The 72,089-nt window shown below is 43.7% G+C and overlaps 2 protein-coding genes across 2 annotated transcripts in view; both read left to right on the top strand.

Annotated features, from left to right (window-relative positions):
* LOC134342911 (calcium homeostasis modulator protein 4-like) overlaps window positions 1–5,743 on the top strand; it is a 14,968-nt gene extending 9,225 nt beyond the window's left edge. Inside the window, exon 2 of the mRNA XM_063041594.1 lies at window positions 5,354–5,743. Within this exon, the coding sequence (XP_062897664.1) occupies window positions 5,354–5,743 (390 nt within the window). The remainder of the gene's footprint in view (window positions 1–5,353) is intronic.
* Window positions 5,744–19,503: 13,760 nt separating this feature from the next.
* On the top strand, window positions 19,504–64,479 carry rwdd1 (RWD domain containing 1). Its single transcript, XM_063033511.1, has 7 exons — window positions 19,504–19,663; window positions 28,877–28,942; window positions 43,508–43,638; window positions 45,826–45,969; window positions 55,331–55,460; window positions 57,340–57,402; window positions 64,198–64,479. Exons 1-7 carry the CDS (start codon window positions 19,591–19,593, stop codon window positions 64,305–64,307), a joined length of 717 nt encoding a protein of 238 aa, XP_062889581.1. The 5' UTR covers window positions 19,504–19,590; the 3' UTR covers window positions 64,308–64,479.
* Window positions 64,480–72,089: the final 7,610 nt, after the last annotated feature.

Here is a 72,089-nt window from a genome sequence, read left to right as displayed (position 1 = left end):
AAAAGGAGATGCATAACAAGTATAGACAGGTGGGAATAAATGAGGTCCTTGTGGAGTATCAGAAATGCAATGCAAGAGAACACGTGAGAAAGAAATCAGGATGGCTAAAAGAAGGCTTAATCTTGCCCCAACAGACAATGTATGGAGAATCCTAAGGGATCCTACAGATACGATAAGGGCAAAAGGATTGCAAGAGACAAAACTGGTCCTCTGGTCAGAATGGTAGAACCAGAAGAGATGGGGGAGATCTTAAATGAATTTTTTGCACCTGCATTTACTCAGGAGACAAAGACAGAGTCTATAAAGTGAGGCAAGCTGGCATCAACTTCATGGAATCTAGCAGAGATATTTATATCATTCTTAGCAACAGGTGAGTTATCGGAGGATTGGAGGATCACTAACGCTGTTGGCTTGAGAAGGTTTCTAAGAATAAACCAGGCAGTTATAGGCCGGTGAGCCTGGTATCAGTAGTGGCTACCTTATTGGTAGGAACTCTAAGAGAACAGATATAGAATTATTCGAATAAACAGAGACATATTAAGGATACTCAGCATGGTTTTGTGAGTAGTAGTTCGTGTCTAACTAATTTTATAGAATTTTTCAAGGAAGCTACCAGGAAAGTTGATGAAGGCAAGGCAGTGGATGTAGCAAGGCATTTGACAAGATCCCGTATGGGAAGTTAATTAAGAAGGTTCAGTTACTCAGCATTAAGGATGAGGTAGTAAGTTGGATGAGACATTGGCTTTGTGGGAGAAGCCATGGGGACCTGTGCTGGGTCTGTTGTTGCTTGTCATCTACATCAGTGATCTGGTTGATAAAGTTGTTAACTGGATCAGCAACTTTGCAGGTGGCTGTAGTGGATAGCAAGAAAGGCTATCATGATGGGAAAATAGGCTAAGAAATGACAGTTGTAATTTAATGCAGACAACTGCGAGTTTTGTACTTCGGCAGGACAAACCATGGTAGGCCTTATGCAGTGAACGGTAGGGCACTGAGGAGTGTGGTTGAACAAATGGATCTAGGAAAACATGTCCATAACTCATTGAAAGTGGCATCACAGGTAGATAGAGTCGTAACCAAAGCTTTTGACCCATTGGCCTTTATAACTCAAAGTATTGAGTACAGGAGAAGGGATAATATGTTGAAAGTGTGTAAGATATTGGTGAGGCCTAATTTGGAGTATTTTGTGCAGATCAGCTACCTACAGGAAAGATGTAAATAAGGTTGAAAGAGTGCAGAAAAAAATTACAAAGATGTTGCCAGTTCTGAAGGACCTGAGTTATAAACATACGAGGGGTAATTGATAAGTTCATGGCCTAAGGTAGAAGGAGTCAATATTAGAAAACCTAGCACATATATTTTTCCTACATTTACACACTTAGTCCAGCGGTCGTGGAGCATACGGATCCCTTCTTTGTAGAAGTCGGCATCTTGGACCTCCAGAATGTGGTCCACAGCAGGGATGATTGATAAGTTCCTGGCCTAAGGTAGAAGGAGATGAGTTATAAACTTCAAACTTTCTGCATTGTCACTCAAAGAGTTGAACTGCACGTGCATGTAACAGGAGCTGTATAACTCATCTCCTTCTACCTTAGGCCACGAACCTATCAATCACCCCTACTATGGACCACTTCTACAAAGAAGGGATCCGTATGCTCCACGAACGCTGGACTAAGTGTGTAAATGTAGGAGGGGACTGTGTTGAAAAATAAATGTGCTAGGTTTTCTAAAATTGACTCCTTCTACCCTAGGCCACAAACTTATCAATCACCCCTCGTAGATTGAATAGAGCATTTGAATAAGGAAAGATTCTTTAGAACGTAGAAGATTGAGAGGAGATTTGAAAGAGGTATACAAAATTATGAGGGTTATAGATAGGGTAAATGCAAGCAGGCTTTTCCCACTGCATTTGAGTGGGACTACAACTAGAGATCATGGGTTAAAGGTGAAAGGTGAAGTGTTTAAGGGGAACTTGAGGGGAAACTTCTTCACTCAGAGGGTCATGAGAGTGTGGAATGAGCTGCCAGCACAAGTGGTGCATGTGAGCTCGAGTTCAATGTTTAAGAGAAGTTTGGATAGGTACATGGATGCCAGGGGTATGGAGGGCTCTGGTCCCAGTGCTGATCGATGGGACTAGGCAGTACTAATTGGTTTGGCACAAACTTGATGGGCCATAGGGCCTGTTTCTGTACTGTATGACTCTATGAATCTATGAATGCTAAGGAAAAGTTAAATCACAAAAAAAAATAAACCTTTGTAATCAGACAAGGCTAAAGTAAAGATAAGGTCTTCTCCTCTGTCCTCAGATGCCTTCAGATGTCCTCAGAATGGTCCATTAATCCTCATTATTCCTTTTATTTCACTATTTGATTTGTAATTTATAGTAATTTATGTATTGTTGTGCAAAACAACAAAATTCACATCATCCAAGACAGCAGTAATAACTTGATTGTGATTTTGAGGTAAATTTTAAGTCTGATGGCATTGGAGCCTTCTCTTTCTAAAAGGGTAGATCTTGGAAACAAACACGAGTGATATTAAATGGGAAAATGGTCTGTTAACACTAATTTTACACCACCGTGCAATGTCAAAATTATTCTCCCTATTCCGTTTTCAACCTGACAGCATGAACATCAATTTCTCTAACTACTGGTAATTTCTTCCCCATTTCCCTTTTCTCTTTTTACATTCTCCAATTCTGGCTCCCCTTTGACCCCTTCTCTTCTCCTCTCCTATCTTTCACCTCCCTCTGGTGCCTTTCCTCCTTCCCTTTCTCCCATGGTCCACTCTCCTCTCCAATCAGATTCATTCTTCCTCAACCTTTTACCTCTTCTACCTATTGCCTCCCTGCTTCTTACTTCATCCCCCACTCACCTTCCCCCTCACATGGTCTCACCAATCACCTGCCAGCTTGTATTCCTCCCCTTCCCCCATCTTCTTATTCTGGTATCCACCCCCCCCCCTTCCTTTTGATGAAGGGTTGTTGGCCATAATGGGTTTAAAATATTGAACTTGAATGGGTCAAGGACAGTGGGAACAGGCAGATTAATTGTCTTTGTTACTGTTATGTGCTTGGAGATGGAGGCTGCCATTTTGTGGAAATGTTTTATGTCCTGCATTTTGCGAGATGGAGTTGCTTTGCTTTCAGTGTCTTAAAATAGACACAATGGTGTTTTAGGTAATCTGTGTATCTAGAGATGAGTTCCAAATAAGAAGCTATTTGTGAGGTGTTCTTTGATATAACATAACATGCAGGTTTGTGAATATTGGGGTTGGTGCTTGTCTGGAGTAATGTGAGCTGGTTACTGAAGAGAACAGAAAGCCATAAAGTACCGACAGTCACTTGCTGGGAAGAGGGCAATAACTCGAAGCTGGCCTGGAGCAGAGCCAATAAAAAGGTGTTAAAGGTTAATCAGATGACCTACAGCCAATGACACTGGAATGCAATATTTAAATTGGTAAGGAACAAGTATAAAAGTGGACACTTCGAGTGTGCTATCAGCGATAACTCTCTCAAGAGATCCACCATTGCAAGGAAGAACCCCCACGCCAGGGGCTGGGAGAAGAAAGGATAGATCATCTGAACAACGGAGATCCCGTATTTCGGTGTTATCAATTGGTGAAGTGGTCTGAGTGAGCATTGGTACAGAGGGAACAGTAAGATGTTGGTCCGGAGGTCAGCAAAGTTACATTGTTGTTTGTGCAGAGACAATAAAGTGCGAGCTTCGATTAATTACAGGTTGCTAAGTGAGCTTCCTTTCCTAGTTCCGTTGACGAACAATCAACAGGGCCTTGGCACGAAACGGCAACAGATTATTCCCTTCCATAGGTGCTACCTGACCTGCTGAGTTCCTCCAACATTTTATGTGTTGCTCTGGTATCCCAGCATCTGCAGGGTCTCTTGTGCTTAAAATCCAAAATGTGTTTATCAGACATAATGTTGATAAACATGATGCTCCCCATAGTGGGGAAGTCGAGGACCAGAGGGTGCAGCTTCAGAATAGAAAGACATCTCTAGAAAACAGAGATGAGCAGGAATTTCTTTAGCCATAGGGTGATGAATCTGTGGAAATCGTTGTCACAGACGTCTGTGGAAGCCAAGACATTGGGCATATTTAAATGGGAGTTTGATAGGTTCTTGATTAGTCAGGGCATCAAAGGTTATGGGAAGAAGGCAGGAGATTGGGGTTGAGAGGGATAATAAATCAGCCATGATGGAATAGCAGAACAGACTCGGTGGGCCAAATGGCTCATTGCTGTTCCTATGCCCTTATGATCTTGTCACGGTCCTGTCTGTAAAGTCCGCATTCTGGTTCATGGTCCGGTCCGTGAAGTCTGCCTTCTGGTTCACAGTCTGGTCCGTGAAGTCCGCATTCTGGTTCATGGTCCAGTCCATCGATCCGTATTCCAGGTTTTCCCTGTTTTCCCCAGTTCCGTTGGGCTCCTTAATTGAGGCATCTGATTCTAGTTTTGGGCTGGCTACATAAATAGCTTCAGGATACAGCTTCTTTTGGCTGGACTGTTCCCTTCCCCTCCCCATCCAAATCCCCGACAGTTACCTCGGCAATTTCCCTCAGCAAGTATCCTTGGCAGTCATCCCGGCCCTGCTTCCTAGGAGGATCCCGGTCCTGCGTCCTAGGAGGAGTCCCGGTTCTGTACCAAAGGGCCTAACCAAGCCGAGTCCAAGAGCCGAGCCTAGCCCAGTCCAAGGGCCAAGTCCTGGTCTGGAGTTCCACGTCCTGCACTGGAGTTCCTCGCCCAGCCCGGTGCTGGAGTTCCCTTGTCCTGTGCTGGAGTTCCCTTGTCCTGTCCAGGAGTCCCTCGTCTAGTCCAAGCCTAGTTCAAGAACCTCGTCCTGTCCTAGCCACGTCCAGTCCTGTAGCCACGTCTTGTCCTTGCCTAGATCCAGGGTCTGAGCCCGAGTCAAGACCCAGGTTCCAGGTCCCTGTCTGGTCCCTGGCTCAGAGTCCTAGCTCAGGCTCCTAGTTCCAAGTTCCTTATCCTGGTCCCGCTTTCCCAGTCTTAGTCCCAGCCCAGGCCCGGTGTCCTTGTCTCATCCGGGGCCTGTGTCCATGTCCAGTGTCATTTCTTCCTGACTGCCCTTGCTTTCTTGATAAACCTTGTCCTGTTCCTAGTACCTCTGTGTCTGTGCCTTGCATTTGGGTCCACTCCCAACGCCCCCTTATGACAGATCTTATAGTCTTATAATCAATCATCCATTGTTGCACCTATATATTATCGCTCTGCATGGACCCAATTTCATTAGCTCTCTGTTGGCAGAAACACCGGCAGCTTACAATTTAAAATGTGAATGCCTTCATATTAACGTTTCCAACATTTTCTTTTGACGTAGGTGGCCGGTTGGATTTTGATAGCCTGCGTGACCATTGCTGCTTTCCTGACCATCTGCATTCCAAGGTTCTGCTCTCCGCTCAGTTTCCTGCACTTAAGCTACTGGGCTCAGTACATAGAAAATGAAAACACTCTCTTTCAAGAGACATCCAAAAAGCATTCCCGACTATTTGCGTTGAAGCACATCAAGAAATTCTTTGGCTTTACATCAAAAGAGAAAGAAATAAAGAAAATCTGCTTGCCTGCCAGGAAAGACTGGTCAATGGTCTCCGGCATAGATATGTTTACTAAAGTGGAGGATGAATTCTGTCAGTACAGCCTCCTGCATACTTGGGCTGATGAATCAACTCCAAGTGGCCAATATATTTCAGTTGACGATGTGGTGGCATAATCAAGGATCAAGGATCAACTTTATTCAGCAGCCGTGCCACCCCCTGCCCCTGGCACTCCTTCTCTGCCACCTGCCCCACACCCCTCCCACAGCGTTCCACCCCCACCATTCCTAACATCCTTTGCTCCTGCCAGATTTACAAACTTGCTCTCCACTCCATGTTGACAAATACAGTACTGTGCAAAACTCTTAGGCGCCCTAGCTATATGTATGTGTCTAAGACTTTTGCACAGTACCACACATTTACATGTATTAGGAATTTGGTGTGGTGTGTTGGTCAAGATGCTCATGCAACAAAAGCAACAACATTCAACAATTAAAAGTAAAGGCATCCGTTACTCTTGCGAGACCATGGATCTGTGCCTGGAAAGTCTTCACTCTCCAGGGCACAGGCCTGGGCAAGGTTGTATGGAAGACCAGCAGTTGCCCATGCTGCAAGTCTCCCCTCTCCACGACACCAATGTTGTCCAAGGGAAGGGCATTAGGACCCATACAGCTTGGCACCGGTGTCGTCGCAGAGCAATGTGTGGTTAAGTGCCTTGCTCAAGGACACAACACGCTGCCTCGGCTGGGGCTCGAACTCACGACCTTCAGGTCGCTAGTCCAATGCCTTAACCACTTGGCCACATGCCCACACTATTCAACAATTACAAGAATAAATAATTAGATAAAAATAAAGTACAGATATTGGATAAAATATACTTAAGTACATAAAATGCATAACTTACAAAGAAGACATAAAATACATATATACTACATGTATACATACACAATATAAAAATACATAGCTTAAATACATAAAATATACATATGTACCAGCATGTATTTACATTGTAAACAGCATTATAAAATGTGGTTTAAAGTGTTTACAATGCAGTGACTGAGGTAATAGATATAGTGGGGTTGAGGGATTACTAAAATGGTTGATCAGATTAACTGCCTGTGGGGAACAAATTTATGATGGTGTAGTTTTTGTTTTAATAGCTCTATGGGTTTTCCAGAGGGAGCTTTTGGAAAAGGCAATTTGCAGGGTGAATAGTATCTGCAATGATTTTTCCTGCTCACTTCTTCCTCCTGGACCCACTCAAGTCCCACAGTGCTGGTAGACTACAGCCAATGACCTTTTCTGCTGACCTGAGAGTTCGCTGTAGTTTTTGTATCTTGGGAGAGGATGCTGCACCAACCCAGACAGTAATGGCTGATGTGACAATGCTCTCCGTGCTGCCAGTGTAGAATTGCACCAGTATGTTCTGGGCAAGTTGAAATTTTACTAACTGTTGCAAGAAGTACAGTCCTGTGCCAAAGTCTCAGGCACGTACACATAGCCAGGGTGCCCAAGATGTCTGCACAGTACTGTGTTGGTCAAGGTGGAGTGAAGAGCAAGTTCGTAAATCTGGCAGGAGCAAAGGATGTTGGGAATGACAAGGGTGGAAAGTTGTACATCCTTGGCCAAGCCTTTTTTTAAAATGAAGGAAATATAGTTCTCCCACAGGTCCTGCAAAATAGTGATGCCCAGAAACCTGAAAGTTGAAACAGTGCTAATTGCAGCGTTGCCGATGATGAGTCAGTGGAGAGGAGACACATTTCTCCTGAAGTCGATATACATCTCCATGGTACTGTGGGCATTCCGTTCCAAGTTGTTTTGATTGCACTAAGTTGGAGCAGAATGCATTAATATATTTAGGTCAACACTTTCCTGTCAATCCAATCTCAGTACTTACACCAAGGTTATCCCCACTGCTAACTCTGCTACAGCCCTTTCTAATGGTTTGGAAGAATCCTTTGACAGGCTGGGATGAAGCTAGAGCATTATGTCCCACTAGCAAGGTAGTAGAACCAGATCTAATTTGACCGTTCTTGCAGCACCAAGTCCTAACTTAAGAAGCAAAAAAGATACCATTATTGGCGGGCTGTATGCAATGATCTAAAGTAAAACAAAATTTTGAGGTTTCCAAGCCATGACCCCCACTGCAGCCACAGGACCAGAACAAAGAAGATCATAGATGACAAAATTCCTGCCTGAAACCCCTCTCTTGATTGTTTTTGAGTAGCACTCTGACCAACACACTCCATTCAAAGTTTGAATACATGTATATAACATATTAAGTTGATCTTTGATCCTTAACAAGACCTCAGCCAAAATGATGATTTTTTTTTCTGCTACAACTAAAGACTTTTGGTGGTTAAATAACAAGTTTGAAGCTTAAGTTAGCATTTGAATACAAGAACACAAGAAATAGGAGGAGATCATTCTGCCCTTGTGTTTGACCCCTGGAGCTGAGTGGGACAGTCTAGAACCAGAGGGAAAGCCTCAGAATAGAAGGATGTCCCTTGAGAATAGAGATGAGAAATATCTTTAGCTAGGGGCTAGTCAATCTGTGGAATTCTTTGCCACAAAATGTGGTGGAGGCCAAGTCATTGGGTAAAGCAGAGGTTGATAGGTTCTTGATTAGTAAGAGCATCTGTGATCAATATTCATTGACCAGGGCCAGGGGTCTTTTTTGCCAAGCTCAGCTTTCTAATCTAGCTCAAAGAGTTGTTTTTGAGTAAGTTAAACTCCCAACTAATTTTTTTCTGTTTAGCTTCTTGTTGTAAACATGAGGCAGTTTTCAATTCTTAATGTAAATGGCAATCTGAAGTTAAAAGAACAGCTTTGCAGATGAATAGTACTGTCTATAGAGCACAGACTGATGACCCACAGTATGGGGCTGGTGGCTCAAGAGATACTGTATAAGGCAATGGAGTTATGTTAATTGGCTTGTATCAAACTAGACAAACTGGGTATGTTATTTAGTTCAAGGAAGATTGCAGACCAGATTGATTCTATCACATCAGATAGTGATCTCTTTATAGTTGGAAAGTTTATGTACCCAGAGCATCAGCATTCACAGCATTAATTGTGAGTAGTTGGGAGCTCTATTGCCAGAAGCTTTTAGACCATCTATGTGAAAAGGTATCTGGAAAAAAGTATTGCGTGTGCATGAAGTCACCCAAGTGGCAAAAAAAAACAGTATAAATGTTAAAGAGCAGACAGAGTTGTTAGGAATGGTCAATGAATATCAAGAAGAATGACAGAAAGGCTGGGTGAATTTGCATCTATTCTTCTGCCTTTGACTTCAGAGACGGACAATTCTTTCATCTGCAACTCATTGGTATCTCTTTTTAGCTTATAGGAATTGCACCTGTGGTTTGGAAATCCTTTATGTTTTAGAAATCTTTTATAAGATTGAAAACCTCTGGAAGTTTTAAATGTGTTGTAAGAATTTTATCTAAATTTAAACATGTATCGCTAAAACTAAATGAACTATGTTTAAAATACTTTGCTAGCTAGAAGTATCTCCTCCTTGGTAGGGAAGAAAGACTCACTGTTCAAATAGTGGGTATTGGCAGCTGAATTCGCTGTGGAGGATTATCAGGGAAATGATCTAGTCTTTAAGGAGTAGCTAGCTACAGTATAACCTCCCTTTAGTGAGGTTACCCGTAGCTATTTGTACTGGATATCTTTGTTTGAGTTCAGAATTTCGTGATCAGCAAACTTAATACCATCACATCACAAGATTAAAGGGGAGAAAGCAGGAGGGTGGGTTTAAGAGGGTTCCAGTCATGATGGAATGGCAGAGCAGACTTGATAACCTAATCTAAGACTTATTTACGGATCATATTTCAGTGGCTTGTTCTGAAGGGCACTGACTTTGAACACCAATATCTTTCAGTCTCTCAACTTTTCACTTCTGTGTACATACATCTGCTGATGCCTCTGGACACACCTTCAGTGATGTTCCTGGAATCACTGGGTGTTTCGGGTCTTTTAACATCATACAACCTCCTCCAGGTGACCCAGCCGGGGCTGATCAGACCTCAGCTTGTGTCCAGATGGCTAGCTACTTATGACTCCATGGCTCCCCTCTTTTGAGCCACAGCCATCTTGAGGCCCTCTCTGCCGCATCGGTGGTACTGCGGATGGCTCTCCTCTTCCTCTCTCCCTCAATGCTCAAATTGCTGAAGGCTCTAGCTAAGGAACGGGCTGAGAATCCCCTACAACCAACCTCCACTGGGAGACACCTCGCTTTCCATCCAGCCTGCTGACAGTTGCTGACCAGTCCTGCGTACTTGGAGAGCTTCCTTTCAAAGGCCACTTCCAAGCTGTCTTCCCATGGGACTGTCAGCTCCAGCAGTACCACTTGCTTAGTAGACTCAGACACAAGGACAATGTCTAGTCACAGGGTGGTGGCTGGGATATGGTTGGGGAACTTCAGCTGCCGTTCGAGGTCCACCAACAGCTGCCAGTCCCTTGCAGAGGTCAGAATGCTTGCAGATGTTCTTTTGGCGGGGATTGGCTGCTCCCCAGCTCTGACAAAGGCAATGGCCTGCTTAGAGGGTCAAGTATACTCCACACATTTTGAAACCAAAGTGGGTCTCAATTTTCCACTTTATATTTCATCTGCTATGTCCCCACCCATTCATTTGGCCAGTTCAAATCCTGTTGAAGGCTTTCTACATCCAACACTGCCACCTAGCGGTGAGTCAGATTTATCATGTGTACATTGAAACACACAATGAAATGTATGGTACAGGATATTTGTGTTAACAACCAACATACCAGACAACCCACCCTGCAAAATCTCATTTCAGGGAGGTAGCACCCCTGTCCCCACCACATATCCCATGCCCCCCGTCGACCTCCAAGGGAGTATGTAATACTTTGTTTAGTGATTTTGTCTAATCTGTAAACCAAGTTGGGTATATGCAGCAAACGTGACATTAAAATTTGTGTTTATATTATATTATCGTGTTTATTCTATTACAACTTTAAGCAAGTCTACAGGGAGTTTGGCCTCATCACGTAGGACATCAATAGCGTAGCTCCTTGGCAGCCAGCCAGCTAGTTTAAATCAGGGGTCCCCAACCTGTTTTGCACTGCAGACCGGTTTAATATTGACAATATTATTGAGAACCGGCCGACCTGGGGGCGAGGGGGTGTTAAACGTGACCGGAATATAGGTGATAAGTCAACTGTAAGTCACTTGTAAGTGGCTAATACACTCAATTTCGTTTCTAAAGGGGTTTATCTAACGAATTTAATATTAAACACACAGCGCATATTTTCCTCATATGAACATATAAAATCATTGCTACACACCAATATTGTTGAACCAGTGCGAGCCCTGGGCTTGTTTTCCTGCAACAACACGGTCCTATCGAGGGGTGATGGGAGACAGCGATACTCGAAGGGGGTTCCTTATGTCCAGTCTATTCTGCAATTTAGTTTTCGTTGCATTCATTGCAGAAAACTCCGCTTCGCAGAGATATGATGTTGGAAATGGAAGCAACGTTTTCAGTGCTTCCATGGCTATCTCAGGATATTCAGCCTTGACTTTGATCCAGAATGCCGGCAGAGATGTTATGTCAAACATACTTCTCAGCCCGCCGTCATTTGCAAGCTCGAGGAGTTGATCTTCCCGCTCTGACATGGATTATTCACCGGAGACATTCACAAATGGGTCACGGACCCATTCCTTTGCACGTCTTGGGTGACTGATGACCTTGTGTGCATTAAAATTCAACAGTACATGACAGGGAATGAGGAAAGGTGCAGCTGACTCATCTCGTTTCATATCGCCAAATCATATCGTTTCCTCACAGCCCGATGATTGGGGACCACTCTTAGCACGAAGAGAGACCAATCAGGATGCCCGCTCTCCCTCTCCCTCTCAAAAAAATCTATTTCAGGATATTTTATATAATTTCCGGGTGTCAGGGAGCCACTATCGATATGTGGGAGACTCCCGGAACTTGCAGGAGAGGTGGGATGTCTGACATACCCAAGGATGTGCTGGAGACAGCCCTCAAATATCGACACACACTCTGCTGCCAACATAGCATGTTCAAAACACCACACACAAGAACCAGACAGAAACAACAACATAACCAGACAATGACAGCAAATCAAATTCCTTTCCTACCCTCCTACTCAGCCATCCCCTCACACACACGGACAGGCCTTCAGGCCTACAAGCCTCCAGTCCTTGGAATCATCAAACTGGAATACACTGGTCCTCCCAACCAAATTATTGATATAAGTTGTAAACAGCTAAAGCTCTTTGAAAGATTCTCCCCTCAACAGAAATCATCCCCCTTCTCTCATTCCAAGCCTCATCTTCAGCCCAGGTCGTCTGATTTGCCAAGACACTGGCAGCAGCTTATTCAGGTGAAGCCCATCACAAAGGAACTATTCTCTGTTTCCATTCACCCATCAGTTGAGACCCCTGTCTTGCATAACAGTCTTTGAGCTTTGGAATTAATTCTGAGCTCAACCTAATTACAATTTGCAACGTACATATCAAAGTATATATATATGTCACCACTTACATTTCTGAGATTCCTTATCTTGCAGGCATACTCAATAAATAAAATAACCATAATAGAATCAATAAAAGACCACATCAACTAAGGCATTCGACCAGAGACAACAAACTTCGCAAATTCAAAAAGAAAGAAATAATAATAATAAATAAATAAATATTGACAACATGAGATGAAGAGTCCTTGAAAGTGAGTTCTTAAGTTGTGGGAAATTTCAGTGATGGGGTGAGATAAGTTAAGTCAAGTTACACACACACAATGCAGGAGCAACTCAGCAGACTAGTCAGTATCTATGGAAAAGAATAAACAGTCATAATTTTGGACTGAGACCCTTCATCGGAGCCTTGAAACGTTGACTGCTTACTGCCTTCCGTAGATGCTGCCTGGCCTGCTGAGTTCCTCCAGCATTTTGTCTGTGCTGTTTTTAAAGAGCGTATTTTGCTCTTATTTTCACTTTTATTCGCTCAAGCTTGCGGCTTTACGCTGGGGAATGAATCCAGCAGCACTGGCTATCTATTTCCTGTGAAAACTCTTCGGCTCTGAGGGCAAGTACTGGAGCTGGATCTGGATGTACTGAGTCCGACTGGGAGGCTGAAGACCTCAGAGATGGTTACTGATGTGGTCACACCCAGAGTGCAGGCTCCAGATAGAGGATGGGTGACTACCTGGAGAAGTAAGCAGTTAGTGCAGGATTCCCTGTGGCCATTCTCCTGGGCAACAAATGTACCCTTTTGGAATCTGCTGGGGGATGGGGGATGGCCTATCAGGGCACAGGAACAGTCAGGCCAGTGGCACTGTGACCAGCACTGAGGCTCAGCAGGGAAGGGTAAAGTCAGGTAGAACAATAGTGATAGGGGACTCGATAGTTAGGGGGATGGATAGGAGATTCTATGACAGCAAAACGGAAGCCACGATGATGTGTTGCTTTCCAGGCGCTAGGATCAAAGATGTCTCAGAGAGGCTGCAGAATATTCTCAAGAGGGAAGGTAGCAGCTCAAGGTCGTGAGGCACGTTGGTACCAATGAAGGGTAGAAAGGGGAAGGGGTCCTGCGCAGTGTATAAGGAGGTAGGGAAGAAGCTGAAGAGCAGGATCTCCAAGATTGTAATCTCTGGATTATTCCCAGTGTCATGAGCTAAACAAGGCAGGTATATGATGATTGTACAAATGACCGAGTGAGGAACTGATGCAGCGAGCAGGATCTCTTAATATTATTATTGGGATCTCTTTTGGGGAAGGTATGGCTTTAAATAAAAACGTGGGTTCCACCCGAACCTGAGGGGGACAAATTTCCTTGTGGATAGGTTTACTAGAGCTGTTGGGAAGGGTTTATTTTGGATTGGGTGTTGTGTAATGAACCAGATTTGATTAGGAAGCTTAAAGTAAAGGTATACTTGGGAGTGATCATAATATGATAGAATTCATCCTACAATTTCAGACAGAGAAGCTAGAATCAGACGTATCAATATTACAGTGGAATAAAGAGAATTACAAAAGCATGAGAGAGGAGCAAAGGGACACCAGCGGGGATGACAGCAGAACAGCAATAGCTGTTCTCAGGGCAATTCAGAAGCTGCAGGGTACATTTATCCCAAAAAAGAAGAAGTATTCTAAACAACAGGAATTCTGCAGATGCTGGAAATTCAAGCAACATACATCAAAGTTGCTGGTGAATGCAGCAGGCCAGGCAGCATCTCTAGGAAGAGGTGCAGTCGACGTTTCGGGCTGAGACCCTTCGTCAGGACTAACTGAAGGAAGAGTGAGTAAGGGATTTGAAAGTTGGAGGGAGAGGGGGAGATCCAAAATGATAGGAGAAGACAGGAGGGGGAGGGATGGAGCCAAGAGCTGGACAGGTGATTGGCAAAAGGGGATACGAGAGGATCATGGGACAGGAGGCCCAGGGAGAAAGACGGTGGGGGGGGGACCCGGAGGATGGGCAAGGGGTATATTCAGAGGGACAGAGGGAGAAAAAAGAGAGTGAAAGAAAGAATGTGTGTATAAAAATAAATAACGGATGGGGTATGTGGGGGAGGTGGGGCATTAGTGGAAGTTAGAGAAGTCAATGATCATGCCATCAGGTTGGAGGCTATCCAGACGGAATATAAGGCTTGCCACACATTTTAATTCCACATCCCATTCCCATTCTGACATGTCTATCCATGGCCTCCTCTACTGTAAAGATGAAGCCACACTCAGGTTGGAGGAACAACAACTTATATTCCGTCTGGGTAACCTCCAACCTGATGGCATGAACATTGACTTCTCTAACTTCCGCTAATGCCCCACCTCCCCCTCATACCTCATCCGTTATTTATATACACACATTCTTTCTCTCTCTCTCTCCTTTTTCTCCCTCTGTCCCTCTGACTATACCCCTTGCCCACCCTCTGGGTTCACCCTCCCCTTTTCCTTCTCCCTGGGCCTCCTGTCCCATGATCCTCTCGTATCCCTTTTGCCTATCACCTGTCCAGCTCTTGGCTTCATCCCTCTCCTTCCTGTCTTCTCCTATCATTTTGGATCTCCCTCTCCCCTTCCCACTTTCAAATCTCTTACTAGCTCTTCCTTCAGTTAGTCCTGACGAAGGGTCTCGGCCTGAAACGTCGACTGTACCCCTTCCTAGAGATGCTGCCTGGCCTGCTGCGTTCACCAGCAACTTTGAGAGGTATTCTAAAGGCAGGGTGGCGCAACCCAGGCTGACAAGTAAATCAAAGCCAATAGAAAAACAAAAGAGAACAAAAGGTAGTGGGGAGTTAGAGGATTAGAGAGCTTAAAAACCAACAAAAGGCAACTAAAAAGGAAAGAAAAGATGAAATATGAAGCTAGCCAACAATATAAAAGAGGGTACTAAAAGTTTTTTCAGATATATGAAGAGAAAAAGGAGGTGAGGGTGGATATTAGACCATGGGAAAATGATACTGGAGAAGAAATAATTGGGAGAAAAAAGGTGGAAAAACATAACAAGTACTTTGCATCAGTCTTCACTGTGGAAGACACTAGCAGTATGCCAGAAATTCGAGAATGTCAGAGGGCAGAAGTGCATGTAGTTGCAATTACTGAGGAGAAGGTGGTTGGGAAACTGTAAGGTCTGAAGGTAGAAAAGTCACCTGAACCAGATGGACTACACCCAGGGTTCTGAAAGAGGTAACTGATGAATTTGGAGGCATCAGAAATTATCTTTCAATAATCACTAGACACTGGAATGGTTTCCTTCAGACCAAGTGACCATAAGACACAGGAGACTCCAACATCGTCCCAACCACTGAAGTCAGGCTAACTGGCATGAAATTTCTTTTCTTCTGCCTCCCTCCCTTCCAAAAGAGTAAAGTGACATTTGCAATTTTCCAATCCTCCGGATGTAATGCTGAGGCTTTATGAGGCACTGGTGAGGACTTACTTGGAGTATTGTGACAAGTTTTGGGGCCCGTATTTAGGCGAGGATGTGCTGACACTGGTGAGGACTTACTTGGAGTATTGTGACAAGTTTTGGGGCCCGTATTTAAGCGAGGATGTGCTGACACTGGGGGATTCAGAGAAGGTTCATGAGAATGATTCCAGGATTGAAAGTGTCATTGTCAGAGCTGCGATTGAAGGCTCTAGGCTTGTACTCACTAAAATCCAGAAAAATGAGTGGGGAACTTAATGAAACCTACCAGATGTTAAAAGGCCTAAATAGAGTGAATGTAAAGAGGATGTTTCCTTTGATAAGGGAGTCTAGGACCGGAGGGCACACCCTCAGAATAGGATAGACTTCCATTTGAAACAGTGATGAGGAGGAATTTCTGTCCACAGAGGGCAGTAAATCTGTGGAATTCATTGCTATGTGCAATTCACTGGGTATATTTAGGTTCTTGATTAGTCAGAGTGTTAAAGGTTCTGGGGAGAAGGCAGGAGAATGAGATTGAGTGGGATCATAAATTAACCATGATGGAACGTAGCCATGTCAGAGCAGACCCATTGGGAAGAATGGCCAAATTCTGCTCCGATGTCTTATTGTCTAAGCAGTGACTGTCAGTCTGCTGTTCAAACACAGAAACTCGAACATTGCTGTGACATGTATGTACCCTTTTCAAAAGCAATCTGCATTAGAAAGTGCAGTGAGACTTCAGTTCCTTTGTGCTCAAGTACGTCCTCGGATCAGCACCTAAACCTCACACCTCACGTTACTGCTCATTTACATAATTACACTGGGCATCGATGTGGCCTTTCAATTCACCTGGCAGAGACAACTCGCTTTCATTCTGTACGCTCTAACTTTGCAGCCGTAGGCATTGTAAACATCGCGTTCTGACCTCTAAATCTGTCACCTTCTTCCTTTGCCTCCCCAGTGCAATCACCCAAGCCGACAGCACCCTAACCAGAATCACTTACTGCCCGTTATGCCACTGGCGTTTAGGGCAGTGATAAGACCACAGACCATAAGACATAGGAGGAGAATCAGGCTATTCAGCCCATCAAGTCTGCTGCACAATTCTATCATGGCTGATCCCGGATCCCACTCTACCCCATACACCTGCCTTCTCGCCATATCCTTTGATGCCCTGACTGATCAACATCCGCCTTAAATATACCCACCACTTGGCCTCCACTGCAGTCTGACCACAGATTCACTACTCTCTGGTTCAAAAAATTCCTCCATACCTCTGCTCTAAAAGGTCACCCCTCAATCTTGAGGCTGTGTCCTCTAGTTCTGGATACCTCCACCATAGGAAACATCCTCCTCACCTCCATCTTATCTAGTCCTTCAAAATTCAGTAGGTTTCAATGAGATCCCCCTGCATTCTTCTAAATTCCAGTGAGTACAGACCCACAGCTGCCAAATGCTCATCATGTTAACTCCTGCATTTCTGGAATCATCCTCAGGAACCTCCCCTGGACTCTCTCCAATGACAACACATCATTTCTGAGATATGGGGCCCAAACCTGTCGACAATACTCCAAGTGTGGCCTGACTAGTGTCTTATAAAGCCTCAGCACTATCTCTTTGCTTTTATATTCTATTCCCCTTGAAATAAACGTCAACTTTGTATTTCCGTCTCTACTACAGATTCAACCTGTAAATTAACCTTCTGGGAGTCTTGCACAAGGACACCTAAATCCCTTTGCACCTCTGATGTTTGAGCCTTCTCCCCATTTAGATAATAGTCCGCACTATTGTTCCTTTTACCAAAATGCATTATCATATATTTCCCAACACTGTATTCCATCTGCCATTTTTTGCCCATTCTTCCAATTTGTCTAAGTCCTGCTGCAATTGCATTGCTTCCTCAGCACTACCTACCCCTCCACCTATCTTCATATCATCCACAAACTTTGCCACAAGGTCATCAATTCCATCATCTAAATCATTGACAAACAATGTGAAGAGTCACGGTTCCAATACTGACCCCTGAGGAACACCACTAGTCACCAGCAGCCAACCAGAAAAGGTCCCCTTTATTCCCACCTGTCAGCTATTCTGCTATCCATTAATCAGCCTCATGTGCAGCTCCTTATCAAGCACATTCTGAAAATCCAACTAAATGACATCCACTGCCTTTCCTTTGCCCACCCTGCTTGTTACTTGCTCAAAGAACTCAGTAACAGAATTGTCAGGCAAGATTTCCTTTTACAGAAACAATGCTGACTTTGACATACTTTATCATTAGTTTCCAAGTACCCTAAAACCTCGTTGTTAATAATAGACTCCAAATGCTGGAGGAACTCAGCAGGCCAGGCAGCATCTATGAAAGAGAGTACAGTGACGTGTTGGACCAAGATCCTTCAGCAGGACTGGAAAAAAAAAGATGAGTAGTAGAGATAAGAGATGGGGGAGGGGAAGGAGAAACACAAGGGAATAGGTGAAACCGGGAGAGGGAGGGGTGAAGTGAAGAGCTGGGAAGTTGATTGGTGAAAGACATGCAGGGCTGGAGAAGGGGGAGTCTGATAGATGAGGAGAGAAGGCCACAGAAGAGAATAAAGGGGGTAGGAGCACCAGAGGGAGGCGATGGGCAGGCAAAGAGATAAGGTGAGAGCGGGAAAAGGGGATGGGGAATGATGAAGGGGGTGGGGGCATTGCATGAAGTTTGAGAAATCAATGTTCATACTATCAGGTTGGAGGTTACCCAGACAGAATATAAGGTGTTGTTCCTCCAACCTAAGTCTCAATGGCCTCATCACAATAGTGGAGACCATGGATAGACATATCAGAATGGGAATGGGAAGTGGAATTAAGTGGGTGGCCACCGGGATATCCCACTTTTTCTGGTAGACAGAACGTAGGTGTTCGGCGAAGCCGTCTCACAATCTACGTTAGGTCTCACCGATATACAGGAGGTCATACCAGAAGCAGTAGACATTGTATGACCCCAACAGACTCACAGGTGAAGTGTAGCCTCAACTGGAAGGACTGTTTGGGGCCCTGAATGGTAGTGAGGGAGGAGGTGTAGGGGCAGGTGTAGCACTTGTTCCGATTGCAAGGATAACTACTAGGAGGGAGATCTATGGGAAAGGATGAATGGACAAGGAATTTGCACAGGGAACAATCTCTGCAGAAAGCAGAAAGTGGTGGTGGTGGTAGGGGAAAGATGTGGTGGAATTCCAATGGAGATAGCGGAAGTTGTGGAGAATTATGTGCTGGACAGGGAGGGTGGTAGGTGAGTACAAGAGGAACCCTATCCCTGGTAGGGTGGCGGGGAGCAGACGTGCGTGAAATGCGGTTGAGGGCAGCATTGATGGTGGAGGAAGGGAAGCCCCTTTCTGTGAAGAAGGAGGGTATCTTCTTCGTTCTGGAATGAAAAGCCTCATCCTAGAGCAGATGCAGCGGAGACGGAGGAATTGGGAGGAGGCTGGGAAGAAGTCCAGTTAGCTGTGGGAGTCTGTGGGTTTATAATAGACATCAGTCGATAAGCTGTCTCCAGAGACAGAGATAGCGAGATCGAGAGAGGGACGGAGGTGTCGGAAATGGATTGGTTAAATTTGAGGGCAGGGTGGATGTTGGAGACAAGGCAGATGCAGTCGACGAGGTCAGCGTGGGTGCGGGAAGCAGCGCCAATGCAGTCGGCGATGTAGCGAAGTGCGGGACGGCCACTAATGTAGGTTGGGATGGGAACATACACTGTTCCACGTAGCCGACATTGTGCAAAACTCAGGACAGTAAGCGCAACTGTGTTAAGCACATCACCGGGCTATGCTTTATCACTGGGACCCGGGACTGTCTCAGGAGCTGCCGGAGACGAGTGTTGCGCCGCCAGACACAGCGTGGTTCCCCAGCACGTGCGCCAGGCCGCGCTGGGGATTCCCCCGCCAGCACCGCATTCCAAATCAATGACGACACAGCTGTGACGTCCGCTCAGTCTCGGCCCCAGCAAATCAATCGTGCGTAGATCGTTCGGGGAGGGTCACGTGTGCGCGCTGACTGCTGAATCGATCGACGATCCGCAGCTGGGTACGGAGGCCGGTGTGTCTGACGGGAGGCGCTGCTCTCAATGGCCTTGCTCCACCGTGCAAGATGACTGATTATTGCGAGGAGCAGCGCAACGAGCTGGAGGCGCTGGAGTCCATCTACCCGGACTCGTTCACAGGTGAGCGGCTAGCCGCCGAGCAGGGAGAGGTGCTGCCCTCCGCTCTCTTTGGGGCCCGGCTAAGGCCCATCTGGTGACTGGCGTGGAGGCAATGCGGGGAAATGGGCGAGGGAGAGACCAGGAGAGAGCGAGGGACGGGAAAGTGAGGCGGGGGAGTAGAGGAGGCTGGGGATGGGAGAGGTGGGTTATGAGTTGGGGACGGTGTAGATGAGAAATGTCGGTGGGCGATGAGGAATGGGGGGGTGGAGGTGGTTGAGGGTGGAGTTGAGCTGAGGGTAGGGGGGGCGAGATGAGGCCTTTTCCATTAAAGTGACAGATTGCAATAATCTGTATTCCATGGAGTTTAGAAAAACAGAGGGCTGTGTGGTAGGGAAATTCTAGGCAGCTTCTACAGTAGGTTACACGATCGTCACGATATTGTGGGCCGATGTGCTGTCGATTTTCAATGTTTTATGTTCTATTCAATGACGCTTGACAATGCCCCAGAATGCAAACTTCATTCCGATTCTGGAGGGGGCAGATGGGGCCAAAATGCAGCCCACAAATCGGCATCTTCTGCTATTTTCTCCATACACAGAGATTCCAAAGACTCCTAGATGTTACTGTTTTTTTTCCTCAGGAAGGTTTTGAAACTTCCTTGAATACTTCGCTTCTCTCTGATGAGCAACATTCCCTCTAATTTTTTTTACAGCCGTGTGAACTAACCGTTGCTCTGAACAAGAAACTTTTACATGGCCTGAAAACTGAGCACTGTAGTTTGCTTTGTAATATGCCCACGATGAATTCCCAGAATGTAAATTGAAAAATCACATTTTTTTATTTATTAATGGAAGGGTACGATTAAATACAGAACAACAGAAATCTTTCACATTTCGAAAACTTTTTCTAGCCATGCCCAATTCCAGCTGCGTGGTAACAATTGCTATGTGCGCGGGAGCATTTCAGTTACTGCGCAGCCGCACAGCGTAAAAGGAGCAGTGCAGACAAGGACGGAAATTGGAATAGTGTGTTTGTGTGAGCATGTGAATGATGTTGCATTGCCAGCAGAGCTGGCGGGGGTTTCAGGTCTCAATCTTTCGGCCATATTCTGGGGGTAAGGTGAGTGAGCTGCCCCAGAATGGACACGGCAAGCCCCTTCACCAGAGGTGCTATCTTTCCCTGGCCACCCCATACATCCCAATAGAATACAGTGACCAAATAAACTGAAAAATCTTAGTGTATCAGCAAAAAGTAAGTGGATTTATAAAGGGTAAATTATGCCACATACATGGCTATGGTTTTGTCTAAAGTGTTGGATGCACTTGGGTAGTGGGGTGGAGATACAGCAGTGCAAGAAAGTTTGTGAATCCTGTAGAATTTTCTTTACTTCTGCATAAAAATGACTTAACATAAGAACGTAAGAAATAGGAGCAGGAGTAGGCCATCTGGCCCATCAAGTCTGCTCCGCCATTCAGTAAGATCATGGTTGTTCTGCCATGAACTCATCTCCACCCACCTGCCTTTCCCCGTAACCCTTAATTCCATATCCAACATTGTCTTAAACATATTTACTGAATCCAACATTGTCTTAAACATATTTACTGAGCTAGCCTCCACTGCTTCATTGGGCAGAGAATTCTACAGATTCACCACCCTCTGGGAAAAGCAGCTCCTCCTCATCTCCGTCCTAAATCTACTCCCCCAAATCTCGAGGCCCTGTCCGCTAGTTCTAGTCTCACCTACTAGTGGAAGCAATGTGATTGCAGCAGGACTTAGACAAATTGGAAAAATGGGCAAAAAAGTGGCAGATGGAATACATTGTTGAGAAATGTGTGATAATGCATTTTGGTAAAAGGAACAATAGCACGGACTATTATCTAAATGGGGAGAAGGTTCAAACTTCAGCGGTGCAGAGGGATTTGAGAGCCTCGTGCAAGACTCCCTAAAGGTTAATTTATAGTCTGTGTTAAAGAAGGCACTTGCAATATAGGCATTTACTTCAAGGGGAATAAAATAAGGAGATAATGCTGAGCCTTTATAAGACACTAGTTAGGCCACACTTAGAGTATTGTCAACAATTTTGGGCCCTGTACCAGTGGAAACAACATTCCTGCCTCTATCTTATCTATCCCTTTCATAATCTTACATGTTTCTATAAGATCTCCTCCCATTCTTCTGAATTCCAGCGAGTACAGTCCCAGGCGACTCAATCTCTCCTCATAGTCTAACCCCCTCATCTCTGGAATCAACCTGGTGAACCTCCTCTGCACCACCTCCAAAGCCAGTATATCCTTCTTCAAGGAAGGAGACGAGATCTGTAAGCAGTACTCCAGGTACGGCCTCGCAGTCCCCTGTACAGTTGCGGCATAATCTCCCTGTTCTTAAATTCAGTCCCTGTAGCAATGAAGGCCAACATTCCATTTGCCTTCTTGATAGCCTGCTGCACCTGTAAACCAACCTTTTGTGATTCATACATAAGTACTCCCAAGTCCCTCTGTACAGCAGCATGCTGCAATTTTTTACCATTTAAATAATGATCTGCTCTTCCATTTTTCCTTCCAAAGTGGATGTCCTGGCATTTACCAACATTGTACTCCATTTGCCAGACCCTTGCCCACTCACATAACCTATCTATATGTATGTCTCTGCAGACCCTCCGTATCTTCTGTACAATTTGCTTTTCCACTCAATTTAATATCATCAGCAAACTTAGATACACTACACTCAGTCCCCTCTTCCAGATCATTAATTGCGGGCCCAGCACTGACCCCTGAGACACACTGCTCACTACTGATTGCCAACCAGAGTAACACCCACGTATCCCAACTCTCTGCTTTCTATTAGTTAACCAATCCTCCATCCATGCTAATACATCACCCCCAACTCTACATCCTTATCTTATGGATAAGTCTTTCATGTGGCACCTTATTGAACGCCTTCTGGAAATCCAAGTAAATAATCTCCATCTGTTCCCCTCTATCCACTGCACTTGTTATATCCTCAAAGAACTCCAGTAAGTTTGTCAAACAGGACCTGTCTTTGCTGAATCCATGCTGCGTCTGCCTGACGGATCCATTTTTTTCTAGATGTTTCACTATTTCTTCTTTAATGAAAGCTTCAAGCTGAAGCCTGTTGAGCCAAAGCTTTCAGTTCCCACTCACACAATGGCTGCAAAGCTTTGACCCTGCCTTACTTTTACTTGCTCCGGCTAATGAATCATGAATCAACCTGTGCAAAGCTCTCTCTGCGAATAGATTGGTCTGTCGCTAATGCGCCAAGCCCAGCGAAACACTCCTTTTTTGAAACTCTTCTCCCCAATCTGTGCAAAGCTCTCTCTGCATATCAGTTGGTCCGCTGCTAATGATCAGATCTTTTTGTCAGTCCTAAAACTAGATAAAGGGAACCCAATTAAGTAAATACATTATACTTGTTCATTTATTTATTGAGAAAAATGATCCAATATTACATGTATTTGTTGGAAAAAGTATGTGAACCTTTGCTTTCAGTAACTGGTTTGACCCCCTTGTCCAGCAAAAACTTCAACCAGATATTTCCAGTAACTGTTGATCGGTCCTGCACATCGGCTTGGAGGAATTTGACGCCATCCTTCCTTACAAAATTGCTTCAACTCTGGGATGTTGGTGGGCTTCCTTGTGTGAACTGCTTGTTTCAGGTCCTTTCACAACATTCCTTTAGGATTAAGGTCAAGACTTTGACTCGGCAGTTCCAAAACACAATTTTCTTCTTTATAGGCCGTTCTGTTGTTGACTTGCTCTTGCCTTTTGGATCATTGTTGTGTTATATTATCCAGTTTCTGTTAAGCTTCAGGTGACGGACTGCTACACTGACATTCTCCTGTAAAATGTCTTGTTACAATTTTGAATTCATTGTTCCCTTAATGATTACAAGCTGTCTAGACCCTGAGGCAGCAAAAGCAGCCCCAAACCAGGATGCTCTTTCCACCATGCTTCGCAATTGGGATGAGGTTTTGGTGTTGGTGTGCAGTACCCTTTTCCCTCCAAACATAACAATCTGCATTTCTGCCAAACTGTTAACTGTTTAACTGTTCTCTCATCTGTCTACAGAACAGTGTCCCAGAAGCATTGTAGAACATCCGAATGGTCTTTTCTAAACTTGCGATGTGCAGCAATGTTTTGGTTTTGAAGAGCAGTGGTGTCCTTCCATGAACACCATTCTTCTTCAGTGTTTTTCTTATCGGGACAAATGAGCAAAGACTTCAACAAGCTCTAGAGATTTCTGCAGGTCTTTTGCTCTTATCCTTGGGTACTTTTTCACTTCCTTCAGCATTGCACATTGTGCTCTTGCTGAGATCTTTGCAGGATGCCCACTCCTAGGGAGAACAGCAACAGTACTGAGTTTACTCTTTTTCTGGCCAATTTCTTTTAAGGTGGACTGATGAACATTCAGGTCTTTAGAAATGCTTTTGTAGCTTTTTCCAACAATCTACAATTCTTCTAAGTTCCTCCGAAAGTTGTTTTGATCGAGGCATGGTGCACATAAACAGCTCTTTCTTGAGAAGAGCAGGCCCTCTCAGTAACCTGACTTTGACAGGGCACCTCTACAACCCACAGCTCCAATCTCATCTCATTGATTGGAACACCTCACTCCAAATAGCTTTTGTAGAAGACATTACCCTAGAGGTTCAAAATACATGTAATATTGGATAATTTTTCTCAATCAGAGAATCAACAAGTATAATGTTTTCTGTGTTATTTATTTAATTGGGTTCTCTTTATCTAATTTTAGGACTTGCATGTTGATCTGATCATATTTTAGGACAGATTTATGCAGAAATAGAGAAAATTCCACAGGGTTCACAAACTTTCCACCACCACTGTAGATCTCTACCCAAGCAGGTGTAAGATATTCCTTCCCTATGGGCAAGTTGTAGCAATCCCCTCCAACTGATCAAGGTCACGTGAAGCCATGAGAGCAGGTGGTGGATGGTCGTACGAGCAGGTGGTGGACATCACAAGTCCTGGTTATGCAACCACTGACGCCAGGCAGACAATCTCTGAAGAGTGTTGATAATGGTTGGGTGACCTGTCTTGTAAAACAAGGCACTGCCCAGAAGAAGGCAATGGCAAACCACTTCTGTAGAAGTTTCCAAGATGATGGTGGATGTAGGAGATTTTGTTATTTACGTTGACATTTATTAAAAATATAAACTTCCTTATGAGGCTCTGGTAACTAAATTTGAAGCTTCTGGAAGGCAGGTCATTGACTCGTCTGGGAAATTGAGTGACAAGCAGGCACGCACGTTTCTCTTAACTGTCACATTGTCGGGTTCTCAAGTCAAGTCAACTTTATTGTCATTTAATGCATTTAATACATGCATACCGTTAAATGAGACAACATTCTCTGAACCAGGGTATAGAGCACTGTAGCATACATAACACATAATATATGGAAGTGAGGATGAATTACACATAAATAAAGTTCAAATATTAAATGTCGTAAGGTGTGGCAGGGTTTCAGGAGCCTAATGGCTTGAGGGAAGACTGTTTCCCATCCTGACAGCATTACAAACAATTTTTGTCATTTAAAATCCGTGACCAATTAAATATCCTACTGAAATTCAGGCTTGACCATGATTTATGTATCTTTAGTTCCACTGGTAGTTCTGATGCACTTTCTATCTACATTTGGGGTAAGAATCAGTTTGGAATGTGGTAGGAAACAAGCACTCAGAGGAAGCACGCAAGTCAGAGGGAAAATGTGCAAATTCCATGCATTCGGTGTTCAGGATCAGATCAACAGTAGGTTCGTGAAACGATGAGGCCGCAGCACCATCCCTGTACAACTATCGAAGAGCAATTAAATAATTATTCTGGTTCCGTGTACGAGAGGAGATAAAGGCAATTTTCCAGAAATGTTAGGAACCAAGAATGTGATGAAGATGGTGAATAAGCTTTAAAATAGTTATGTTGCTTTATTTCTGAAGTGTAGGCAAGACAGAACGAGGACCTCTGGTCTATTTTATAGTCATAGAAAAGTACAGCACAGAAATCGGCTCTTCCATACAACCAGACAATAATGGCCCCGGTATCATTGTCATAATATGGATGATAAAGTGGATCTTCGTGAAACTTCTGTCAGGACTAAACAGCCTGGATACTAAAAGGATCCTTGACTGGCATGTCTAGAATGGGGAATCAATTTCAAAATGCAGGATAAAAAGATTGGAACTGGTGTAAGGAGAAATTTCTCCATTCAGTCAGTGGTGAATTAGTGAAAAAACGTTACAGAAGGTAACTTGCTGAAAATATTTCCAGATGCAAAGGCATTAAGCGGTATGGGGGGAGACAAGGAATACAGTATTGGGACAGAATAATCATGATCCTTGTGAATGGTAGCATTGGCTGGTAGGGCTGAATAACTTGCAACCTTTCTGTGTTTCTATTAGTCTGCAATATTGATTTGTAATGCTCCAGTCTTTTGAGACTTTGCTTATTTTTTATCCAACTCTCAGAGAACAAGTGTTAGGAATAAAATTGTTTATGCTGGATTAAGGAAAGAAAAGGACTGTGTATTAAACAGTAAGTTTGTGATTTAGTATACTTTTCATGAAGTAATTTATAAAGATGAAACGAGCAGGAGTTAGCTGTTGATCACTCGAGTAAGTTTTGCTATTCTAGCTTACCCGGTTTTGATCTCGGCTGTATTTTCACTCTCTCAGCAACATCACCCGCAACTTGTTTGTCTGTCAGTTTCCACCCTGAAAATGTTCAATGATAGCACCTGCATGCTCTCAGGTAGATCATTCTGAATATTCACTGACCTTTGAGAGAAGAGCTGACTGAAATCACCAGCACCTACTTGATCGTCGGGAAGACTCAGCAGCTCCTACACCATCTTAGGAGTTTAAAGAGAGCAAATCTGCCCCAAAAGCTGCTGGTAAACCTTTATCGATGTATAATTGAGAGCATGACAGTATGCTCTCAACTGCACATCGTTACTAACTCACTACTTTTTTACTTCTACTTTTGCACTAATTTAATATAACTATATATCTACTGTAATTCAGTTTTCCCTCTATTATCGTGTAGTGCATTGTACTGCTGCTGCAAAGACAATAAATTTCACAACAGATGCCGGTGATATTAGACCTGATTCTGATTCTGATATGGTACACTAGCTGAAACGAGCAACCAAAACGCTCTTCAGCGAGTGATCAGGACACCACAGAACATCATTGCACAGACACACTACCAGATATGGAAACCATCTACAGCTCGCACTGTCTAAGGCGGGTTCCCAACATCATGATGGACTCATCCCAGTAATCACCCATTCAATTTCCTATCATCTGGCAAGAGGTGAAGAGGACATCGGGACTGAAAAACAACTTTCTGCCCAGGGCTGTCGCGTAACTATGCAATGCCCCATTTTAAGAGTTGTTTGCTCTTAATTTAATTGTAACTTATAGTAGATGTCACTCTAAATAACTCAGATGTTAATTTAAATGCAGTCATTGTTTTTAGCATTTGAATTGCTAGTGTGCTGTTTTACACTGAATGGAGTGGTACTCCAATGTCATTGTCCTCAGTGATGACAGTAAATTTCAACTAATGGGTGACTCCATATTCTGAAGCAATGTAGCTGGAAGGTGAGATTATATAAAATCCCACCTTCCAGTTATACTGGACCCTTTACAGTTTGTCTACGCCTCGAAATGGTCTACTCTTGACGCCATAGCCTCGCTGTCCACTTCTTCCTCTCCCACCTGGAAAACAATGCCTCATACACCAGGATGTTATTATCAACCTCAGCTTGGCGTTTAACATGATCATCCCTCTGAGGCTGGTGAGTAAACTATCCTCAACATCCTCCTCTAAATGGATCTTGGACTTGCTGATGGGAAAACCCCAGTCAGTCCAAGTTGGCAGCAATATCTCAAGCTCAATCACGTTGAACGCTGGTGCCCAGGGTGGCGTACTCAGCCCACTGTTGTCTCACGGCTGCACTGCCAGATGGAAATGCAGCTCAAACTGCAAGTTTTCCGATGATGCAACTATTGTTGGCCTCATCAGCAATAGTGTACAGAGAACGGGAAGAGAGGTTTGTCCAGTGGGGTGCAAAAACAACCTGGGCAGGAAGAGGAGAGAGCAGCGCGACACGCGTGCGCAGCCCTCCAGTAAAAATGATATCGTATCGGTTAAACAGGGGCCGTGGACAATTCTGATTTGATGGAGACAGACGTGAAAGCACAGAGGAACATCTGGAGAAATTTCTGAAATGCAGGTTCGCTGCTGTTGTTACTGCGTGATCGAGAATCTTCCGGAGGGAAGGCCTCAAAATCCCTGGCTTTGCCTGCTGTTGGCGACTGAGATTGAGGTCGAATCGTTCGGATAGAGATGGTGCTCGGTACTCAGTGTCGGAGAGCTGATCAGAGCTCGAAGTTTTCGGATGGCTCAGAGTTGGACTGTGTTGGCATGGCAGGGAGAGTTTTTCTTCCTTCTCCCGTCTGCGTGAGATGTGGGACATTTGAGAGACTTTGAACTTCTTACTGTGCCATGGACTGTTCTTCATCGGGTTATGGTATTGTTGCACTGTTGTAACTATATGTTATAATTATGTGGTTTTGTTAGTTTTTTCAGTCTTGGTCTGTCCTGTGTTTTGTGATATCACACCGGAGGAAATATTGCATCATTTCTTAATGCATGCATTACTAAATGACAATAAAAGAGGACTATGTGTCTTCATAATCTAATCTAATCTCAACATGGACAAGACAAAGGAAATCAGAATCAGGTTTATTATCAGTCTCATATGTCATAAAATGATATTTTTTGTCATAGCTGTACAGTGATACATAAAACTATTGCAGTGCTGTGCAGAAGTCTTTGGCACCCGTGCTATATATACGTGGCTAAGGCCTTTGCACAGTTCTGTATTACATTGAAAGAAGCCTGTAAGCCATAGGAGTCTAAAGAGGCTGCCTTCTATTCCCCCCCCCCCCCCGGTCCTAGACTCCCCCACTACAGGAAGCATTCCCTCCATGTCCACCCTAATAGATTTCATACAGTCATTTGCATTAACAACGAACACAATCGGGGATGTACTGAACACAACTGATAACCGGAGATGTACTGGCTGCAACTGACTACTTGTTATATACGTTTGCTAGCTTTTTAGTTGCTGTACCTACGTACTAATTTTCTATTAACTTCTTATTCTTCTAAGGAAACTAATACTTGTTTTTCCCTCTAGTGGTGTCGGAGAATCCTGCAAGTTTTACCATAAGGGTAACATCCGAAACGGGTGAAAATGAAGAAAGTAAGTGCCCTGAGTTTGGTTCAACTATATTTCCATGTGTCTTATGCAGTGTGGGATTAATATTATTGTTCCGTTTGATTTTATATAAGACCCACTTGCGTTCTATCTGTTATTTGTACTTGTTTGTATGGAAGTATGGACACGTACTGGAAGTTGATTTTATGGTTCCATGGCCTCCGTGTTACGCTAACAGTCTGTATTACAATGGACTGTACATAGTTTAAAGCTCTGCAGTTTAGAACAGGCACAGGAAATGCAGTTCTTGCTCACCACCAATAAATGCTGACTACTGACATAGTGTTGTGCGCAGGAGTGTAGCAGCTAGCGTTTACAGTGCCAGCGATTGGCGTTCAATTCCCTCGGCTATCTGTAAGGAGTGTGTACAATCTCCCCCTGGACCACATGGGTTTCCTCCAGGTTCTCCGGCTTCCTCCAACAGTCCAAAGGTGTACAGTTAAAGGTTAGTAGGTTTGGGCATGCTCTGTTAGCACCAGAAGATTGGTGACACTTGCGGACTGCCCCAGGCATGTCCTTGTTGGCTGTCGACAAAACATGTTTCACTGGGTGTCCCAATGTACGTGCAACGAGTAAAGCTAATCTTTATCTTTACAACTGGATAACACTGGAGTACTTTGGAAATTTTGATGTTGCCATTGACTGTGTAACATGGCACCTACCATCTTCGATGATTTGCCTAGTTACAAGTTTTTTGTAACGAGGCCAGTTGGGATGGGACGGGCAGCATAGAGATATCTGGAGATTCCTGATTGTTTTCACAAAACCATGTGACGTCACAGTAGCACAGCCATTAGCACACATCTACTTCAGCTCGGGACGTCAGATTCGGAGTTCCTTTCCAGTACTAACAGTAAGCAGTCTTTCATGACCATATGGATTTCCTCCAGATGCTGCGTTCCCCACCCACATTCCAAATTTGCACTGGTTAGTCGGTTAATTGGTCATTGTAAATCGTCCTGTGATTAGGCGAGGGTTAAATAGGTGGGTTGCCGGGTGTCATGTCTCGTTGGGCCAGAAGGGCCTCTTCCATGCTGTATCTCAAAATAAAGAAATGAAACAATAAGCTAAATAAATGGGTTGATGAAAGATAAAGGCAGGCAAGACCTTTGCAGCAACAGACGTGTGAGGCAGGTAGATGTTCTGTAGGTGGGAGTGCTTTATGACTGAAAAAATGCAGCTTTGGGAATGCAGCATGTCAGCATACTTGGGATTTGTAGTGAAGATGTGCGAAACAAAACTATTGGTAATCACACAGTGATATTAAATGGGGAATTGTAGTCAAGCTCATTGAGTGTTCGATGGCTCTGGGCCTGTAGTCACTGGAATTCAGAACAATGAGGGGTGACCTCGTTGAGGCTCTACCTCAGAAGGCAGTGGAGGCCAGTTCTCTGGATGCTTTCAAGAAAGAGTTAGATAGAGCTCTTAATGATAGCGGAGTCAAGGGATATGGGGAGAAGGCAGGAACGGGGTACTGATTGTGGATGATCAGCCATGATCACAGTGAATGGCGGTGCTGGCTCAAAGGGCCGAATAGCCTACTCCTGCATCTGTTATCTATTGCCTATCGACCTCATTGAAACCTATTGAATGGTGAAATGATGTGGAGAGGATGTTTCCCATGGTGATAGAGTCCAAGACCAGAGGACACTGCCTCAGAATAGAGGGGCGTCCTTTTAGAATGGAGATAGGAGGAATTTCTTTAGTCAGAGAGTAGTGAATCTGTGGAATTCACAAGCAGCTGTGGAGACCAAGTCTTTATGTATATTTAAGGCAGTGGTTGATAGATTCTTCATTGATCTAGGCCAAAAGGGATGCGGGGAGAAGGCTAGAGATTGGGGCTGAGAGAAAAATTGAATCAGCCATGATGAAATGGTGAAGCAGACTTGATGGACCAAATGGCCTAATTATACTCATTATCTTATGGTAGAGGACCTTAGAAGAATTGTAGAGATGCATGGAGCTGGAAAAGGCTACAAAGGCATTTCTAAAGCCCTGAGTGTTCATCAGTCCACAGAAAGAGAAATTGTCTCCAAATGGAAGAAACTCAGTACTGTTGCTACTCTCCCTAGGAGAGGGCATCCTGCAAAGATCACACCAAGAGCACAATGTACAATGCTGAAAGTGGTGAAAAAGTACCCAAGGATAACAGCAAAAGACCTTGAACTTGCTAAAGTCTCTGTTTATGTGTCCACTGTCAGAAAAACACTGAACAAGAATGGTATTTGTAGAAGGACACCACAGAGGAAACCACTGCTCTTCAATAAAAAAACACATCTCAAGTTTGTAAAAGACCATCTGGATGTTCCACAATGCTTCTGGGATAATGTTCTGTGGACAGATGAGACCAAAGTTGAAAAGTTGGACTTTTTGACAGAAATGCGCACCGCTATGTTTGGAGGAAAAAGGGCACTGGACGTCAACACCAAAACCTCATCCCAACGGTGGACCATGGTGGAAGGAGCATCATGGTTTGGGGCTGCTTTGCTGCCTCAGGGCCTGGACAGCTTGCAATCTTTGAGGGAACAATGAATTCAAAATTGTATCAAGACATATTACAGGATAATGTTAGGGTAGTGGTCTGTCATCTGAAGCTTAATAGAAGTTGGATAACGCTGCAGGACAATGATCCGAAACACAAAAGTAAACCAACAATGGAATGGTTTAAAAAGAAGAAAATTTGTGTTTTGGAATGGCCAAGTCAGAGTCCAGACCTTAACCCAATTCAGATGCTGTGGCATGTGGCATGCAAGGTATCCCAGTAATACTGACGAACTGCAACTGGTCAATGGTCTAAAATTCCTGCTTGCCATTGTACAAGGGTTCACATACATTTTGCCAGCCTGGACTGTGAATGATTAAACAATGCGTTCAATAAAGACATGAAAAGTACAACTGTTGGTGTGTTATTAGTTTAGGTAAATTGTGTGCGACTATTATTGTGACTTAGATTAAGATCAGACCACATTTAATGAGTAATTAAAGTAGAAATCCAGGTAATTGTAAAGAGTTCACAAGCCATTTCCTGCAACTGTGTGTATATGCCTTTTTGAGGCATTGCTCCTTGAAGATGTCCTGGATGCTGGGGAGGGCAGTGCCCATGATGGAGCAGCTGACTTGAGTTCACAATTTTCTGCAGCTTATTTCAATCCTGTGCATGCCCTCCCCCTCCCCGCCCACACCAGAGGGTGATGCAACCAGTTAGAATGCCTATCTGTAGAGATATGCCAGTGTCTTTGATGACATACCAAGTCTCACATTCCTAACAGGTAAGAGTGATAAAGGAGGAGGATGTGATGGCAGAGAAGTAAGAATACACAGTGCTGCTCAGGCACAAACCATACCATGTATGGGCTTGATAATATCTGGAGAGGTTTTGGTAAGGAATACACCCGTAAGGGATGGAGCCATTCACACTAACTAGGAAGGAAAATGTTCAAGGTGCCAGAAAGTGCTTTTCATGATCGAGAGCAGGGGTTCCCAAACTGGGGTCCTTGGTCCGCTTGCTTAATGGCATTTGTCCATGGCATAAGAAAGACTGGGAGTCCTTCGTCTAGGTGAAATATGAGGACAAAAAAGAAGAAAGAGTATAGAAAGGTAGGAGATGAACGTAGGTGAAAACCAGGGAATAGGGGGATGCTTATGAGCAGATGACTGGACTGTTCCTGTTTCCTGTACCTGAGACTGCGCTTCTCGGTATTGTGGTCACAGAGAGAAGAACAGCAGAAAAATAATTCCTGATTCCACGCTCACAATTTTTGCATGGTAGGGTAGTTGAGGGTTATGGGGAGAAGGCAGGTAGGTGGAGATGAGACCATAGCCAGATCAGCCATGATCTCATTGAAAGTTGGAGCAGGCTCGACGGGCCAGATGCACAGAGTCTTGTCATCTTCAGAAGTTTTCTGATGACTCTACCATAGTTGGATGCATCAGCAAGGGAGATGAGGCTGAGTACAGGGCTACGGTAGGAAACTTTGTCACATGGTGCGAGCAGAATTATCCGCAGCTTAATGTGAAAAAGACTAAGGAGCTGGTAGTAGACCTGAGGAGAGCTAAGGCACCGGTGACCCCTGTTTCCATCCGGGGGGTCAGTGTGGACATGGTGGAGGATTACAAATACCTGGGGATACAAATTGACAATAAACTGGACTGGTCAAAGAACACTGAGACTGTCTACAAGAAGGGTCAGAGCCGTCTCTATTTCCTGAGGAGACTGAGGTCCTTTAACATCTGCTGGATGATGCTGAGGATGTTCTACGAGTCTGTGGTGGCCAGTGCTATCATGTTTGCTGTTGTGTGCTGGGGCAGCAGGCTGAGGGTAGCAGACACCAACAGAACCAACAAACTCATTCGTAAGGCCAGTGATGTTGTGGAGATGGAACTGGACTCTCTGATGGTGGTGTCTGAAAAGAGGATGCTGTCCAAGTTGCATGCCATCTTGGACAATGTCTGCCATCCACTACATAATGTACTGGGTGAGCACAGGAGTACATTCAGCCAGAGACTCATTCCACTGAGATGCAACACAGAGCGTCATAGGAAGTCATTCCTGCCTGTGGCCATCAAACTTTACAACTCCTCCCTTGGGGGGGTCAGACACCCTGAGCCAATAGGCTGGTCCTGGACTTATTTCCTGGCATAATTTACATATTACTATTTAACTATTTATGGTTTTATTACTATTTATTATTTATGGAGCAACTGTAATGAAAATCCAATTTCCTCCAGGATCAATAAAGTATGACTATGACTATTTGGAACTGAAATGAAGAGAAATTTCTACACGGTTCTCTACCCTGAACCTTGGCCATTAAGTTCATTCAAACATTTTTGAAGATTTCATGATATCAGAGATTTGTGAATATGATAGTGCGGAAAAATGGGTAAAGGTCAGTCATGATCCTGATGACTTTGAGTAGATTTGAAACCTAATACCATTCCTAATTGTTTTCTTGATGCAACACACATAAAAGTTGCTGGTGAATGCAGCAGGCCAGGCAGCATCTCTAGGAAGAGGTGCAGTCGACGTTTCAGGCTGAGACCTTTCGTCAGGACTAACTGAAGGAAGAGTTAGTAAGAGATTTGAAAGTGGAAGGGGGAGGGGGAGATACAAAATGATAGGAGAAGACAGGAGGGGGAGGGATAGAGCCAAGAGCTGGACAGGTGATTGGCAAAGGAGATATGAGAGGATCATGGGACAGGAGGCCCAGGGAGAAAGACAAGGTGGGGGGGAAACCAGAGGATGGGCAAGGGGTATAGTCAGAGGGACAGAGGGAGAAAAAGGAGAGAGAGAGAAAGAGAGAAAGAATGTGTATATAAAAATAAATAACGGATGGGGTACGAGGGGGAGGTGGGCCATTAGCGGAAGTTTGAGAAGTCAATGTTCATGCCATCAGGTTGGAGGCTACCCAGACGGAATATAAGATGTTGTTCCTCCAACCAGAGTGGCTTCATCTTGACAGTAGAGGAGGCCATGGATAGACATATCAGAATGGGAATGGGATGTGGAATTAATATGTGTGGCCACTGGGAGATTTTTCTTGATGTTCCTGTCCAGTGCTCTTTTTGTCAAACCACTAGATGGCAGTATAGGCCATGTAATGGATCTGCCAGAGATTTTGCAGGCCTTTGGTAGTAAGTTATAAATCATAAACAGAAGAAAGTCTGCAGATTCTGGAAATCCAGAGCATAGCACCCAAACTGCTGGAGGAGCTCAGCAGGTCAGGCAGCATCTATGGAAAGGAATAAACAGTCGACATTTCAGGCTGAGTCCTTCCTTCAGGACCGGAGAATAAGGGGGAAGACGGCAGAATAAAAAGGTTGGGGAGGGTATGTAGGTGATAGGTGAAGGCATCAGACATAGGAGCAGTTAGGCCGTTCAGCCCATCAAGTCTGCTCTGCCATCCCATCATGGCTGATCCCAGATCTCACTCAACTCCATACACCTGCCTTCTCGCTCCTCATGTTAAACTGCTTCATTTCCAGAATCACCCTCGTGAACCTCCTGTAGACTCTCTTCAATGACACCACATCCTTTCTGAGATATGGGGCCCAAAACTGTTGACAGTACTCCAAGTGCGGCCTGACTAGTGTCTTATAAAGACTCAGCATTATCTCCTTGCATTTATATTCTATTCCCCTTGAAATAAATGCCCACATTGCGTTTTCCTTCTTTACCACAGACTCAACCTGTAAATTAACCTTTGGGGAGTCTGGCACGAGGACTCCGAAGTCCCTTGTGACGGGATCCTGAAGTACCCCTATGAGCTGTGCTTTTGAAGAGAGAGAGAGACGAAGACTAACAGTTGGACTGTCAATTTAAGGCACTGGAAGTAACTTTGGATTTCTACTGAGTTGGAGACAGCACCGAGCGGCTCGTAAGTTGCTATGGTGACCGAAGGCGGTGTTATATAATGGACACTCGATGTTATGATTTTTGGCAGGTTGTTGACACTTTCTTCAAGGATTTTTGCCTGCTTGCATTTCTTCACAGAGGGAGGAAGGAGGAGTTATTTGAATGACAGGTGGTACCCAGTACGGTGAGATGAGTAGGAGGTCAGATGATACAGACCTCAGACACATGTTCTGGACAGTGAATGAGCATTGTTGTGCCCACAGGAAAAGTGGGTTTTGGAGGATCGATCAGGCGGATCGATCCATCGTTCTTGCAGTGGAAGGAGGAAAAGGATTGACTGGTGGGGAATTGTCCATCTGTCCACCCTCGCCTGGGGGATAGCTCCACCACAGAAAACCGGTACCCTTTGTTATAGTCACAGTCGGTGACTTTTAAAAGATTTCGAAGGACAACGGGAAGATCGACGGCGTCAGCTCACCTGAAGACTCAAATCTCTCCCTCTCTCTCTCTCTCCATCACAACTCAATACCAAGAAATGAACTGAACTGAACTTTACTCATCATCGTGAGACTGTATCTTTTTACCCCTAGACTTAAAGAAGCTTGGTTTTTCATACATATATTTCCACACTTACTGATATACTTACTTATGTATGTAATCATTGCTAACCTGTTTGATTTATCCACATTTATATTACTGTATTGTGTAGTTACTAATAAATATTATTAGTTAATAGCAATACTGGACTCCAAAGTGTTTTCTATTTCTGCTGGTTCTTTATTCCTATTAGGGGGTTCGTGACCCCCTCTACACCTGTGACATTTGAACTTTCGTCCCATTTAGGTAATAGTCTGCACTATTGTTTCTTTTACCAAAGTGCATTATCATACCAATTTCCCAACACTGTATTCCATCTGCCACTTTTTTGTCCATTCTTCCAATTTGTCTAAGTCCTGCTGCAATCACATTACTTCCTCAGCACTACTGACCCCTGTCTTCATACCATCCGCAAACTTTACCACAAAGCCATCAATTCCATTATTCAAATCATTGACAAACAATGTGAAAAGTAGCAGTCCAAATACTGACCCCTGAGGAACACCACTAGTTGCTGGCAGCCAACCAGAAACCCTTTATTTCCACTCACTGCCTCCTGTCTGTCAGCCATTCCTCTATCCACGCCAGTATCTTTCCTATAATACCATAGGGTTTTATCTTGTTAAGCATCCTCATGTGACACACCTTATCAAATGCCTTCTGAAAATCCAAGTAAATAACACCCACTGCCTCTCCTTTGCCCACGCTGCTTGTTACTTCCTCGAAGAATTCTTAACAGAATTGTCAGGCAAGATTTCCCTTTACAGAAACTATGCTGACTTTGATTTAGTTTATCATTAGTCTCAAAGTACCCCGAAACTTCACCCTTAATAATAGACTGCAACACTTTCCTAACCACTGAAGTTAGGCTAACTGGCCTATAATTTCCTTTCTTTTGCCTTCCTCCCTTCTCATAGAGTAGAGTGACATTTGCAATCTTCCAGTACTCCAAGATCATGCCAGAATCAAATGATTCTTGAAAGATCATGATCAATACATCTGTTATTTCTTCAGCAACCTCTCTCAGGGCTCTGGGATGTAGTCCATCTGGTCCAGGTGACTTATCCACCTTAAGACTTTTGAGTTTCCCTAGCACTTTTTCCTTTGTAACAGCAGTGGCACTCACTCCTGCTCCCTGACTCTCGCGGACCTCTGGGACACTGCTCGTGTCTTCCACAGTGAAGACAGATGTAAAGTACCAATTAAGTTTATCTGCCATTTCTTTGCCCCTATTACTACCTCACCAGCATCATTTTCCAGTGGTCAAATATCAACTCTCACCTCCCTTTTACTCTTTATATAACTGAAAAAAACTTTTGGTATCCTGCTTTATATTATTAGCTAGTTGCTGTCAGATTTCATCTTTTCCCTTCCTATAACTTTTTTAGTTGCCTTTTGTTGGATTTTAAAGGCTTCCCAATCATCCAACTTCCCACTCTCTTTTGCTACCACGTATGCCCTTTCGTTGGCTTTTATGCAGTCCTTACCTTCCTTTGTCAGCCACAGTTGCCTACCCTTGCTATTTGAGAACGACTACTTCTGTGGGACCTGTGCCTTGTGAACTATTCCCAGAATCTTCAGCTATCTCTGCTCTGCCATCATCCCCCGTCAATCCACCTGAACAATCTCCTCTCTCATGCCTCATGGGTGGGAAAGGCAAAGAGCTGGTGAAGAAGGAATCTGATAGGAACAAGGTGGCAGCCAACACAAGTTCCCAGGAGGGACGTGTGGCTGTGGTAGCGTGTCTGGGTGAGTACATGGTTGAAGAATCAGAGTAGTAGCAGAGAAGGAGCAATGAGAGAGGGTTTCACTGAACTGCTGTCAATGATCAGATTTACACGTATTCAGGGTAGGCGGCCCTCGAAGAGATTTCGCAGTGGAACAGCAAATCATAAACACAAGAAAGTCCTCTGAGTTCCTCCAGCATTCTGTGTGTGTTGCTGTGGTTAAAAATGCTACTTTATATTTTCCATTCACAAGTTAAACCTTTTTTTTGGGTCTCTTTTGTATGTAATGTTGGATGTTCTAATCCAGTGACTCTCAACGGGGTAGGTTATGTGTCCTAAGGGGGCATTAGGGGGAAGTAGAATTCATTGGGTGGGGGGATATGATTCTTACCTCCCCCTAAGCGACACCCACCTAACTGGCACTATAATTATGATACCATATGTGATTGATCAATCGTGCTAACTGGAATAGTATAAAGGTAGCTTGCCGAACACCAGCTCCATCCCGACAAACATTTAGATTCCAGTCTGAATCCTTGTCAATGTAATTTTCACTGTTGTGATCGTCTTCATCTTCACCTCGCCGTTCCTTTGCGTGCTGCCACCATCTTCAGTCTGTGTCAACTCACTGCCATCGTCAACATCCGATAGGCATTTCTAGTTTGTGTTAATTTTTTATTTTAATTTAGCCTCGTTAATGATGGAGAAATGCGTACGGCACAATTTCTACATATGAAGGCGGTGAGGCCTTGAATTCTAATCCTGCTAAGAAACAGGAACTACAGATAGTGTGTCAATACAATGTTAAATACCTGGAGTATGGTTTTATTTCATTCCCATCAGATCAGCAACGGCCCATGTGTCTTATTTGTACAGTCTAATAAAGCCATGAAACCATCAAGATTGCAGGAACTCTTCTGTAAAAGACACCCTGAAAAGGCTACTTATGCCATTATTCAGTTCCAGAAGATGAAAGAAGCATTTGCACACTCAAGTCATTTGTTGAGAAAGCTAAAAAATGACCTTGCGAGTGGTCTCATTGCTTCTTAAAACATTTCCAAACTGATAGCAAAGTGTGGAAAATCTCATACAACTGGTGGAAGATTAATAATGCCTGCTTTATCAGAAGTGCTCACCAGTGTTCTCAGAATGGATACCAGTATTTTAAAATCAATTCTTCTGACTAATAACTCAGTAGCTCAATGTACTGACAAAACGAGTGAAGACATTGAATAGCAACTGTGCACGGAGCTACAAAAACAGAATTTGAGATACAACTCGATAAGTCAACTGTGCGAGAAAGTGAGACATTGCTAATGGAGTATGTATGGTGTGACAAGAATACACATAGATGTTAGCTGTCCTGTGTGATCAGCAGTTGGTCTGCCACCTGTCCTCAGGAGAGAGAGAGATAAGGAAGACAATGGAGCAGCATTTGGAGATGTGTAATGAAGGGACGGGAGAGAGAGCTGTCAAGAGCGGCTCCCCCTTTGAACCTTGAACTGTTTGAAGCGATGGACAGGCAATACCCCAGCAGGTGGATAAAAAGGGACAGATTTGGAATGGGGGGTGGTGCAAAAGAGTTATGGGGATGAGGTTTTTAACCTGGCCCACGAGGTACCCCCCCGGTGGACATTTTGCGGTACTGGAGGGAACAGTTGGTGGAACCGTGAAAGAGGTTTACCGGCTGCCCAGGGGGAAGGATGTTATTGATTATGACCGACGCGATCTGAGACGGTCACAGGCTTTTGATATGCTAACAAACCTAGTCGATGTTAGCACGGAAATCAATGAAGCTAGGGTCCCCCCGATAAGAGAAAAAAACCATTTTGAAAAGATGAGTATGGTATCGACCAGATGGGAGAAGGCTATTGTTTTGGCCAGGTCTGCTGATAAGGTCTCTCCCTTAATCCCCGAACAAAGCGACTCTTTAGGAGAAGTAATTAAACGACTCGCACCTGAGTGTTTGATTGTCCCGAGGCGATGCAAAGAACTGGGACGTTGGGTGGTGTCTGTTACAATAGGTCAGCCTAGTAAGCAAAAGCCATATAGAATGAGTAATTCAGTGACTAAAGGGCTGACGAACACAGAGGTGTGTATTGGCAATTTAATACGGCTGTCTGAAGCCAGCTTGATAGTGAACCTTGAAAAAAATGAGTTCGGCCACATGAAGGTCACTTACCTGGGAATTGTGGTGACACAGGCAGCTGGCAGCGATGCAAGCTACAGTGCAGGCTATCGCTGACCTCCCAACCCCGACAGACAAGAAGGCCCTCAGAAGGCTCTTGGAGATGGTGGGGTACTGTAGGAAGTTTTGCAATAACTCTGCGGTTACTACCCCTCCCCCTCCTACTAAGCCCTTGCGAGAGAAAACTAAGTCAGAATGGGACGACCCTTGTTATTGTGGTCCGGGACAAAACCAAATGAGAGGTTACATTGATCGCAATTCATCAGTGTTTTTGGCCACTATGAAGTTTGCTGAGTTGGAGCCTGGTCCAAGGGATTATTAATAACATATAAAAGGAACAGAAAATGTGATGGCTGACTGTCTGTCAAGGTGTTGACAACTTCAAACTCGCTGTGTTAGGCAAATAGCTGATAAAGATGTATATTTGTGTGTGTATCAAATAATGTATTCTTGTTTGTAAATTTTATCCCCCCGGTAAAAATCCTTAAAGGGGGGAAGTGTGAGAAGAATACACATAGATGTTAGCTGTCCTGTGAGATCAGCAGTTGGTCTGCCACCTGTCTTCAGGAGAGAGAGAGAGAGATAAGGAAAACAATGGAGCAGCATTTGGAGATGTGAGAAGGAGGGAGCTGTCAAGAGCGGCTCCCCCTTTGAACCCTGAACTGTTTGAAGTGATGGACAGGCGATACCCCAGCAGGGGGATAAAAAGGCACAGGTTCGCTAAGGCAGGACACACATGGCACCCGAGGTAACGAGACCCTGGAAGCGGTGCGCCTCTCACAAGTCGGTGGGAAGCTTTTGGACGGCTGATCGCGGGATCAAGCCATAAATGCACAGGGTGGAAAGGCACGATCAGCGGGAACCTGGTGTGTGTCCACCCTTGCCTGGATGCCAGGTTCAGCGCAGGGAAACGATCGTATCTGGAAACGGAGGGGTCACGGTCGGTGACCTCAGATGACATCACAAAGGACTCGCCCGACAGCTGACTGTGAAGGTCTGTGCGTGGAAGCTGTGTTGAATATTCATTCGTTTTGCTCTCTCCTCCCCCCCCCCCCCCCACTGTCCATCGACATGCGAACTGAACTAAATTGAACTGGACTTTGTGTCACTTTGAAACTGGTCATTTACCCCTAGATAACGATAGAGCTTGATTGATCCTGAATTCTGTGTATATGTATGTTTATCATTGCTGAACTGTTGCATTCATTATCCTTTTGATTAGAGTACTGTGTTGCTTGTTTCTTTAATAAAACTTTCTTAGTTCTAGTAATTCAGACTCCAACTGAGTGATCCATTTCTGCTGGTTTGGCAATCCAGTTACGGGGTACGTAACAATGGTTTATCAAAAATGACCAAGATAACAATGAAGAGTTTGAAAGCTTGCTACTTCACACTGAAATGCTTTGCCTGTCAAAAAGCTGCTGCTTAAAAGGTAGTGTTGAGGAAACAGGTAGGCTGCAGGAGGACTTAGACAGATTAGGAGAATGGGCAAGAAAGTGGTAAATGAAATAGTGTTGGAAAATGCATGGTCATGCACTTTGGTTGTAGAAATAAATGTGTAGACTGTTTTCTAAATGGAGAGAAAATCCAAAAATCTGAGATGCAAAGGAACTTGGGAGTCTTTGTGCAGAGCAGCCTGAAGGTTAACTTGTAGGTAGAGACGGTGAGGAAGGCAAATGCTATGTTAGCATTCATTTCAAGAGGTCTAGAATACAAGAGCAGGGATGTGATACTAAGGCTTTATAAGGCACTGGAGAGGCCTCACTTTGAGTATTGTGAAGAGTTTTGGACTCCTCATCTAAGAAGTGCTGGTATTGGAGAGGGTTCAGAGGAGGTTCACAAGGATGATTCTGGGAATGAGAGGGTTATCATATGAGGAATGCTTGGTAGCTCTGAGTCTACTTGCTGGAATGTAGAAGAATGAGGGGGGATCTCATTGAAACCTTTCGCATGTTGAAAGACCTAGATATGGTAGATGTGGAAAGGATGTTTCCCATGGTGGGGAAGTCTAGAACAGGGCACAGCCTCCGATAGGAGGGCATCCGTTTAAAACAGAGATGCGGAGAAATTTCTTTTGCCTGAGGGTGGTGAATTTGTGGAATTTATTACCACAGGCAGCTGTGGAGCCAGGTTGTTGGGTGTATTTAAGGCAGAGCTTGATAGATTCTTGATTAGACAAAGGTTATGGGGTGAAGGCCGGGAAATGGGTCTGAGGAGGGGAACAAAGGATCGGCCGTGATTGAATGGTGGGGCAGAGTTGATGGGCCAAATGGCCTAATTCTGCTCCTATGTCTTATGGTCTTATGTTAGCATATGGTAGACACGTCTTTACACTATGGAAGCGCCAAGAAGTATATTGTGCCTGAGAGGGGCATTGGCAAGTATGAAAGTGTTTTGGAAACTGGGGAGGATCATTGGGCTAAAAAAGATTGGGAAACACTGCTGTAATCAAAAGCAGATCAATCTGTTTGAATTCAGGAAAAAGTGGAACAGCCCAGTGTAATAAAAAGCAAATGCAATATGAAAAATAGCTTTGAGTCCTGAACTTGACTATATTTTATTTCCTCTTACTGCCATTTCTTCGATTACAACCTTCGTAGCAGTGTTAAGCCTCAGTAATCTTAAAAGACATCAGTAATCAGCAACCTCGTATCTCTCTTCCTCTTTGACTCCCTCTACACCCATCTGTGTATTAAGTTCTTTTTCTAAATTATTTGGATTGGACTTAAAGAAACAGATGAGGGAAGTTTATAGATAGATAGATAGATATACTTTATTGATCCTGAGGGAAATTGGGTTTCGTTACAGCCGCACCAACCAAGAATAGAGCATAAATATAGCAATACAAAAACCACAAACAATCAAACAATAAAATGCAAACTATGCCAGATGGAAAATAAGTCCAGGACCAGTCTATTGGTTCAGGGTGTCTGACCCTCCATGGGAGGAGCTGCAAGTTTGACGGCCACAGGTAGGAACGACCTCCCGTGCTGCCCAGTGTTGTATCTCAGTGGAATATGGCTGAAGTCCAACAGTAAAAAGTTCAATATCCGGTCTACAAACACGTTCCTCGATCGTAATATGACCCGGATTGCACCATCTGTTGTTAACCAGAACAGTAAGCACCCAACTCCTTTACCCTTACCGCTCTCAGTGCACTTCCTGTCAACCAGAACGGTCTGGAAACTGTCCATGGAAAAGTTTTGATCGAGTGTGTCCTCGTGCAGCCCCATTTCAGTGAAACACATAACACTGCACTCCCGAAATGTTCTCTGACGTCTGGCCAGCGCCGTGAACTCGTCCATTTTATTACCCACCGAACTCCTCTTCTCCATAAGTCTCTGTTGTCTCAACCCGGTCCTCTTTCCTCGACTTTGTGATCCCCCTCTGCATCCTCTGTGTGTTTTCCTCCAGATTTCAGCAGGGGTGTCAGCCGCTCTGCTCGCTAAACCGGCCGGCATAAGCGCAAACAGCTGGTCCCGGAATACACAATGCGACCATGCTTCTGTCCCGCTAATGAGCCGTGTCGGAATGTAACTATTTCCAGCGCTAAAATCCCAAATAAAACTCTTTCTACCAGCATTTTAGAGAGGGTGCAGCTTCGACGTGTTACTGTGAAAAAAAAAATGTGTGCTCATTTTCCAATAACAGAATGTTACTTACTCAAATTATCTCTTTATCAGCGGTTGAAGCAACCCTCCAATTCACATACGTGGAGAAATACCCAGATGACCCTCCGAAGTTTGAAATTGCCACACATGAGAATCTTCAGAACTCTGATACTGCAGATATAATGTCACTGTTAACTGAGCAGGTAGGTGAAGTAAAGGCACAAAGTAAAGGTTTCCTATTCAGCATAGAGTACGTAGAGTTCACCAAAGAAAATTTGACAAGTTGAGTTGCATTTCTGTAGAAGATTGTTCTGTTTTCCTTATGAGAATGCATCCTGCCCAGTGTAGGAGTCTCAGAACTAGGTTTCATAAGGTGCTTCATCCCAGACTATGTAGAGTGGGTTCAACTGGTAAATGCAAGCAGGCTTTTTCCACTGGCTGAGATTAGGTCATGGGTTAAGGGTGAAAGGTGAAATGTTAAGGGGAATTCACTCACTCAGAGGAGGGTGAGAGTGTGGAACGAGCTGCCTGTAGGAGTGGGTAGGTACATGGATGGGAGGGGTCCGGACGGCTATGGTCCAGGTACAGGTTGATGGGCCTAGTCAGAATAGTCTGGCTCGAGATAGATGGGCTGAAGAGCCTGTTTCTGTGCTGTAGTGTTCCATGACCATTATTTTTCTTACATAAATCAGTGGAAAAGCAGTATTGCAATCAAAGGAAAGCACATAATGTGGATCCAGAATTGAATTAACTCAAGTAAAATAATAATTCTGGTACTTAATATTCACTTCAGGCTAACAAAAGTTCCTTTCTGTCTCATTGGCAATAATGCATTACTCAAAGGCTGAGCAACAGATGGCAGCTGTCATTTCACTTTCTATTTTTCCTCCAGGTTGGTATGCCAGGTGTGGGGAGAGAAAAAACAACTACCGTCTTTACCAAAGTATAACCTTATTGTTGAATTACTCATAGATTAAAAAAAAAGTTAAAATGGTTCAATTTAACCATATAACATATAATCATATAACAATTACAGCACGGAAACAGGCCACCTCGGCCCTTCTAGTCCATGCCGAACTCCTACTCTCACCTAGTCCCACCGACCTGCACTCGGTCCATAACCCTCCATTTCCTTCCTGTCCGTATATCTATCCAATTTAACTTTAAATGACAACATCAAACCTGCCTCAACCACTTCTGCTGGAAGCTCTTTCCACACATCTACCACTCTCTGAGTAAAAAAAAGTTCCCCCTCATGTTATCCCTAATCTTTTGCCCTTTAACTCTCAACTCATGTCCTCTTGTTTGAATCTCCCCCACTCTCAATGGAAAAAGCCTATCCACATCAACTCTATCTATCCCCCTCATAATTTTAAACACCTCTATCAAGTCCCCTCTCAACCTTCTTTGCGCCAAAGAATAAAGACCTAACTTTTTCAACCTCTCTCTGTAACTTAGGAGATGAAACCCAGGCAACATTTTAGTAAACCTCCTCTGTACTCTCTCAATTTTACTGACATCTTTCCTATAATTCGGTGACCAGAACTGTACACAATACTCCAAATTTGGCCTTACCAATGCCTTATACAATTTCAACATTACATCCCAACTCCTATACTCAATGCTCTGATTTATAAAGGCCAGCATACCACAAGCTTTCTTTACCACCCTATCCACATGAGATTCCACCTTCAGGGAACTATGCACCATTATTCCTAGATCCCTCTGTTCTACTGCATTCTGCAATGCCCTACCATTTATCATGTATGTCCTATTTTGATTAGTCCTACCAAAATGTAGCACCTCACATTTTTCAGCATTAAACTCCATCTACCATCTTTCAGCGCACTCTTCTAACTGGCCTAAATCTTTCTGCAAGCTTTGAAAACCTACTTCATTATCCACAATGCCACCTATCTTAGTATCATTTGCATTAATATGATATTTAATATCAGAAAATGTATACATTAAGCAATCTGAAATTCTTAGTTTTTGCAGCTTTTACTACCTTAAAGGACACTGCTTGGAATTTCAGAATCAGGTTGATGTATGTTGTGAAATTTGTTGTTTTACAATGCAATACATTGTCATAGTATCAAGAGAGGCTGGAAAAATTTGCATTGTTTTCTCTGGAGCTGCAGGGACCCGCCTCTTCCCACCCCTTCCTTCCACCCCTTCTTCCTCCCCTGTCTTCCTTTCCCCCAGAGTTCCTTCCCCCCCCCCCGGTTTTCCTTTCCCCCCTCCCCTGTCTTCCCCGCCCCACCTCCCTTCCCCCACCCCTCCTCCCCCAACTGAGTTTTACAGTTGATAGTGATCACTGACCTCATTTATGTTTGAGTGGAGCAATTGTTCGTTCTTTCATCTTGTGCTTACACTGAGTCTTTTTCCAGGCACAGGAAAACATTGGGATGGTCATGATATTTACCTTAGTGACAGCTGTTCAAGAAAAATTAAACGAAATCGTCGATCAAATAAAATCTCGCAAAGAAATGGAGAAGTTATTAAAAGAGAAAGAAGCTGAAGAAATTGAAAAGGTATTTTATGTGCAAATTTACCTGTCAGTAAAAGTGGATTGAATACGTCAGAATGATCTGTACGTCATACACTCAGTGGCCACCAGTGCTTAATAAAGTGAGTTTATTCTCAAGGTCTTCTGCTGCCATAGCCCATCCACTTCAAGGTTCGACAGGTGTATTCATAGATGCTCTTATGCACATCACTGCTTGTAACGTGTGGTTATTTGAGTTATTGTCGCCTTCCTGTCAGTTTGAACCAGTCTGCCATACTTCTCTGACCTCTCATTAACAAGGTGTTTTTGCCAACAAAGCTGCTGTTCACTGATTTTTTTTTTGTTTTTTGCACCATTCTCTGCAAACTCTGGAGACTTGTGCATGAAAATCCCAGCACATCAGCAGTTTCTGAGATACTCAAGCCACCCTGTCTGGCAACAACAATCATTCCACAGTCAAAGTCACTTAGATCACATTTCTTCCTTATTCTGATGTTTGGTCTGAACAACATCTGAACCTCTTGACCATGTCTGCATGCTTTTAAGTATTGGATTGCCGCCACATGATTGGCTGATTAGATATTTACATTAATGAGCAGGTGTGACTAATAAAGTGGCCACTGAGTGTGGATCTCAGTAGGTTTCTGACATTCGTTTGAATCCTTAAAGCTGTTATTCTATATCTGTTCACTCATATTTGTCATTTGCTAATTTTGTCCTTTTTTTTGTACATAAATATATCTTTGGACCTCCTGTCTTTTGGAAAAAGTTCCACAGATTTATTTGCAACCGAGTGCTCCCTGTGCCATGTGCTCATGAAGCAAGAAACAGGAAGGTAGTATCAGGCTGCAGAGTGGCATAGCGGTTAGCATTATACTTTAATACGCCATCGATCACAGTTAATTCCTGCCATTGTCTAAGGAGTTTGTACAGTCTCCCCGTGACCCCCTGTGTTTTGTTTGGGTGCATCAGTTTCCTCCCACATTCCAAAGTCATATGGATTATTAAGGGTTATTAATAAATTGTTGGGCATCCGAAATATGGCCTGTTTCTGTGCTGGCATGTTCTATGATTTCACGACTGACAAAAACAAAATTAGAAGCACAAGAGATTTGGCAGATGGTGGAAATTCAGAGTGGCACACACAAAATGCTGGAGGAACTCAGCAAGTCAGGTAGCATCTTTGGAGTGGAATAACAGTCGACGTTTGGGGCTGAGACCATTTATCGGGACCCTTCCACAGAAAATTCAGTTGGTTGTAAATTTAGTTGGCTCCATCTTGGGTACTAGCCTACAAAGTACCCAGGACATCTTCAGGGAGCGGTGTCTCAGAAAGGCAGCGTCCATTATTAAGGACCTCCAGCACCCAAGGCATGCCCTTTTCTCACTGTTACCATCAAGAAGGAGGTACAGAAGCCTGAAGGCACACACTCAGCGATTCAGGAACAGCTTCTTCCCCTCTGCCACCCGATTCCTAAATGGACATTGAACCCGTGAACACTACCCCGCTTTTTTTTAGTACCGTAAATTCCGGTGAATTAACCAACCCTGAGTATAAGCCGACCCCCCATTTTCAAGGTTAAAAAAGTGACTTTTTCATGTTACCTTTGTGTAAGCCAACCCCTTTTGTAGAGGTTTTGGATCAGGGAGGGAAGTTTTGGATTAGGTTCCCAATGGTAAAGAGTCCTCTGAAATGTAACCCCCGTGAAACTATTTAGCGCCCATTGTAATCTTGTTAAAACATAACACGGGGTAGCGGGATCAGTACGTGTACTCAGTATTGAGTTTGCGACCACCATGTACAAAAGATGGTCGCAAAACACAGAATGTGTTTTGTTGATCTTTTCTTTTGTGTAGATTTCATAAGCGTTTGTATTTTTTGTATTTGACTCAAAAACAGCCAATAAATACGACCTGTCTTCTGTGTATTCGTTTTTCCAAAGTTGGCATCCTCTGTATAAGGGCCAAATTCTCGGCTTATACACCAGAATTTACGGTATATATTATTTCTGTTTCTTGCACAATTTTTAATCTGTTCAGTATATGTATACTGTAATTGATTTACTTATCTATTTATTATTATTATTTTCTTTTTTCTCTTATTCTATATAATGTATTGCATTGAACTGCTGCTGCTAAGTTAACAAATTTCACAACACATGCTGGTGATAATAAACCTGATTCTGAGAAAATGTTGGTGGAACTGCAGATAATGAAGACGGTCTGTTGATAGCCCCATTCTAGTGATTGAAGCTAGGGCAAAATACTAGAGGGTATAGGTTTTAAGGTGAGAGAGGGAAAGTTGCAACAATTCCTCCTCATCTCTATTCTATTCTGAGGCTGTGTTCTCTGGTCTTAAACTCTCCGACCATAGGCAACATCCTCTCCACATCCTTCTTCACTGTTCTGAATACCAGTGAATATGTGCCCAGAGCCATCAAGCACTATTCATTTGACAAGCTATTCAATACTGGAATCATTTCTGTGAACTTCCTTTGAACCCAATCCAGTTTCAGCATTTCCTTTCTAAGATAAAGAGCCCAAAACTGCTCACAATTCTCCAACTGAGGCCTCAGCAGTGCTTTATAAAGTCTCAACATTACATCCTTGCTGTTATATCCTAGTCCTTTTGAAATGAATACCAACATTGCATTTGCCTTCCTCACCACAGACTCAATCTGCAAATTAACCTTTAGGGAATTTTGCACAAAGACTCCCAAGTTCCTTTGTGCTGCAGTTTTTTTGCATTTTCTCTTCACTTAGGAAATAGTGAACCATTTCTTCTACCAAAGCGCGTGATCATACGCTAATGATCTTCCAAGAATCACTAGCTTCTGGAATGGTTTGGGAAGACTGGAAAATTGCAAATGTTACTCCACTCTTCAAGAAGGGAGAGAGGCAGAAAAAAGGAAGTTAGCCTAACCTCGGTGGTTGGGAAGATGTTGGAATCGATTATTAAGGATGAGGTCTCAGAGAGGAGGCACATGATAAAATAGGCCACAGTCAGCATGGTTTCCTCAAGAGAAGATCTTGCCTGACAAATCTGTTGAAGTACTTTGAAGAAATAACAATCAGGACAGACAAAGGAGAATCAGTTGATGTTGTGTATTTGAATTTTCAGAAGGCCTTTGACAAGATGCCACACATGAGGCTGCTGAACAAACTACAAGCCCATGGTATTACAGGAACAATGTATAAGGTTGTGGCTGACCGTGTGGGCAAGCCTGTTCTGGATCCACAAAGCAATGCCCCCTTGGATCCCATGCCTCCTTACTTTCTCAATAAGCCTTGCATGGGGTACCTTATCAAATGCCTTGCTAAAATCCATACACACTACATCTACGGCTCTACCTTCATCATTGTGTTTAGTCACATCCTCAAAAAATTCATTCAGGCTCGTAAGGCAAGACCTGCCTTTGACAAAGCCATGCTAACTACTCCTAGTCATATTATGCCTCTCCAAATGTTCATAAATCCTGCCTCTCAGGATCTTCTCCATCAACTTACCAACCACTGAAGTAAGACTCACTGGCCTATAATTTCCTGGGCTATCCGTACTCCCTTTCTTGAATAAGGGAACAACATCCGCAACCCTCCAATCCTCCAGAACCTCTCCTGTCCTCATTGATGATGCAAAGATCATTGCCAAAGGCTCATCAATCCCCTCCCTCACCTCCCACAGTAGCCTGGGGTACATCTTGTCTGGTCCTGGTGTCTTATCCAACTTGATGCTTTCCAAAAGCTCCGGCACATCCTCTTTCTTAATATCTACATTCTCAAGCTTTTCAGTCCACTGCAAGTCATCACTACAATCGCCAAGATCCTTTTCCGTAGTGAATACTGAAGCAAAGTATTTAAGTACCTCCACTATTTCCTCCGGTTCCATACACACTTTTCCATTGTCACACTTAATTGGTTCTATTCTCTCACATCTTATCCTCTTGCTCTTCATATACTTGTAGAAAGCCTTGGAGTTTTCCTTTGTCTTCTCCGCCAAGGCCTTCTCATGGCCCCTTCTGGCTCTCCTAATTTCATTCTTAAACTCCTTCCTGCTAGCCTTATAATCTAGATTCATATCTATTCCTTGTTTTTTGAACCTTTGGTATGCTCTTCTTCTTGACTAGATTTACAACAGCCTTTGTGCACCACGGATCTTGTACACTACCATCCTTTCCATGTCTCATTGGAACGTACCTACTCAGAACCCCACGCAAATATCTAGTTATGTTAACTTCACACACGTATGTCCCTTGACATCTGGAACTTCCACCATACTGCTAGTGTTTTCCACAGTGAGGACTGATGCAAAATACTTATTCATTTCATCTGCCAATTCGTTGTCCCCCAATACTACCTCTCCGGCATAGTTTTCCAGTGGTCTGATAGCCATTCTCACCTTTATTTACACTTTATGTATCTTCTTTAATATTATTGGCGAGCTTTACTTTCGTATTCTGTCTTTATCTTAATTACTTTTTAGTTGCCTTCAGCTGGTTTTGAAAAGTTTCCCATTGCTCTAACTTCCCACTAATTTTTGCTTTATTATATGCCCTCTCTTTGGCTTTTATGTTCTCTTTGGCTTCTCTTGTTAGCCACGGTTGTGTCATCTTTCCTTGAGAATACTTCTTCCTCTTTGGGACGTATATATCTTGCGCCTTCTGAATTGCTTCCAGAAATTCCAGCCGTTGCTGCTCTGCCATCATCCCTGCCAGTGTTCATATAACAATTACAGCATAGAAACAGGCCATCTCAGCCCTTCTAGTCCGTGCCGAACTCTTACTCTCACCTAGTCCCACCGACCTGCACTCAGCCCATAACCCCCATTCCTTTCCTGTCCATATAGCTATCCAATTTAACTTTAAACGACAACATCGAACCTGCCTCAACCACTTCTGCTGGAAGCTCGTTCCACACAGCTACCACTCTCTGAGTAAAGAAGTTCCCCCTCATGTTACTCCTAAACTTTTGCCCTTTAACTCTCAACTCATGTCTTGTTTGAATCTCCCCCACTCTCAATGGAAAAAGCCTATCCATGTCAACTCTATCTATCCTCCTCATAATTTTAAATACCTCTATCAAGTCCCCCCCTCAACCTTCTACACTCCAAAGAATAAGGACCTAACTTGTTCAACCTTTCTCTGTAACTTAGGAGATGAAACCCATGCAACATTTTAGTAAATCTCCTCTGTACTCTCTCAATTTTATTGCCATCTTTCCTATAATTCGATGACCAGAACTGTACACAATTTCCAGTCAATTCTGGCCTGCTCCACTCGCATGCCTCTGTAATTCCCTTTACTCCACAGTAAAACTGATACATCTGACTTGACACGAGGAAATCTGCAGATGCTGGAAATTTGAGCAACACACACAAAAAATGCTGGTGGAACGCAGCAGGCCAGGCAGCATCTATAGGAAGAGGTACAGTCGACATTTTGGGGTAGAACCCTTCGTCAGGACTAACTGAAGGAAGAGCTAGTAAGAGATTTGAAAGTAGGAGGGGGAGGAGGGGATCTGAAATGATTGGAGAAGACAGGAGGGGAGGGGTGGATCTAAAAGCTGGAAAAAGGGATACCAGACTGGAGAAGGGAGAGGATCATGGGATGGGAAGCCTGGGGAGAGAGAGAAGTGGGGAGGGGAGCCCGGAGGGTGGGGAGCAGGCAAGGAGTTATAGTGAGAGGGACAGAGGGAGAAAGAAGATAGAGAAAAAAAGAGGGGAAATAAAAAAATATATTAAATACATAAATAAGGGATTGGGTGTGAAGGGGAGGAGGGGCATTTAACGAAAGTTAGAGAAGTCAATATGCATGCCATCAGGTTGGAGGCTACCCAGACGGAATATAAGGGTCCGGGCCCAAAACATCAACTAGACATCTGACTTGAGCTTCTCCTTCTGAAATTTCAAGGTGAATTTGATCATATTATGACCACTTCTCCTGAGGGTTCTTTTACCTTACGCTCTCTAATCAAATCTGGTTCATTGCACAACATCCAATCCAGAGTAGATTGATCCTCTAGTGTGCTCAGTCACAAACTGCTCTAAAACGCCATCTTGTGGGCATTGTAGAAATACACCCTCTTGAAATCCAGCACCATTCTGGTTTTCCCAATCTACTCGCATTTTGAAGTCACCCATGGCTATTGCAACATTGCCCTTTTGGCATGCATTATCTATTCCCCCATTGTAATTTGTAGGCCACATTCTTACTACTGTTTAGGGGTCTGTATACAACTCCCATCAGGATCTTTTTACCCTTGCAGTTCCTTGGTTTTATCCACAGTGATTCAACACTGTCTGACCCTATTTCAGCTCTTTTTAATAATCTGCTTTAATTTATTACCATTCTGCATTCCTCCCTATCCTTTCAATATAGTGTGTATCCTTGGACATTAAACTTTCAGCTATAATCTGTGATTCCGTGATGCCTATAACATCATTAGATTATGAAGACATGCAGTCCTCTTTTATTGTCATTTAGTAATGCATACATTAAGAAATGATACAATATTTCCTCCGGTGTGATATCACAAAACACAGGACAGACCAAGACTGAAAAAAACTAACAAAACCACATAATTATAACATATAGTTACAACAGTGCAACAATACCATAACTTGATGAAGAAGTCCATGAGCACAGTAAAAAGTTCAAAGTCTCTCAAATGTCCCACATCTCACGCAGACGGGAGAAGGAAGAAAAACTCTCCCTGCCATACCCGACCATGGTCTGACTCTGAGTCATCCGAAAACTTAAAGCTCTGATCAGCTGTCCGACACCAAGTACTGAGCGCCATCTCTATCCGAACGATTCGACCTCCATCTCGGTCACCAACAGCAGGCAAAGCCGGGGATTTTGAGGCCTTCCCTCCGAAAGATTCCCGATCACGCAGTAACAACAGCAGCGAACTGGCATTTCAGAAATTTTTCCAGATGTTCCTCTGTGTTTTCACGTCCGTCTCCATCAAATCAGGATTGTCCACAGCCCCTATTTAACAGATACGATATCATTTTTACCGGAGGCCTGCGCACGCGCGGTGCGTTGCTCTCTCTCCTCCCGCCAAAGACCTCATACCTGCCAATCTGCAACTGTGCTTCAAGTTTATCTACCTTATTCCAGATACTGCGAGCATTCAAATATAACACCGTCAGTCCTGTATTTACCTTTTTCAATTTTGTCCTCCTCTTATGTTGCAACTCATCCTGTTGACTGCGATTTTGCCCTATCAGTAACTTCTCACTTCACGTTTCCTCTGTGCTCATCCTTTTGATTCCTAACTTTGTCTAAAGTCTTACCAACATATTGCCTCCACAACCTCTCCCCTAACTGTTCTGGTACTCTGGTTCCCATCTCCTGCAACTCTAGTATAAACCCCACTGTGCAGCATTAACAAGCCTTTCCACTGGAATATTAGTTTTCCTCCAGTGGAAGAGAGCCCAATGATTTAAAAATGTCATGCCCTCCCTCCTACACCAGCTCCTTAGTCACGTATTAAACTGCATAATCTTCCTAGTTCTAACCTCATTAATTTTGAGATCAGAACACTGGAGGTTTTGCTCTTTAACTTAGCACCTAAATCCCAGAGCTCCCTATGCAGAACCTCGTCAGTTGTCCTACCCATATCATTGGTACTTAAGTGGACATTACTTTTGCCCGTTCACCCTTCCAGCTAAGAATGCTGAGGACTCGATCCGTGATATCCCAGACCCTGGTACCTGGTAGGCAACGTACGATCTGGGAATCTCGTTCTTGCCCACAGAACCTCCTGTCCGTTCCCTTATCAAACGAGCCCCTTATCACCACAGGGTGCCCTTTCTCCCCAATTCCCGATCACTGTGACTTTCCTCTGTGAGGTCACCCCCCCCCCCCGACAGTATCCAAAATGATAGACCTGTTGTTGAGGGGGGGATGGCCACAGGGTTACTCTGCACTGTCTTCTTAACCCCTTTCCCCCTCCTGACTGTCACCCAGTTTCTTGTGTCCTGCACCTTTGGTGCAACTACCTCTCTATATATCCTATCTATCACCCCTTCAGCCTCCCGAATGATCCACAGTTCACCCAGTTCCAGCTCCAGCTCCTTAACGCTGTTTGTTAGCAGCTGCAGCTGGATGCACTTCTCACAGTTGTAATCATCAGGGATGCTGGAGGTCTCCCTGTCTTCCCACATCCTGGAAGAGGAGAACTCAGCTATCCTGCCTGGCATCTCTACTATCCTAGCTGAGCAGATACAAAGAAGAGAGGGGAAAAGAACTGAACTTAGAGCTCTTCTTTTGCTTTCTCTGACTGAAGCCTGGAAGAGCAAAAGTCTCAAGATCACCACTCTAACAACGTCCACTCAGGTGACAACCTTTGCGATGATGACTGTTGTGCTTGCCCCTGCCTTTCTTTAATTTGCTCTTACTAATCAATTCCAAACATTGATTGGTGGCTGGTCAAAGCTCTTTTTCACTGTACTGACCTGCTGCTGTTGTTTATACTCAGGCAGTGGACCTGATTGGAGCCCCCTCCTCTCAAAACTTCTGATGTCCTGATTGACTGTTAGTCAAAGCCCTTCTTAATGTCAGAAGAATTGTGATCCTGAAGATCTATTAATTTTAACCTGATCTTGATTAGTGCTATTAAACTTCCTGCTTCGACTCATACGAAAATTAAAATATCACAATGCAATGCTTATGTGGAAAAATATTATATGATTGGTTTCCTGAAATGGACTGCATCATCAACAATTAAATGCATGAATGCATAGTGCAAACTGAAGTGGAAAAGCAAAACTGGAAATATGAAGGCTATCTGTATCCAAGGTTGATAATGAACAAATCATATTTCTGTCTTGTCAATACTGCAAAACTTTAGTATTGATATGTTAAGTTACTATATTGGTCTTTTTCTTGAGTCCTGATGCTGAGATAGATGCCAGGATGTGCTGGGACACATGATCAGTGATGTAACCTGGGGTCATCGGGTGGTTTGGGTCTTTCAACATCAGACACCCTCGCCAAGGTGACCCAGCCAGGGTTGATCAGGCCCCAGCTTGTGTCGCAGAAGCACTGGTCCACAGGTCACACCTCTTGGTCCATAGGCATCTGGAGGCTCGCTCAGCAGCCTCCGTGCCAGTCCTCATAGCTTGCTTCTTTGCAGGCCTCATAATGCCAAGGAGAGAGTAGGTTCTGCAGAGCCAGCAGCCAGTGAAATCTCTACACACCAGCTTTAAGGGCTCGCATTGTGCCCTCCACCCTTGTCCCTGGCAGTACTCTACTAGCTCCTGGTATTCGGTCTTATTCTCGAATGCCTCCTCAATCCGGTCATTCCAAGGTACTGTCCATTCTGCCATGATCACCTGCTTCAAGGTTCTGTACTATTACATTTTTTTCTATTAACTTTTCTAGGCTATTTTCCATGGCACACCCGTAACAATTGAGAATTTCTTGTCTTGGAAAGCAAGATTTGATGCAGAGTTAACTGAAATGAAGAAAAATCAAAAAGAAGACGAGCAAGGCGGAAAAGTTAAACTGACAGGTTTGTGATTTGATTATTGTACCTTCTCCAGAAACTTTTGGTTAGTTAATACAAAATGAACGATGTAAATCTTTTTCCAAAATATTAACAAAGCTCATCTCATTACTGTATTGATGTTTATTTATGTGTATCGAAACATGCAGTCTGAGGGGACAAGTGGAGTGATAGTTACACACAAGGTGTAGGACACAAGAAATTGGGTGACAGTCAAGAAGGGGAAAGGGGTTAAACAGTCAGTGCAGAGTAACCCTGTGGCCATCTCTCTCAACAACAGGTATACCACTTTGGATACAGTTGGGGGTGGATGACCTAGCAGAAGAAAGTCACAGTGCTCAGCTCTCTGGCACTGAGTCTGGCTCTGTGACTCAGAAGGGAAGTGCGGGGGGGAGGGAGAGAAGAGGCAGGGCCCCAGACAGTCCTTCCAGGTGAGGTGACACTTCACCTGTGAGTCGGCTGGGGTGATATAATGCGTCCAGTATATCACCCCAGCCGATGTTTCCTTCAATATATTGGCGAGACCCGATGCAGACTGGGAGATTGTTTTGCTGAACACCTATGCTCTGTCCGCCAGAGAAAGCAGGATCTCCCAGTGGCCACACATTTTAATTCCACATCCCATTCCTATTCTGACATGTCTATCCACGGCCTCCTCTATGTAAAGATGAAGCCACACTCAGGTTGGAGGAACAACACCTTATATTCTGTCTGGGTAGCCTCCAACCTGATGGTATGAACATTGACTTCTCTAACTTCCGCTAATGCCCCACCTCCCTCTCATACCCCATCCGTTATTTATATACACACATTCTTTCTCTCTCTCTCCTTTTTCTCCCTCTGTCCCTCTCACTATACCCCTTGCCCATCCTCTGGGCTTTCCCCCCCCTTTTCCTTCTCACTGGGCCTCCTGTCCCATGATCCTCTCATATCCCCTTTTGCCTATCACCTGTCCAGCTCTTGGCTCCATCCCTCCCCCTCCTGTCTTCTCCTATCATTTTGGATCTCCCCCTCCCCCTCCCACTTTCAAATCTCTTACTAACTCTTCCTTCAGTTAGTCCTGACGAAGGGTCTCGGCCCGAAACGTTGACTGCACCTCTTCCTAGGGATGCTGCCTGGTCTGCTGCGTTCACCAGCAACTTTGATGTGTGTTGCATGACAGGGGATTTGTTAGGGGAACAGCAAGGAGGTTCTGTGGACAAGAGCGAGATTTGCTGATCGTATGTTGCTTCCTGGCTGCTAGGGTCCGACACAGCTTGGATCGAGTCTTCAGCATTCTTAAGTGGGAGGGTGAATAGCCAGAGGCTGTGGTCCATGTAGGTAGCAATTGCATTGGTAGGAAGAGGGATGAGGTTCCTCAAAGTGAGTTCAGGGAGTCAGGTGCTAAGTTAAAGACGACGACCTCCGGGGTTGTGATGTCAGGATAGCTACCTGTGCCACGTGTTAGTGAGACCAGAAACAGGAAGATAATATCATGTGGCTAAGGAGTTGGTGTAGGAGGGAGGATGTCAGATTTTTAGATCATTAGGCTCTCTTCCAGGGAAGGTAGGATTAGTACAGAAGAGCCCGTTTGCCCCTGACTTGGAGGGGGATTAATATCCTAGCGGGAAGGTTTGCTAGTGTTGTATGGGGGAGGGGGAGTTTGTTAAAACTAGAGATGCAGGGTATGGGAACAAGAGTGGAGAGGCTGTGGAGACAAATCTTGTTAAGACCTTAGACAAAGTCAGGAGTCGAAAGATTGAGCAGAATATATTTCAATGGACTCCCATACTGTGAAAGGACTAGATGGGATAGAGTTTGTCAAATGTGTTCAGGAAAGTTTCAAAGTAAATATCGAAAAGGATAGATCTGGTCATTGGGCTGAGGTTCTACTTTCATATTTCAGGAAAGCAGCAATTTGAAACGGATCATAACCTTGACACATCTGACATTCAGTTCTTGGAAGAGGGTAGGAAGTACAATTTATTTTGATTTTTGTATGTTTGTATAAGATTGCCTCTATGTGCACAGATGTGACATTTTTGATAACAAATTGATTTGTGTGTCCTCTGATTACCTCATGTCAGTTTGTTGATAGGAACATGGTAGAGGAATGACTGATCTTTCAGCTTTCTCTGATGTAATATTTTATCTTTCAATTAAATTATCAGTATCAGAATCAGGTTCAATTTCACTGGCATATGTTGAGAAATTTGTTAACTTTGCGGCAGCAGTACAATGGTGGTGGCATCCGTTAGTCTCGCGAGACCATGGATCTGCGCCTGGAAAGTCTAGCTTCAGACTGTGTTAGAGCAGCGTCTGTTGTGGCTGTAGAGGCCCACACGGGAGTGACAGTCTCGGCTGCAGCGACTGTCCTTGAAGGCGCTGTCTTCCAGTGTTGTCTTGGTGCTGTTTTTCCGATGAGTGCGCTTTTCTTCAGCAGCAAGCCTCAGCTTCTCTTCTTCTCGTTTTAGACCTCTGCGTAGTTCCAGCCTCCAGTGAGAGCGATCGCTTGCGATGTCCTCCCACCTCTCGACGTTCATGTTCAGTGACTTCATGTCTCTCTTGCAAACGTCTTTGAAACAAAGATGGGGCCACCCTTGTGCTCTCTTGCCGGAGGCCAGTTCCCCGTACAGCAGGTCTTTCGGGATCCTCCCATATGACATGCGGTGTACGTGGCCCAGTCAGCGGAGATGGCGTTGTTGGAGCAGGGTGAAGAGGCTGGGTATCTGGGCACGGGCCAGGACCTCATTGTTGGTGACTCGGTCAGTCCACGTGATGTCCAGGATGTGTCTCAGGCTGCGAAGGTGGAAGGCGTTGAGACGCCGCTCTTGTCTGGAGTAGAGGCTCCAGGTCTCGCTGCCGTAAAGCAGTGTGCTGAGGATGCAGGCCCTGTAGACTGCAACTTTGGTGTGCGTCGTCAGCTTTCTGTTCCCCCAGACTCTCTTTGTCAGCCTGGCGAATGTTGAGGCTGCTCGTCTGATCCGTCTGTTGATCTCGGCGTCTAGGGAGAGGCTGTCTGTGATGGTGGAGCCAAGGTATGTAAACTCGTGAACTACCTCCAGCTCGTAGTTGTTGATGGTAATGGCAGGGGGGTGCTCAATGCCTTGGCCCAACACGTTGGTCTTCTTCAGGCTGATGGTCAAACTGAAGTCCTAGTAGGCTCTTGAGAAGCTGTCCATGAGGCGTTGCAGTTGCTCTTCAGAGTGTGTTGCCAGTGCTGCGTCGTCTGCAAACAACATGTCCCTGATGAGTACTTCATGATCCTTGGTTTTCGCCCTCAGCCGGGACAGTTTGAACAGCCTCCCGTCTGATCTGGAGTGGAGGTAGACACCGTAAGTTGATGTTCCAAAGGCCTGCTTCAGCATGACTGTGAAGAAGATGCCAAACAGGGTGGGGGCAAGCACACAGCCCTGCTTCACACCGCTGCCGATGTTGAAGACCTCCGAAGAAGAGCCGTCGAACTGAATGACGCCCTTCATGTCTGTGGGGAATGACTGAACTATCCTGAGGAGCCTCAGGGGACGACCAGTCCTGGCGAGGATTTTGAACAGGCCGCCTCTGCTCACGAGGTCGAAGGCCTTCGTAAGGTCAATGAAAGCGACGTAGAGTGGTTGTCTTTGCTCTCTGCATTTCTCTTGTAGCTGTCGAAGGGAGAAGATCATGTCGATTGTGGAGTGTTCTGACCTGAAACTGCACTGAGACTCGGGATATACCCTTTTGGCTATTTTCTGCAGTCTGTTCAGGACCACGCAGGCGAAGACCTTCCCAACGATGCAATACATGAAAATATAGGAAAAAAACTGAATTACACTGAGTGTACATATGTCAGGATCAGAATCAGATTTAATATCACCGGTATATGTGGTGAAATTTGTTAACATATATTGAATAGTTAAATTAAGTAAGTAATGCAACAAACAGAGATAAAAATGTAGTGAGGTAGTGTTCATGGATGTGATGTCCATTCAGAAACTTGAGAGCAGAGGGGAAGAAGCTGCTTCTGAGTCACTGAGATTGTGTCTTCACACTTCAGTGCCTCCTTCCTGATAGTAGCAGTGAGAAGAGTGATGGGGGTCCTTAATGACGACTAACATCCCCTCTGTACCTACTTCCAAGCACATTAAAAACTATGCTCCCCCTTGTGTTAGCCATTTCAGCCCTAGGAAAAAGCCTCTGACTATACACGCAATCAATGCCTCTCATCACCTTATACACCTTTATCAGGTCAGCTCTCATCCGCCGTCGCTTCAAGGAGAAAAGGCCAAGTTCACTCAACCTATTCTCATAAGGCACGCTCTCCAATCCAGGCAACATCCTTGTTAATCTCCTCTGCCCTCTCTCTATAGTATCTACATCTTTCCTGTAGTGAGGTGACCAGAACTGAAGACAGTAGTCCAATCCTTACCCTAGTTCTGCCAATCTTCTCACATACCCCCATTTTCTGTCACCTCTGATCTTCTGGCCGGTAACTGTAATCACCTCCTCTCGTTTGCCTCCATCCATCCCTGGAGCTTCTTTCCTGCTGTGGAATCTTACCCAAGCAACTACCTTCTCCCAGACCTCAGTGGTGCGTGTTCTTAGTGATGGACATCTGAGGCGTTGCCTTTTGAAGATGTCCTCGATGGTGAGGACTATCGCGTCGATGATGGAGCTCGCGGAGCTTGCAGTGCCCTGCAGCTTTTTCTGATCCTGTGCATTTGTTCCTCCGTACAGCCAGTCAGAATTTCACAACTGTGTCACTGATACTGATACAACACGCAGACACTTCAGTGCTTTGTGTCCACACTGTGTATCAAAAACCCATCTTCATCAGTGCTGCAGTCTTCCCCCTCGTTTCCCCAACCCCAATCCTCTTTCCACTAAGGGCAATTTACAGCGGCCAGTTAACCTCCACCCAGCAGTCCTTTGGCATGTGGGGGTGGGGGGGGGATGTGACCACGGGAGAAACATATAAAGTGCATGCCGACAGTACTCGGGCTCAGGATCAAACTACTGGTATCTGGAGAAGCGAGGAAGCAACACTAACTACAGTGCCACTGTTCCACCCCAAAAGTCAAAGCCCCTTTCTGGAACGTTCTATTAAAACAAAAACTTCTCACCATCTTAAAAGTTTCTTTCCCCGGGCAGTTAGTCTGATCAACTCCCTCCTCTCCCGCCCCTCTATCTACAAACCCCATTTCCAGAAAAGTTGGGATATTTTCCAAAATGCAATAAAAACAAAAATCTGTGATATGTTAATTCATGTGATCCTTTATTTAACTGACAAAAGTACAAAGAAAAGATTTTCAGTAGTTTTACTGACCAACTTAATTGTATTTTGTAAACATACACAAATTTAGAATTTGATGGCTGCAACACACTCAACAAAAGTTGGGACAGAGTTAAAATAAGATTGAAAAGTGCACAGAATATTCAAGTATCAGTTCAAAAGGAACATTTCTCAACGCAAGATTGCAGAGAATTTAGGTCTTTCAACATCTACTGTACGTAATATTGTGAAAAGATTCAGAGAATTCAGAAACATCTCAGTGCGTAAAGGGCAAGGTCGGAAACCACTGTTGAATGCGCATGATCTTCGAGCCCTCAGGCGGCACTGCCTAAGAAACCGTCATGCTACTGTGACAATTATAGCCAGCTGGGCTCGGGAGTACTTCGGAAAACCATTGTCACTCAACACAGTCCGTCGCTGCATCCAGAAATGCAACTTGAAACTGTATTACCCAAGGAGGAAGCCATACACCAACTCTATGCAGAAACGCCGGCGAGTTCTCTGGGCCCGAGCTCATCTCAGATGGACTGAAAGACCGTGGAACCCTGTGCTGTGGTCAGATGAGTCCACATTTCAGCTAATTTTCAGAAAAACGGGCGTAGTTCTCCATGCCAAAGATGAAAATGACCATCCAGATTGTTATCAGCGAGAGGTGCAAAAGCCAGCATCTGTGATGGTATGGGGGTGCATCAGTGCCCACGGCATGGGTGAGTTGCATGTATGTGAAGGTACCATTGACTCTGAGGCGTATATTAGGATTTTAGAGAGACATATGTTGCCATCAAGGCGACGTCTCTTCCCAGGATGTCCATGCTTAATTCAGCAGGACAATGCCAGAGCACATTCTGCACGGGCTACAACAGCGTGGCTTTGTAGACACAGAGTGCATGTGCTTGACTGGCCTGCTGCCAGTCCAGGTCTATCTCCTATTGAAAATGTATGGCGCATCATGAAGAGGAGAATCAGACAACGGAGACCATGGACTGTTGAGCAGCTGAAGTCTTATATCAAGCAAGAATGGACAAAATTTCTGATTGCAAATCTACTACAATTAGTATCCTCAGTTCCAAAATGATTAAAAAGTGTTATTAAAAGGAAAGGTGATGTAACACAATGGTAAACATGCCTCTGTCCCAACTTTTGTTGAGTGTGTTGCAGCCATCAAATTCTAAATTTGTGTATATTTACAAAATACGATTAAGTTGGTCAGTAAAACTATTGAAAATCTTTTCTTTGTACTTTTGTCAGTTAAATAAAGGATCACGTGAATTAACATATCACAGATTTTTGTTTTTATTGCATTTTGGAAAATATCCCAACTTTTCTGGAAATGGAGTTTGTATAACTTTAGTCACTGAACTACACTGTAAACACTTTGAACCATATTTTATTATGCTGTTTATTTTGCAACTACCTGCTGGTATTTACTTATGCTCACTTTATTTCATATCTGTACTACAAACCCTTGAGTTTATTTTTATATAATTCTTTATATTTGTTGAATGTTGTTTTTGTTACATGTTGCGCCAACACACCATAGCAAATAAATGTATATGCCAAATAACATTGATCCTTGATAATTACTATATTGGCGACCATTACTATCATCAGAATCAAATTGGTTCTTTTATGGCAGCAGTACAGTGCAATACATTAACAAAATTACTGCAGGTTATTGTTACCATCAAGGAAGAGGTACAGAAGCCTGAAGAGTCTCACTCTGTGTTTTAGGAAGAGCTTCTTTCCCTCCACGATCAAATGTCTGAATGAACAGTAAACCCACGTACACACTCCTGTACTGTTGTGATGAGGCCACACTCAGGGAGAGGAGCAACACTTTATATTCCATCCTGAGTAGCCTCCAACCTGATGGCATGAATATCAATTTCTCCTTCCAGTAATTGACCCTCCACCTTCACCATTCCCCATTCCTATTTCCCTTTCTCATCTCCTTACTGGCCCATCACCTCTCTCTGGTGATCCTCCCCCTACCCATTCTTCCTTGGGCTTCTGTCCACTCCTGTCAGATTCCTCCTCCTCCAGCCCTTTATCTCTTTCACTAATTTTCTTCCCAACTCTTATCTTCACCTGTCCCCCCTCCCAGTTTCACCTTTGACCTACCACCTTGTACTTCTTCCTCCCCTCTCTTCCTCCCACCTTCTTGCTCAAACTTCTCATCATTTTTTCCAGTCTTGCTGAAGGATCTCGGCCCGAAACGTCGACTGTGCTCTTTTCCATAGATGCTGCCTGGCCTGCTGAGTTCATCCAGTGTCTTGTGTGGTCCATGTACACTACCTGACGTTCCTTTTTTTTGCTGTCTTATAGGTCTTTTGTTATGTATTGCACTGTACTGCTGCTGCAAAACAACAAATTTCATGACATATGCCAATCAGCAAATAACACAGTGCTAGATATAACTGAACTGAATATGCCTGGACTGTGTAATTTATTTTGTGTTTTGGTGTTTTATATTCTTGTTTGTCACTTATTTTTTGGTGTTTGCGTGATTTGTCCTTTTTTTTCGCTTGTTGAGGGTTTGATGCTTTTAATTGAGTGAGTTCCATGGTTTTCTGTTTTGTGTTTGTCTGTGGGAAGACAAATCTCATGGTTGTATACTGCATGCATACCTTGATAATAAATTTTTTTGAGTTTTGATATTAAACTCGATTCTGATTCTGAATAAATATATACTGCAAAAAATGAATAGCGAGGTAGTGTTCATGGGTTCATGGATCATTCAGAAATACGATAGAGGTGGGGCAGAAGTTTTTCCTAAAACATTGAGTATGTGTCTTCAGGCTCCTGTATTTATTCCCGATAGTAATAGTGAGAGTAGGGCATGTGTTGAATGGTGAGGGTCCTTCGGGATGGATATCATTCATTGGGGTACCGTCTTTTGAAGATGTCCTCATTGCAGGGCGGGTTGTGCCCCTGATGGAGATGGCTGAGGCTACAACCCCCACAGCCTTTTGCAATCCTGCACATTGGAGACTCCACACCAGGCAATGATGTAACCAGTCAGAATGCTCCCATCATAGATCTGCAGAAATTTTGATGTTTAACTTGTTTAAATTGAATATTGAAAGACCTAGGTAGAGTGGTCTAGTACCTGAGGGCACAGCTTCAGAATCGAGGGATGTCCATTTAGAACAGAGAAGAGGAAAGCTTTCTTTAGCCGGGGGTGGTGAATCTGTGGAATTCATTGCCACAGACAGCTGTGCAGTTCCATGTCTTTCTTTAGATATATTTAAGCTGGAGGCTGATAGGTTATGGGGAGAAGGGTGGGGAAAGTAGGGTTGAGAGAGTTAATAAATCAGCCATGATTGAATGGCAGAGGAGATTTGATGGGCTGAATGGCCTAATTCTGCTCCTATGGCTTATGGTCTCAGTATAAACTAACTATTAGCTGCATGAGCTCATTAGGAAAACCTGTATCTCTAAATAAATAAATAACTGTATTGTGACTAAATGTTCTATGTATATTTACGGCAGGTAACAATGTGGAAGTTGATGAATCTCTTTTCCAAGATATGGATGATTTAGAATTAGATGACGATGACGACCCAGATTATAATCCTGATCTCGAGAGCGACAATGATTGACTTCAATTTTGAAAAAGTGCACCATTTACAAAATGGCAGGATGAACGTGAATTAAGTCACAGTATCTGTGACTACTTGTATTGCAATTAGCAAGCAGCGGGGAAAAAAGTTTTTTTTAATCTAATTTCTGTATGCCTTCATCACTGTTCAATAAATTTACTCCAAAAGTTAATATTTTGAATGTAGCAAGATACATTTTATTTTCTTCAAAATGTTTACATTATAATTGACAGTCATTGATTATTTATTAAACTTACTTATTTTAGTAATTTAAGGTTATTGGAATATTTTGCAGTTTTGATAATAACTGAGATGGAATTTCTCCTAGATTATAGAAATATGTATCATGGTGGGAAGTCATTTAGACTATTGTGATCTTGGTGCCTGAAAAGTATTCGTCCACTTCCTAACTCATGTTGTTGCTTTGAGGGCTATGTGCTGTGAAGTTCCTTTCAGAAATGTTCAGGGGTTCATTCGGTGTCCACCATTTCAAAGAGTGAGCTTCAAAATTCTATCAGTGTTTGGTTGAATTTCCCTACTGTGAATCTCCCACTCCTACTAAATACTTTAAATGTACTCTCACTAGGCACTTTGATATGTACACCTGCTTGTTAATGCAAATATCTCATCAGCTAATCACAGAGCAGCAGCTTAATGCACAAAAGTACGCAGACATGGTCAAGAGATTCTTTCGTTGTTCAGACCAAAACATGACTTTGTCTTTGGAATGATTACTGGTGCCAGACGGGGTGGTTTGAGTATCTCAGAAACTGCTTATCTCCTAATCTCCTGGGATTTTTCACACATAACAGTCTCTAGAGTTATGGAGAATGGTGAGAAAAAACAAAAAAAAAATCCAATGAGCGGCAGTTCTGTGAATGAAAAGGCCTTGTTAATGAGAGGTCAGAGGAGAATGGCCAGACTGGTTCAAGCTGACAGGAAGATGACAGTAACTCAAATAACCACACATTACAACAGTGGTGTGCAGAAGAACATCTCTGAATGCACAACACGTCAAACCAATGTGATTTCCAGTCAAGATGGTGCCTGTGTACAACGCTCCTTTGGTCGACATCTTCTGGATAGATTATGAAACCATCTTTTTCACTATATTATGTCTTTTACATTTGTTTTTCATCTTGAATGTGTTTCTTCCTTGTAAACCTCCTCTGCACCATTTCTGTGGTTTCCACGTCCTTCCTGTAGTGAGGCGACCAGAACTGAGCACAGTACTCCAAGTGGGGTCTGACCAGGGTCCTATATAGCTGCAACATTACCTCCGGCTCTTGAACTCAATCCCACAGTTGATGAAGGCCAATAAACCGTATGCCTTCTTAACTACACATTCGACAGAATGTTGAAAGGACTAGATAGGGTGGATGTGGAGAGGATGTTTCTTATAGTGGGGGTATCCAGAACCAAAGGGCACAGCCTCAAAACTGAGGGGGCAACCCCTTAGAACACAGATAAGGAAGAACTGTTTTTAGCTTGGGAGAGTGAATCTGTGGAATGCTCTGACTCAGACTGTGGGTATATTTAAAACGAAAATTGATAGTTTCCTGATCGGTCAGGGCATCAAAAGTTATAGTGAGCAGGAATGTGTATGGGGTTGAGTAGGATCTGGCATAGCCGTGATGGAATGGCAGAGCAGACTCGATGGGCTGAATGGCCTGATTCTGCTCCAATGTCTTATGGTCTGATGGTCTTTTACCCCCCCACCTCCAATCCTCAACAGATCATAAGACCACAAGTCCATTAGATATTAAGAGCAGAATTAGGCCATTTGGCTCATCAAGTCTTCTCCACCATTTCAGCATTGGCATGGTAGCGTAGTGGTTAGCACAGTGTTTTACAATACCAGCGACCCAGGTTCAATTCCCGTCCTGCCTATAGGAGTTTGTACTAGCTCGCTGTGACCATGTGGGTTTTCTTCCAGTGCTCCAGTTTCCTCCCACAGTCCAAAGGCGTAGCGATTGATAGCAATTAATTAGTTACTGTAAATTGTCCTGTGATTAGTTTAGGATTAAATTGGATTTCTGGGTAGTGAGCCCAGAAGGGCCTATTCCCCACTCTATGTCAATAAACAAATAAATACAAATAATCTCTCTCACCAATCAACTTCCCAGCTCTTTACTTCACCCTCTTCCCCCTCTCCCAGTTTCACGTATCCCCTACCACTACCATCTTGTATTTCCTCCTCCCCTCCCCCTACCTTCTTAAACTGACTTCTCCCCTTCCTTTCCAGTCCTTGTGACGGGTCTCAGCCTGAAACATCGACTGATTATTCAATTCTATCGATTCTTCCTGTCCTGCTGAGTTCCTCCAGCATTCTGTGTGTGTTGCTTTGCATTTCCGGCATCTGCAGATGTTCTTGTGTTTGGTATTTAGTTCTTGACTGAATCAACACAACAGCACAATGGTTTTGAAAAGTACTAACCTGTAGTTAGGTTAGTTAAGGAAGCTTATGGGGTGTTAGCTTTCATAAGTTGAGGGATAGAGTTTAAGAGTCGCGATGTAATGATGCAGCTCTATAAAACTCTGGTTAGGCCACACTTGGAGTACTGTGTCCAGTTCTGGTCGCCTCACTATAGGAAGGATGTGGAAGCATTGGAAAGGGTACAGAGGAGATTTATCAAGATGATGCCTGGTTTAGAGAGTGTGGATTATGATCAGAGGTTAAGGGAGCTAGGGCTTTGCTCTTTGGAGAGAAGGAGGATGAGAGGAGACATGATAGAGGTGTACAAGATAATAAGAGGAATAGATAGAGTGGATAGCCAGCGCCTCTTCCCCAGGGCACCACTGCTCAATACAAGAGGACATGGCTTTAAGGTAAGGGGTGGGAAGTTCAAGGGGGATATTAGAGGAAGGTTTTTTACTCAGAGAGTGGTTGGTGCGTGGAATGCACTGCCTGAGTCAGTGGTGGAGGCAGATACACTAGTGAAGTTTAAGAGACTACGAGACAGGTATATGGAGGAATTTAAGGTGGGGGCTTATATGGGAGGCAGGGTTTAAGGGTCGGCACAACATTGTTACTTTCTGATAGAATTACAATATGTACTGATAACGTACTGTATCTCAGAATAAACTGCACACAGAATTTAATGGAATAAGAATGAAAATTGACAAAATATCAGTATTATTATGGAACATGAAGCATTTTGGCTAATCGTCTGTTTTCAGTGTTATTCAAATAAAATTCTTCATTCACCAGGTTCCCAGATGAACTTCAATGGGACATCTTCCATTTTTTCCTGGAATATTTTAGTAAACATCTCGTTTTGGGCCACAGTGAAATGGGTTTTCCAGTCCCCGACTATCCCTGCATTAAAACACAAAGGAGAGATTGAAAAGTTAGAAAAACATAATACAGTGTTGCAATTCAGAAATGAAAAAAATAGAAAATACTGGAATCACTCAGTTCAAATTTATTTGTCATCAACCATATACGTGTATACTGATAAAGAAAACATCGTTTCCCTTGGGCCAAAATGTAAAATACAGTACACAGAGTCACACACTGCACATCCAGTTATGATCCAGAACATGCAATCACAAAAAAATAAAATTCGCTCAAGTCCTTGAGTGGTATGGCCTGAAGCTTGTAGTCCATTCCTACTGATCTGTCATGAGAAGAGAATTGTTTGGGGAAAAGATGTCTTGTCAGAGGAGAGAGCTTGTAATTGTTAATAAGTAATGTACTTTTGAATGATCCTCTCCCTGTAGGGATTGATTTCAGTGACATCTCCTGGTGCAGCATGTTGGCCTCCGGGAAGACAAGCTGAGTTAATTGCCTGCAGCTGCCCCAGTGTAAGACAAGTCAATTTGCCTTCAACTACTGAGCCAGCATGCCATGAATATCTGCTACGTGTTCTTGCAGAAATGCGGCTCCAGGCCAAAATCCCACGTGCCATCGATCTTCAGACCATGTCACTTAGGGACTTGTGCTAGCACTATTTTTTGTGACTGTATGTGCAGTTGTAACTACATTTGCTGTGTGTGACTGTGATTTGCAGCTTGGCCCCAGAGGAACACATTTTTGTTTAGCTGTATACATGTGCATGGTTGAAACACAATTCAACTTGAACTTGGAAGTACTGTGAGTCTGAGCCACTCTAGGTCAGTCATTTGCAGTGACGAGTGTGTTTATTCCACTGGAATGTCACTAGATCACCATTTCTGACCTCAATATTCAAACTTGAAAGTAAATTTGTTACCAAAGTAGATATCTGTCACCGTATACAACCCTGAGATTCATTATTTTTTGGGACAGACTCAATAGGTTCAATAACCATAATAGAATCAATCAAAGGTTACAGCAGTTTGGGTGTTCAGCCAGTGTGCAAAAGAAAATAACTGCAAATACATAAGCAATAAATATCAAGAGTATGAAATGAAGAATCCTTGAAAGTTACTTCATAGGTTGTGGAAATGTTTCAGTGATGGGGCAAGTGATGTTGAGTGAAGTCATCTGCGTTGTAGATGTACTCAATGGTAGACAAGGCTTTATCTCTGATGGACTTTGCTGTATATACTACTTTTTGAAGGATTTTCCATTCTGGAGCATTGGTGTTTCCATAACAGGCTGTGATGTAGCCAGTCAATACATTCTCCACCACACAGCTATAGAAGTTTGTCGAAGTTTTAGATGTCATGCTAAATCTTCGCAAACTCCTAAGGAAGTAGACATGGTTCTGTGATTTCTTCGTAATTGTACTTGCGTGCTGGGCCCAGGCCAAGTCCCCTAAAATGATAACACTGAGAAATTTAAAGTTGCTGACCTTCTTTAGCAAATGATACTTTGGTATCATTTCAACTGTCTCAACAATACTCGTGCAGTCCACACAATAAGTTCCATTGCCTATAATGCCTAATTTTTCAGTATTACTTGTTCTCCATATTTTCTTTTCAATTTTAGAGTTTTGTTATTCTTCATTTTTTTCTGTACTTGCACAGTTTGTTGTTTGTGCACGTGGGCTGTTTGTCAGTCTCCACCTGTGTCTAGTTTCTCATTGATTCCATTGTTTTTGTTGTTGTACTCTGAATGCCCGCAAGAATACGAACCTCTGGGTAATTAGATTAGATTAGATTCAACTTTATTGTAATTGTGCCGAGTACAGATACAAAGCCAATGAAATGCAGTTATCATCTAACCAGAAATGCAAAGAATAGTGTTATTTACAAAATAACTGCGAATAAAAAGTAAGTGCTACAGCACACAAATGTAAAACTACTGAGACAGTACAATATGGGTGCAATACTGCTTGGCGTTGTGATGTGAGGTTCAGCAGGGTCACAGCCTCAGGGAAGAAGCTCTTCCTGTGCCTGCTGGTGCGGGAACGGAGGCTCCTGTAGCACCTACCAGTATGTTTCTTGATAATAAATTTACTTTGAATTTTGAACTTCCCGTTGGGGAAACTCAGTTCCTCTGAGAGCATAAGGCATGGGAACAGAATTAGGCCATTCAGCCCATCGAGTCTACTCCACCATTCGATTATGGCTGATTTTTTTCCTCCCTCAATCCCATTCTCCTACCTTCTCCCCATAATCTTTGATGCCCTTACTAATCAAACACCTATCAACCTCCACTTTAAATATATCCATATTTTAATAAATGCTCTTGATATATTGTGTCCAGATATAAAATCAATTACATTTTGTGAATATCGATTTGTAAGCAGGGGGAAATGCAGACAATGCAGTGGGGAGTTAACAACTGATTAAAAGTATATATACAAGGCATATATAATTGGCACAAAATTAATATGCTGCATGATGATATGGGCATAATATTGGAATATTTGCACATTGAATCTTAAATCTGCATCCTACACAGTCACTTTCAAAATGCTTCATATATCTGGAAGACCAGTAATAATTGATAAACCTTTCAAAGTTCACAGTAGATCAAATAAAGGTTATAGGTTTAGAGTGAATTGTGAAATATTTAAGGGGAACCTGAGGGGAAATCTCTTCATTCAGAGGGTGTTGCAAGTGTGGAATGAGCTGTGAGCGAAAGTGGTAAATGCAGCTTCAGCTCAGAGAAGTGTGGATAGTGCAAGGAAAGAGTTAAATGTGATTGCTCCTTGGGATATGCTCAAAAAAATGGAAGTCTGTTAGCTTGGAGTGGGATTGTTTCAAGAAAGTACTGGAGACCCAGTCCATAGCAATGGTGTGAGAAAGTCAGGGAAGTACATCTGCAGTTATAAGAGTGGAAAATGGAGAAAACATGTTTGTCTGGGCAGAAGGTCATAAGAGATAAAAAGGGGTGCAGCTGGAAACACCAAAAGATGGAAAACACTAGTGTAAGGGGTTTTGAAGGGCATAAAAGGCCACTTCCTTTGTTGCAATGGGGAAGGGAGTTTTGTCTTAGACAGGATCACAGATGGTGCTGAGATAGGGAACAGAATGTTGCGTCCGGTGCTCCCGATGTGGCCTTTTATATATTGGCGAGACCCGATGCAGACTGGGAGATCGTTTCACTGAACACCTACGCTCTGTCTGCCAGAGAAAGCAGGATCTCCCAGTGGCCAGACATTTTAATTCCACATCCCATTCCCATTCTGACATGTCTATCCATGGCCTCCTCTACTGTAAAGATGAAGCCACACTCAGGTTGGAGGAACAACACCTTATATTCTGTCTGGGTAGCCTCCAACCTGATGGCATGAACATCGACTTCTCTAACTTCCGCTAAGGCCCCACCTCCCCCTCGTACCCCATCTGTTACTTATTTTTATGCACACATTCTTTCTCTCACTCTCCTTTTTCTCCCTCTGTCCCTCTGAATGTACCTCTTGCCCATCCTCTGGGTCACCCCCCCCTCGTCTTTCTTCCCGGACCTCCTGTCCCATGATCCTCTCGTATCCCCTTTTGTCTATCACCTGTCCAGCTCTTGGCTCTATCCCTCCCCCTCCTGTCTTCTCCTATCATTTTGGATCTCCCCCTCCCCCTCCAACTTTCAAATCTCTTACGAGCTCTTCTTTCAGGTAGTCCTGACAAAGGGTCTCGGCCCAAAACGTCGACTGTACCTCTTCCTAGAGATGCTGCCTGGCCTGCTGTGTTCACCAGCAACTTTGATGTGTGTTGTTAACAGAAGAGAGAGAGAGAGAGAGAAAAAGAGAAGAAAGAAAGAAGGCTGCATGTAAGATTGCTGGATTTGTGACTCCCCAGTAACATTGCAGAAATCAGCTTTTTTAGTGAATGGAGTATTATTTTGATTTCTGTATTGCTACGAATGTAAACATTTGTTTTGCTTTCTGTATTGCATTTGCGCTGACTCTGATAAAGTGTTTTTTTGCATGGTTTAAAACGTGTGAAATATCTCCATTGTTTGCAGATACATGTGCAAATACCATGATCTGAATAAGGAAAGAAGACAGAACGAAATGTAAAATTATTGTTCGTTACAGAAAGGTAATGTGGTTTGGAGGGATATATTATAGGTGCAGATGGTGTTTCTAGGCAGATCAGGTTTGCATGAACTAGATGGGCTGAAGGGCCTGTTCCGTAGTATTCTATGTCCAAATAGAGAACATGGGAAGATAATAATCAATGGACACTTTTTTAGGTACTTCAGCTCGTTCTTGCAAAATCTAATTAGCCAATCATATGGCAGCAACTTAATGCATAAAAGCATACAGACATGGTCAAGAGGTTCAGTTGTTGTTCAAACCAAACATCAGAATGGGGGAGAAATACAATTTTAGTGACTTTGACCGTAGAATGATTGTTGGTGCCAGACAGGGTGTTTTGAGTATTTCAGAAACTGCTGATCTCCTGGGA

The sequence above is a fragment of the Mobula hypostoma genome, chromosome 2 (assembly GCF_963921235.1).
Source record: "Mobula hypostoma chromosome 2, sMobHyp1.1, whole genome shotgun sequence".
Taxonomy (NCBI): domain Eukaryota; kingdom Metazoa; phylum Chordata; class Chondrichthyes; order Myliobatiformes; family Myliobatidae; genus Mobula; species Mobula hypostoma.
The sequence above is the reverse complement of the archived record's forward strand: the minus strand, read 5'-3'. Positions and strand labels throughout refer to the sequence as shown.

Coding starts and splice junctions, on each gene's coding strand:
- rwdd1 (XM_063033511.1), top strand. CDS start 19,591: ATGACTGATTATTGCGAGGAGCAGCGCAACGAGCTGGAGGCGCTGGAG. Junction 55,461..57,339: donor CGGAAAAGTTAAACTGACAG/GTTTGTGATTTG, acceptor TTCATATTTCAG/GAAAGCAGCAATTTGAAACG. Junction 57,403..64,197: donor CATTCAGTTCTTGGAAGAGG/GTAGGAAGTACA, acceptor TATTTACGGCAG/GTAACAATGTGGAAGTTGAT.